Consider the following 72,089-nt stretch of genomic DNA (forward strand, 5'->3'; position numbering starts at 1 on the left):
GAAATTGACATCGGTACAATGCCATTAACTAAGCTACAGATCTTATTCAGATTTCACCAGTTTATACATACACTTGTATATGTGTGGTCCATGTGTGTTATACATAATGTGATTGAATAAATTACTGTTTTTAAACTTAAAAACTTAACTTCACAATTTTAACGTCAACGTATTTTCAAGACAAACAATTTTTGCTTGATATAAACTCAGTGTGAGTGAATACTACCCAGTCTCAAGCTGCCTTGATAGAAACACTGTGCCCAGCCTCTTGGTGGTAAGAGCTCTACTATAGTATACACTGACTAGACCCACCCAGTGGTGTTCACCCACACCCGGAGAGACAAGACAAACTGGAGGACTTCCAGAGAAAGGAAAATGGAGGTTGAAGGGTGATGATCAAGGGTCTGAAATCCCTGCCAAACAAAGAAGGGTCGAGAGAATAGGCACTGTTTATCCACGAGAAGAGATGATCTAAGAGGATGTGATACCAAGCTGCGCATGCAACCCAGGGTCTCAGTTTTACACATGACACTTAGTTGAGCCAAGTACCCACTCATGCATGCACATCCGTATTTTTCTCACTTGGAAAGTCCTATTTTCAGAAAGACTTTCATGATTCTTATTAATTAATCCTTTCAACTTGGAGATTTGTTAGAAATGTAAATTCTTGAGCCCCACCTCAGACTTACTGAATCAGAAACTCTGGGGTGAGATCTGTTTTGTAACAGGCCATCAGGTAAGCTAATGGACGCTAAGTTTCCAAATCTATGGCGTAGTCCTTAACTACCTGGGGTGTTGCTGTATTGAATATGGATATCCTCTTTCCCCAGCTACTGCTCTGTGAGGGAAGGTTCTATGCCCTTTTCTGTGTCTCCCTAATTGTGCCCAGAACAGAGCTAAGCAGTTTACTGATTGATTTACAAGACTTATTCTATTTTGTTTGGAAAATTGTGTCTGTTTCAACATATATCAGGAGTTGGTTTCTATCCTAGAATAACAGCTTTCTGTGACTTCCTAGGATTTGATATAGTTCACTATCAAAGCCAAGACGATTAAAACTATAATATTCATCAGCAACTGTCAGTGTTATTAATGCATTTTTGACACCCAACTGAGAACATAAACTTCTGCTTTCCCTTAAAGCTGTCCTATCATACAGATTTGGCATCTGTACACTCTTAGCTGACCAACAGGGCTAAGATCACAGCTAAAAGAAAGCTAATGTGTCCTTAGCATGCAGCTCTATTAGCTGGCTTCCATATCAAAGTTCAGGTCAGAGAGCCTGCAATGTGTCCTTTTCTCCTAGTCTATCCTGTTCTCTGAGAACACTGGAGCTAAATGCTTCCATCATTTCCACAGAAGACAGTAATGGTAATTTCCTGTGAGATTTTTTTTTTTTTGCGGTACACGGGCCTCTCACCATTGTGGCCTCTCCCGTTGCGGAGCGCAGGCTCAGCGGCCATGGCCAAAATATGCTTTCCTGGAATTTCCACCTACTGGACACCATAATCAAGAAGTAAATATTCCTAAGTGACGGAAGACATGGATCCTGCTCTTTTAAGAATTATTTTTAGGGTCACCAGAGGGCTTCTGAGATTAGCTCAAGAGGCAATCCTTCTGCCTCCCATCTCTGCCCTGAGTTCACAGCCTATACAGAGTGAGGGCCAGGCACCCAGGATAGGAGACCCTTCGGCGTCTGATTCCAGGTTTCCTAAAGGAGTTCCTGAATGCCTTCACTGGCTGAGGAGGCAGGGGCTGTGGTTCCCAAACTTCTGTGTATTTGGGAATCACCTGGGAACACATTTAAAATGTACCTGGGTCCCTCTGCAGAAATTCTGATTTATTAGTCTGAAGGGAAACTGGATAATCTTAAGTTTTTAGCAAGTGCTCATGGAGACTCTGATGTAGGAGGTCTGTAGTTTACACTTAAGCAAATTACAAGGAGAACAGCCCTACTTAGAGTATTTAGCATCGCCTCCTACACCAGGGAGGTGGCACAAAGCAGAGGTCTGTTCACCACCTCTTCACAGTCAGTTGTTAGAACTGCATTAGTGAGAGCGCATGTGCTGCATTATCATATATATGAATATATATCACTCAAATATTATTTGTTCATTCAACAAACGTTATCACATATACTATGTCCAGATCCTGTGCTAGATACTGGGGGAATGAGAGTCAGTTTCTCCATTCAGAGGAAGACAAATATTAACCGTGTCAATATCAAGGAGTCAAGTACTACAAAGAGAGTACAGCAATCTGAAGAAACAGAATAGAACTAAACTAGTGGCCAGGGCTGAGGGGGTAGGAATGGCTGATGAGGACAAGAGTTTATTCCCTTAAATTAAAATCTCACCTTCAATGAGGCTCATTTTAAGGATATGCAGAAAATCATATCACTATTGGTCTCATCATTTGGAAATAGAGTCTGAAGCAATATAAAGTCTTCTCAATCAACTGGCTAACTAAAATATCTCAAATTTTATAAAACAACCATTTAAAAATGTGTGTAGACATATATATATATATATGAATGACTATGCATAGAAAAAAACCTGGAAATGCACACTGAAACTGTTTTGATCTCTGAATTCTGTGATTACTGGTTATTTCTGTTTTTTCTTTGCCCTTGTCTGTATTTTCCAAATTGTCTATAATAAACTGGTATTATTTTTGTAATCAGAAAAAAATATTATTAGAAACAAAACTAAGGCAGATTCTACAATAAAAATGAAAAGCATTCCTATAAGGAAATTATGAAGAAATATTTTGAGCCAACATACATTTATTAAGCATCTCTTATATAGATACTAAAATTCCTAGAACCACAGCTTGTAGATCTTCCACTTACCAGTTGTATAATGTTAGACAAATGACTCTCTCTGTCCCTCAGTTTGTTTATCTGGAAAAGAAGTTCAGTCATTGAGAGAATTAAATTAATTAATGCATGTTATGTGCTTAGAGCAGAATTTAACATTTGATAGCCCTCAATAAATGTTAGTTATTACTGTTGCTACTGCTATTTTAAAGAACTACTGTCTCCCCCATTTGTGAGTCACCAGGCTCTGCTGGAATATGATCAGAGATCAGGATCTCATTACTTCCTAAGACGGCCTTTTAGATTTCTGAATAGCTCTACTTATTGAAAAGGTCTGCTTTATGCTGAGCCAAAATATGCTTTCCTGGAATTTCCACCTACTGGACGCTCTTCTTTCCATTACTGCACTGTGTAAAAAGATTGCTTCTCCCCTACATGAAATTCCTCCATATATGAAGGTTACTGACATTTCTTCTCTGAGGCTTCTCTTTCCGCTTGGTAAACAGTTCCTCAAATGACATAACAAGAGCAGTAACACCTGCCTTATATTTTCTAAAACTCTATTACGTGTCTTATGTGAGCATCTCAGCGCATAGAATAAATATTACCACCATCACCTTTTTATAGGTCAATAAATTCAGGCTTGCAGAAGTAATTGACTCAAGCAAGATCACAGCTAGTAGGTGGTGGTAGTGAGAATTAAACACAGGACACCTCTTAAAAACAAGATGTCCAAGCCTCTCTTCTACATCACGTCTATTTTAAAATGCCATACTTTAAGTATAATGCTCCAATTGTACACAGAAGGATTCTCCTGTGTCTTCAAGTCCATCTTTTATTACTGTAGCTTGAGTGTGTTATCAGCCAGAATTCAGCCAGGAAACAAGAAACAAGTCTACAACTTCCAAACACAGAGAACTATAATAGAAGGAATTGGTTTCACATATGACAGAAGAGTTGTGAAGCCAAACAGAGGACATGAAGACATCCAAGAGATTCGCCAAAGGAGGAAGCCATTACCACCCCTAGAAGTGGTGTCCAGAGCCACCTCTGCACAATAGAAGCTGGGAATCAAGACCTAGCATGATTTAAGGGAATGAGAGCCACAAGACACTGGGAATGGGGGAAAAGAAATACTCTGGCTCCTCTCTTTTCATCCTCTAGTTGTCAGTCAGGGCCCAGCATCAGCTGAACGTACCCAGAAACTAGGGTCCAGGGGAGCTCGGGAAATATAGATCCTGAATTACAGAGCGGAGGTGGGGAAGAGTGAGGGCCAGGTCTGAGAACAACCTGGCTGTTAGAGGCACACATCACACTTCTAATTCATTTTGAGCTTACTGTCAAGGTAAAATCAAGTCATTTTTCACATGAACACTTAGTACACTAGTTCTTTTTTGTTTGTTTGTTTGCCTTTGTCAATTGACTTTCTTTTTTAACATCTTTATTGGAGTATAATTGCTTTACAATGGTGTGTTAGTTTCTGTTTTATAACAAAGTGAATCAGTTATACAAATACATATGTTCCCATATCTCTTCCCTCTTGCATCTCCCTCCCTCCCACCCTCCCTATCCCACCCCTCTAGGCGGTCACAAACCACCGAGCTGATCTCCCTGTGCTATGCAGCTGCTTCCCACTAACTATCCATTTTACATTTGGTAGTGTATACATGTCCATGCCACTCTCTCACTTCGTCCCAACTTACCCTTCCCCCTCCCCGTGTCCTCAAGTCCGTTCTCTGGTCTGCGTCTTTATTCCTGGCAATTGACTTTTTGAATTTAAGTAAGGTCTTTAATTTATCTTGCTTAATTTCATCTTCTGACTTTTGGTCAGCCTTTTAGATGCTGTAAACCTCTCATCCCCTCTAGCTTTGTGTAATCTGGAAATCAATAAATATGATTCAATACCTATATTCAAATTATTATTAAATATTTTGAATGCGGCAGGGCTAAGGCTCGAGATCAACAACTAAGAGCGACCACAGTGGAGCATGTGAGGTACCCACCTTGGGCACAAAATTGGGGCAGGGGGAGTGCCAGAAAACTCAGTAATCAAGATAAACAATATTTTAATGTGATATATTAAAAAATCAAAATTAATGCAAAGTCCCAGGGTAAATAAAATATCAAAATTATAAATAAAAACAGACCTCACAGTGATTAACATTTATCAATTTCTCAGCTACCTGTAAATTCTCCTTTTTATGCTCTAACCTCTCCCACCCTTTTCATCTATTACTGAGGATAAAATAAAGCATGCTGTTAAACATCTTTCAAATGCTTTGATACATTATGTTCTTGAATCTAGAACACTAATTTACTAACTGTGTAGAGAAAGAAAAAATTCAAGATCACATCTGAAGCTGATATAAATTAATGGAATATCACTCTCTAAAGCCATTTTATACTAAATGTAATCCGAATTCAATATCACTTCATACAAAATTCCCAAAATGTGGCCACTCCAACGTGACTTGACAAGAGGTAAAGTGTGGAAAGTGGACGTGGAAAGAGACCGTGGTCTTAACTGATCGTGGTAAGATTATTTTGCAAACTTTACAAAATGCGTGTTCTTGTGAACACGCTGTGCTACATCCCAGACTGTAGAAGGGGCCTTTGCAAGCAAAGTTTTATTAATTTTGTAGTAAATCCAACTCTGAATTTAGACAAAACTCCTACTAAAGTTTCACGCATGGACAATAAATCACAGCAGAACCTTCCATTGTGCACTGTTACACAGATCTGATTTCTTGCTAGAGAGAATCATGTCTTCGGAACAAACTCTCTTCTCTATAGATGAGTAGATTGGAGCATATGGTTTTGAAGATGCTCTCTAATTTGAAAAACTTACTCCATTTCATAAAATAAAAACTGGCTATTTCAGAAATAGTCCAGAACAAAAGTGACAGTCAATTTCCCCAGCATAGGTTTCATAAAAGGAAGTCTGCATATAAAGTACCTTTCTTTTATAAAATATCTCATTTACAAAAATGTTGTCTCAATTAGGAAGAAGAGCAGTCAGTTTTGTTTTTTTTTTCCACTAAAGAAGACAAATATCCTGGTGTTGTTTAATCAAGAAACCAGAAAAGAGAAAAGTCGCTGTGCACTAAAACTCCAAAAGGTGGCCTAGATTTTGGTACTTGCTAAAGAGGAGCTTGTCTAAAAATAAGCCCAAGTGTCTGGATAAGCTTGAGGATTTTAGAGAAATGATTCCAAAATGCTAATATGAATGCTAAAAACTCAAATCCATAAATGTCTTACGTTAATAGTTGAAAATTAATTGCCTTCTGAAAATAGTATCATTGCTTTACAAATAAGCAGAGAATGGCAAATCCCCACAATGAACATCATAGTCAATGTGTTCAGAGGTATGAGAGAGTGGTAGGAAAATCTGAACAAAATGTTTGATGGGTAAGGAAGAGATATTTTAGGCCTTTAATCTTGGAGATGGTAAATACCCATTTTAGAATGAGGCACAGTCTGACTCAGCTAATCTAAGTACATTTTTTAATCACTCTGTTAAAACCACCCACAAACAACAGACAGCTCTTCATCACTCACATCATAATAACTTCTCAAATCTCTTTAAATCTGTAAAACTGCCAGCTGACTCTAATAAAATACAATCAGCATAATACCCTATGGCTTGATATTTAAACGCTGAATTTGATTATTTAATTGATGTGGATTTTTTAACCTCAATGTTTAAAAGACAATTTGAAATATTAAGATTAGATAGTTTAGAAGCATGGATTTCACCTAAAACCCACAGAAAAAAAATAAAATAATGTAAAGCCTACGTCATATTATCAAGAGTGTGGTGTTACTTTGACAATGATCTAATTTTTGGGGTAGCTTATAAACAATACTTCTTTAGTTGTTGTTTATTCTAATGAATGTTATCTATTTTAGATACATATTGCACAGTTTTCAATTTGGCAATATTATGTCCATTAGTCAATCTTAATTGTTTTCAGGAACATCTTTAAATCTTATCAGATTCAGTATAAATAAAATTGGATTTCATCCCTTCTCTATGGAATTGTACCTTTCAACCAGTAAATCAGTAATTGTTTTGTAGCTAATGACTTCATATCTTTAAATCCTAGAACCACCACTGTAGCAAAAGATGGGAAAAATGTAAAATATACTGAGTTCTGACATTAGAAAATGCCATCTGATGGTTTGAGTTGACCCAAATGAAGGAAAAATAGATGTTGTACAAATTTATTTGTAGCAACTAGATTCCATGTGCTCCTGTTTATGCAAAAGAGGTCAAGAAAACCCCTAACAACCCACTCAGTTCAGCTTTCACATTGTGATCATGAACCAGCTCTTGTCTGTAAGATACTCAATAATTTGTGGATAGAACAAAATTTATATTAGCATATTCATCTTTATACTTTGAAATAAGTTTTGGCACTCATTGCTCATGAATAAAAAAAAATGTTATGCAGTGAAATCCTCTAAGGCAATTAGCATAACACAGGGTTTATTTCTTCAACCAAAACCTTCTACTACTAAGGGCCTTTTTGGAAATCGAACTTAATGCTTCAAAGTATCTATGTGAAAAGAAGATGAAATTTAATTTTTGAAGCTTGTTTTTTTTTTTTTTTATTTCACAGGTTTCCCCTAGAGACAATGCAGCAGATACAATTCAGAAAATATAAAATAATTCTCTGCTTTATTTATGCTGGTAGAAATGTCTAGATTCTCATTCTGACCACAATTCATCTTTTCTCCTGTGTACATGAAAAACGATTAGGAATCTAACCTGACTTCAACATACGGTAATTTTCCATCTCCTGTGATGTTAATTAATTTAATGGAAATGCTTGATTTTAGAGATAAAACAGGGTCCTCAATGTTGTACCTACAATGTATCATTATTATTTATAGAGCACTTTGCTTTTCAGAGCATTTTCAGGAGTTTTACTAGTCAGTTTTCATTGTATCGCTTACAGTTGCATGATTACTCTCATTTGACACACAGAGAAAATCACAAATAGAGACATGAAAGCTATGGTTTACACTGTGCCAAAACTATGCATTTCATTCCATCAGTGCAGCTAATCCAGTCATGAAGGAAAAAATAGCAGCTCAGTCAAGGTACTGAGCACTATCTGGACAAAAAAGAAAATCAAACAAAAATAAATACACACATCTGTAGTGATGTCCTAAATGAAACGGTCAGCCAAGATATAAGTTTGTTACATAACTTCACACCTAGCTCCTATCCACCCTATGAACTAACTCATGGTGATAAGATGAGAAGGCGACATTTTTCCTCCCGAAGAGATAAGTAGTTTCCATTCTATGCATACAAAAAGCTCCTAAAAAGGAGTTTTTTCTATGTTTATTTAAAATTAGTTTATCTCATTTTTTCACATTAAGCCTTAGATTTCCCCAAACTGTGAATATTTTGAAAAAAAGTGATATCTGATATTTATCGAGTCTTGACTCTGTGCCAGCCACTATTGTGGATTATTTTAACAATCCTCGGAGGGTTTGTATTTCTATGACATGGACTTTATGCCTAATTTACAGTGGATGTGATAAAAAGTCCAGACAGAGAAGTCAAGGAACTTACCCACAGTCACAAAACTAGTTTTGATAAACCTGGGACTTGGACTCAGGTCTGACCTTAGAACCTGGATGCTTTGCCACTCCACCAGCTGAGAGAAAGAAAATCCAGGGCTCAACATGACGTCCATCACTATGATTTGTCCTCACTCTTGATTCCATAGTCCCCAGATAGAGGAGACACTGTGAGTATAGCCTGAAATCATTGTTTTCACTAAAACCTCCCAGAAAAGCAATACTTTGATACCCACAGGACAGAGTGCCATACAAAACAGGAGTGTGTGGGCTTTCTCCCCTCTTCTGCACACAACATGCCATGTGCTCCGTGCCTTCAGCCATTGAAGTTCCCGGAATCTGTACTCTCACTTTGGCATCCGGAAGGTTTCAGCATAAGAGCAGGATATTGCTTATAATGGTACCTAGGAGCGCTGAGTGGATGCGCCTCCTATGCATTTTTTACAGGGGCTCCAAGAGCAAAAGGAAAAAAATGACCTGTGACTAAAGCAGCTAGAAGAACCCATAGGAGAATGCCAGTGAGATAGCGCCTGCAGACACCATAAATAAGTGGTTAGAAAAGTGTTTCACTGGAAGTCGAAGGTTCTGCAATAACAAGGGGGAGTGAAAGCCCAGAAAATTTATATCATAACTGCTCATCTCACTCCATTTTTCACCTGTCCACCCTCCACATCCCTCAAGGCTGGGGCAGCCTAAGAAAATACAAACTGTGAATTTAATCCCTTGACAATGTTCTTTGTACACTAACTCTCTGATAAATAACGTTTTAAACATGTCTCACTCCACTTCGGATGTCTTCAAGTCTCATGTTTTCATTATATGTGGGATCACTGCCCATTATGAGTAGTATTGTGTACTGTGATTAGCAAGGCCTGAGTTTATCTCCTTAATACAGCATATAATTGTCTCTGGCCAAAAAGGAAAATTGACATTGTAATTATATTCAAAGTTAACACATAAGTTTTGTTGTTTTTTTTTTTGCGGTACGCGGGCCTCTCACCGCTGTGGCCTCTCCCGCCGCGGAGCACAGGCTCCGGATGCGCAGGCTCAGCGGCCACGGCTCACGGACCAGCTGCTCCGCGGCATGTGGGATCCTCCCGGACCGGGGCACGAACCCGCGTCCCCTGTATCGGCAGGCGGACTCTCAACCACTGCGCCACCAGGGAAGCCCAACACATAAGTTTAGGACGTAATCCAGAGAAACAGGTCAACAAAATAACAGCCATATAGGTGCCAGAACAGGGCTAGACGGGGCTGTTACCAAGCCTAATCATTGGTTTTTGTTTGTTTGTTTTGTTTCATGCTTCTGATACTTTTAAGGACCTACAGATGAGTAACATTTATTATTGCTTTTCATGGCTATGACCATTCTCATAGATTCCTAATAGAGAGAAGAAAATACAGCTATGGTCTAAAAGATTTTATATTCAAGGCCAAAATAGTAGGCATATTATGGCAGGACATTTTGAAGAGAATGATTATAGCATACATGCACACATGCATATGAGAGTGTGGTTAGTCATCCTTGATAATCTTCAGGGCCTTTGTTCCAGGACCCCCAGGGATACCCAAATCTGCAGATTCTCAAGTTTCATATAAAGTGGGGATCCGCCGTTGCTTGAATCCGTGGATGCGAAACCTGCGGATACAAAGGGCCCACTGTATACGTTTCTTGGAAGAGGGATGGGCAGCTCAGTGCTGGTGGTATCAGAGTGGCAGGCTGGCCTTGGTAGAGAGCTGAAACAAAGACATCAAAAAAAATAAAAATAAAAAAGAAGAGAGCCATCTGAGTTTCCAGGAAAGGTTAGGTTAAAATCTAAAGGTTAGGACTCCCCTAACAGGTGTGGCAGTCAGGATCTGGGATTCACTCTAGTTACACACTGGCCGCCCAAGCATTCCCCTTGAATTTGGCTTGGGAAATAAAGAGTGACCCAGCCTTGCTTTGCCACTAATGGAAGCATGAACTTTGGGTCCGGCATAGCTCCACATAGATGTCCTCACAGTATCCTCCCAAGGTCCCTTAATAGAAGAGCTTCCGCCTATCATGGCTTTGCTTATGATACCCATAACGACGATTAGTAATAATGCCTCATTTTGTTGGAGCACTTTGCATCCTGCTTTTGTCCATTTTACCCCTGTTATTCAGTGTGATCCGCACAATAGCTCTGATGTAGAGTGAGGGTGGTATTAGCCTTGATTTGCAGATGAGGACAGACTCAGGGAAGGACTTGGTCTAGGTCCAATAGCTAGTGAGTGACAAAGCCAGTACTCCTGTCTTCAGGCCACTTCCTTTGCCAGAGCCCTGGGCTGCCTCACCAGCTGTGGCCAAGCTTCTGAAAAAGTGAGCCCCAAGGCTTCTGGGAAGATTCATCTTGCAGTTTTGCTTCTCCCAATGGATTCAAGGGCAGTATGGCCTCTTTACAATGTTGGATGAAGTGAACAAAGGGATGAACTTTATTTTATTTGTACTCTCTGTCTTCAGGTTCTATTTACCACTGACTCTGCAACAATGAACAATTTAACTTCTCTGATGATTGATTTCTCTGTCTTTAAAATGGCAAAGGTAATATTTGTCACCCACTGACATTTCTAGAATTAAGGAACCAGAGCTTCTAAAATACAGTGAAAGAGATTATTTCAAAGAGATGCTCTAGAAATATGATATTTACATTCAATACATTTAAATGTGATTTTTTAAACAGAAATTAAGGTTTCACCAAAGAGTCTTGCCACATTGAACTCATCATCATTTGTGTTTTTATTATTCTTATTATTACAATTTCTTTCTTTTTCAGTTTCAGTGACTAGGCAGTAAATGGACTTTCCAGTTTTACAGATTCTGCCATTTTATGGCCCACTGCTAAAGATGGAAATTTCATCATCTTATGCACTCCACCCAAGACTTCATTTTACTCAGTTTCTTCTAGCTAAGGTGATAAATAAACAATGCCTTTTTTTGCTATACAGGAGTAACAACATGTTCTTTAAGCTCTGCCTCAGAAAAAAGCATAAGATGATGAACCAGGTTTTACTTCAACACTAAAAGTGCCATTTTGCACCATAATCTAGCAATGGCACAACAGTGTTGCTGGCCCTGGTGACCTGATGCATCACAGTGACAGCCATCATTAGTCAGGCTGGCATGTCTCCCACTCGGGGAAACTAGAGGATGTGTAATCTCTCCAAGGAGAGCTGAGGTATAGCAACCAGACCGCTGAAGGCTTCTTAATGAATGACTCTAACAGTCCAGAGTTACTAGGAATAAAACTATTAAGCCAGAGAGACATCTATGGCTTGCAAATTTAAAATGGTGTGTTTGTTCTTGAGAAGCCATTTTTAGATAAGAAGTGCAAACTTTCACACTGAACTGGATTGTCTAAGGCACCTGAACCAACAAAATGCTTTCCATAAAGGTGCTATTGGTTGTTGAAGTTGACCTTGAAATGATACAGAAGCGTTTTTCTGAAAGAACCTGAAATTCACAAATCAGGATTTTCATGAATGATATTATACATTATCTACTGTTTCATAGGAATTTTTTTCAAAATTGGGTTAGTGTCATTTAGCTTTTCTATCTGTCTCCTGTTTTCAGGAAGACAATGAATTAATATACTGCTAAAAGTCTTCTAAGAAATAAATACCTGTCTTTTAAAGACCTGTCTTTTAAACATCTAAGTGCTTCATTTAGTCCTGATAACCACGGTCTGCTACCAAGAAAACAAAAGGAAAACAAACAAGAAACAAGCAAACAAAATGGTTTATTTCTCAAAAGTTTTTATTTTCTTAAATACAGCTAACCCTAGCTCAAAGTGCTCAAAAATGTTCATCTTCCTCATGACATCTGCCTTATATTTTGGATACTTTGGTTAGGCTTGTGGATTTTGTGTTGTTTTGCTTTAATTTCTAAAGTGAGCTATGCTCTACCATTAGCTTGTTAGGAAACTGGCCTTTCAGTCTTCTCACACCCACTTAAAACAAGCACACAATGTTTGGAAAACAATCCACAGTACCTTTCACAGTGTCCGAAGATTGGAATATGACCAAACGTTGAGAGATTGGAATATGACCAAACATTGAGATTCTGTCTACTTTATTGACCTAAAATTTCCTTCACGTTGCCAAGAAACTGGCTCCTGTAGACACTTGTTACACTTTAATATCAGACTGGTACTGTGGCAATGACGCTAGGTAAATAGCATCGATATGTCTGATACGTTTTCTGAAAACCTCATGGTGCTTCACTGAAAAAAAGTCATCCAAACACATAGAGAACTCAATACCATGTCTGTGTAACCAAAATAAATGGTATTTTTTAAAAAATAAGTTATTTTGGCCAATTTGGTGCTGAACTAATAGAGTGTAAGAACAAGAGCTCGAATCAACTTTCTTTACAAGAATTTGGAGTATTGTGATGTGACCTGCAATATCTGTATTTTTTAAAACACAGATTTTTAGGTTTTCAATAAAAATATTGATATAACCCAAAGATTTTTTTTAAATGTTTCTTTTGACTGTTAATTCTTAAAATCTTTACATACATGTAATAAAACTTTCATATTTATTGTTGTTATTATGACTCTCAATCTTAATTCCTGTTTTTGTTCTTCTGCCCATTAAAGTAAAAGGGTAACTTCAAGAAACCATATAATGTCACTCTTATACCATGAATGCTAAGAGAAAAGCCAGTTAGAAACTGGGAAACCCTAATGAAAAATTTAAATTTGCTATGCAGTCCATTCAGTGTAGTATCTACGTCACTAAAGTAAACCAGCTGTTATATGCCTGATATAAAGTGCATTCTTACTTTTAATTCTTAGCTAAGCCCATAAAATGTACCAATACAATTGCAATTCTAAATGTGTCACTAAATTGACAATGTTACTAAGTTCAGGGTGAAATTCTTTTGATGTATCTAGAAACTCAGAATACTACTATTTTATAACCTCCTTCCTTAGATAAATATTTATGACATCTTGGTATGTTTAATTAGTATTGGCATTTCAGCTAATATTGACCGAAGAAGCTGGGGTGTCTATATTTAAATTCTTATTTCCATAAGAGCTTCACCACAATAGAATATTTTAAATATTTTTAAATCGATGAGATCTATTATTTTCAGAGTACATTTCAAATTCATTCATTTTTCCAGTCAAATTATTTTTCCAGTCTATCCACCTGAATTGAAGGAAATCAATTTTATTTGAAACAAGAACTCCATATTTCTATTTCAGTCCTTTCTCTTTAAAGCCAGGATGAAATCATGTCACTGTTTAATTCAACCATATACCTCTAAGTTGAAATGACACATAATTGATTATGAGTCAGAGTCTGTAAAAGATTAGTGATTAGAGAAACCATATCTTTTCCAAATATGTTTCTTTCATTCTCATTTACCAGGTGGTACCTGTGTCATTGACTGTCATTAATATTTTTTACCATCATTGGCATAGTGGTCTTAACAAGCAGATAAAGTAAAAAAGTATGTAATGTGTACCAGCATCTAAATAAATTTGTGTAGCCTGGATTCAGTTTTTCTGCTTCTCTGTTTAATGAGGCATAAAAATAAGGTCATAGACACTAACAGTACTGAAAAATTCTAACCTAACTTCCATAGGAAAAGGAATGGAAATCAAAGGTGCAGTAACATGGGAGCAGTCATGCTAGATGCGTCTTAGCTCATGTGGGATAGAGCATGAATGGGATAGCAATGAATATTTCATAGGGTAACCATATAATTCATCTTCCAAATCCAGACACATTTGACTGGGACAAAGTCTGGGTAAGATTTTCCCAGGTAAACAGAGGTGTGTGGTCACCCTCCACGTATATGCATCACATCTTTGCAGTACCTGGCTGTTCAGTATTAATGAGAAAAAACCAAATTGGACAATTAAGCAATAGCTAAAACAACATGTTCCAAACCGTCTAGTGGACATTGAAAGACCCTCTTCATTTGGATTGGAACTATAATATTATGTTCCTGGTGCAGTGTGAGATTTATTCAATTAGGGTTTCCTGACTTTTTTCTTTAAACTGAACTGAGTTTCTGTATCCCTTCTGAATATATAACTCCTTTCCTTATCACGCCATTAAGATAAGTCAATTAAATCTTGCCCTTCTACAATGATTTCACAATGAAGTTTAATTAATAAATCTTGCTCTAATGTATTCAGTATGATAGATCCACATGCACTGTTCAGTAGGTTCTTCACAGGAGGTGGCATATGGAGGAAGATGCTTTACATCTTTTACAGCTGTGCTGTTCAGTGTAAAGAACTATCAACATGCTCTCTTCAAACCCAAAACGTCTTTTGCAAATCATAGTGAACATGGACTAAAATTTATTTTAAAGCATTTCAATGCTATTATGGTAAAGAAACAGAAATGTGCATAAGTCAACTGTAGGCCTCTCCTTATTATCTAGGAATGGAATGTCTGCACTGCAAAGTTGACGTGGTTACCTGGCCATACGGTTGATTTCTGGGCCATAAGTTTCTCCCTCTAGAGGGAAAATTTTCTTACTAAGTAAGACTGTAGAAGATATCTAAGGGGTCTGGAACTGTGATATCAGAGGTGGTGTTAAACTCCCTATTCACCTAAATATTGTTCTACCACTGTAAAACTCTGGGCTTTCATCCCAACCTATTTGACTGGTTCAAGATCTTTTAAAAGTAAATTTCAGTTACTAAATATGATTACTACATACATTGGCAAACTACATTCCAAGGAACATTGCTTACGATCTTAAAAGTTAATCTAAAACAAAGAGTGTACTAGGGCAAATAAGTTTGGAGAAACCTTTCCACTCTATTCCTCTCTGGAGATTCACAATGCAGGATATAGCATATTCAAGTTCCTGAGAAGTTTTGACTTAAAGAAATGTTTACATTTATTTAATTCAGTATTTCCCCAAATAATTTGCCAGTGAGTATATTTTTCAGAGAATCTTCATGATATTGAAAGAATTTGGTATTCCTTGGAACACAGTAGAGGAATTATTTTTGAAGATAGTTGAGAAAGGACTATAACAAGAAAAAGCAACAAAGGAGGACTTACAATGTGGGAGATGTTTATGTGACTGGACTTAAATTTTGTCGGTTATCAGAAATTAAATTGCTCTCACTTTGGGGCATTCCTTACTTGATTCCTAGGAGCATGGTGAATGAAGCAATTAATAATTGAAAAGCTCTAACAATATTTAATTAGGTACAAAATATACTCTTTACTGAAGTGTATATCACACATTATATTGTGTATACTCTTATTTACTCTTCAGTAAATGATATAAATATAAAACAAAAGGAAATATTAATAAAGACAATATTAAAAGAGGGAAGAAGAAAACTTTCAATCTGATTTCTTCTCTTATTTTTTTGAATGAAAAGAAATAGCTTCTGTTGTAGGTCAAAAATGGTCAAATATCATCAATATCATATTGTTCATCCTAATAGATTCCAATACAATTTTTATTATTATCCTTATTTTACAGATGAGAAAACTAAGAATCAAGCAGTGTCGTGTTCCTGATACTCAGCATGATGCCATTGGCCCAGTTCAGTCAAGCTTAATATAGCTGATTAAAATTCCAAACTTTTCCTACTACATCATATATTTTTATAATTTGTTCATTGTGGGTTTTGTTTTACCACAAATGTTTCTTATTTGAGGAACTGACTTTTTACCACAAGTTTTGTATTTTAAACAAGAAATATAACTTGCATATTGTCTTTGAGGTTAACTGTAATTTCCTACACATTAGGACTTTGAAAATGTATTAGCTTTCGTACTTATATTCAGCTCAATTTGATTTTCACTGCCATGTATGAATACATTTATAAAAGTCCATTTGCAAAGATATTTTTTCATTCAGTTTAAAAATTCTTATGGCATGTTCAACATGATCCCAACTTTAAAGGTCATTCGGCTGCCGTTGATTCCAAAGCAGTACCAAAGAAAGGCATTGCTGATTTTATTTCATTTAGGCCTGCTGCCTGGTTTCTTGCAGTACTAATTTGCTACAGGCCTAAAAAAGAGAATTTGTTCTAACTCGTATGGTTGGATTAAAATATCTGATCGTTCAGTATTTCATAGCCGAGATACCTCAGTACATTTATTATTTTCACCTTAACTTGGTAGTGAAGTTATTGTACCTCAATCATTAAAATCAATTTTGCTTTGTATATAATTGTATTATAAAGCTAATCCCAGGGGCAAAATCTATGCATTCTATTCAGTTGAATTCCAAACACTGATGAACCGTTATATTAAATTCTAACACTGCATATGGGAGTTTAACATTTTAGTTTGAATTCACTAATATAATTAAATTGTGGCAATTCAAACAAAGGGATACTTTCCATTACTAAAGTTAAAAAGGCACAAAGAAGTACTAGAGGAAAGCATGAGTCTATTCATATATAGATTAGAATCTCTTGCAAGTCAAGGAAAAACAAAATGGAATCTACAGGTTTCTGTTTATAGAAGAGGTTATTCCAAGCCTTGGAAATATACTAACTCTACCATGCACAGAATTGCTATAAAATACCAACATTGATTTCTCCATGTACCTTATGAAAATGTATCTTACTCATTTTTAAGTCATATCTATTTTCATTAGACTAACGTCTCTGTGGTGTAAAAAAGTCTGATGATGTTTCAAAATCACAGAGGTCTAAAGCAAGAGTGACTCATCTTAAGGTTCCTCACTCTATCTTGTTGCTCCTCTAACCTTCCCCTGCCTGTCATCCTCCTGCCTAGTGAACTAGAGCTCTTAGCACTCATGTCACTTTGGGATTTAAGAGGAAGGGAGGATAGAGGTGGTACAAAATTAATGGAAGAGAAAAGTTAAGAAGGAAGGAAGGTATTGGCCTGTTCAAGCTCAGACCCACCCCTGCCCTTCCCTGCTTCATTCTCCAATAGAAGAATGATTCCTGCAACTACATTCATCAGGGTTCTTTTCCACTAGCGTCCAGTTCACTTGGTCAACGGTAGACTGTAGGGCAAAAGGAAGAAATAATCCAGAATATTTTATCCCTTTTCTTTCCCAACCAGAGGTGTACAGGGGTTATCTCAAGCAGTGACTACATTTGCTCCATGATTTCAAACTCCTGGTAGGCAGTGACCACCATAATTCTACTTTCTGCCAGAAACCCCCAGTTCTGGAGTATTCCCACTTTCTTTCTGGGTCTCTCCAGCCAAGGGCGTGGTAGCGGCTTCCTGCTGCTGCTTATCTCTTGGTTGCCTCACCACCTCCTATCTGACTTCCGAGCTCTTCCATTATCTATACAACCAATAGCCTCCAATAAATTCCTTCTCTTTGAAAGTCCTAAAATGACTTGTGCATTCCTGGCTCGCCCATGACTGATACAGAAAGGAAGACTGGAAGGGGCAGAAATGAGTCAGTTATTTTCTTTTCTAGGTAACCAGGGTTACTGTTATGATGGGTGTGGAAGAAGGCAAGGGAAACAGGACAAGAAAAGGGGCAAATATTTATTGAGTACCTTTGATGTACAAGTGCTTTATTATCATTTAATCTTTGTAGGTGAGGAAACTGAAGCTTAGAGAGGTTAGGTATTCTTGAGATCTTATTGGTAATACATGGTTGAACAGGAATTTGAACTTAGGACTGATTCCAAAGCTTTTCCACTGCAGTACACTTCCTATCTAGCAAACATAAGGTTACATTCAAAAATAGTTCTTGAAGGTTGGTTTTTCTGGGGTTTTTTTTTACTACTTTTATGAAGTAGTAAATGTCAAATAACTCAGGATCTGAGTCCTGCCATGGTCACACCACACTTAGCTGAAGTTAGCTATTACTATGCAGCAAAACTGAAGTTTTACATCTTAAAAGATTGCCTTGTATCTCAGCCTATAGACTGCCAGGATTGGGGATGGCTAAGTGAGAAACATTCTTGAGGACCGAAGGTGTTCATCGTGCACATCTGTTATTTGGGAGTTGTTTTTATGGAATCCAGGGTCCTTGGTTTTGAAAAGTAGAATTTATTTGGGAATTTTTTATCTTCTTTCCTTCACTGTAAAGGTTTATCAACACTGTTACATTTTACATAGATGTCCTCAGTACCAAAAAATAAAAATGCTGCTGGATAGAAGGGATGACAGGGACCCATTTTTGTGTGCTCTCATCCAAAGCCTGTTTACTCCCAAATCTTGCCTGCTCTTGAGATGTAGACATGTATATCCAACTGTTTTCTGGACCTATTTGAGCATCCTCACACGAGTTTGATTCAAGCTGTCCTAAACTCACTGTATTTCCCTGAATATCAGGCTCTTCCTTCTACATTCCTAATTTATTTCAGTTAATGACCCCACAGTACACTGCCTGCCCGCCATTGACTGCCAATCATCCTAAGGCCCACCTTCTTCCTCAGGCTCCACATTCAATAAAGTGCCAAATCCTATTCAAATCAACTTTCTAAGTCCCTCCCAAATCTACTGTCATTTATTCATTCAATATTTGATTGCCATATGCCACCGTACTGGGGATACTAAAATAAACTATTGGTAGACGGGCCAAAGGAGACACTACCTAACTCTTTATATGCTCCTTTTTATAAAGTCCTTTCTCACCTGGATCACAACATTAGTATCTTTACTGTTTGGGTCATCTTTCTCCATCTTCTTCCCCACCCATCTTGCTTATGTCCCCAGAATGAATTTAATAAAACTGAAATACTAGGTCACTTGCTTCCTTAAAATCTTTCAGTCACTACACATAGCCTTCGGTGCAGCCTAAATGCCTTGTGATGGAACTTGGGAGCACGTCAGGTCTGTTTCTTCCAGCCTTTACCTATGATGCTTCAGACTTACACATCCACTTCTCCTGTGAATTCTTTCACCCTCGGGCATCTATATATGTTATTCCCACTGCTTATAATACCCTTCCCCATCTCATACCTTTATTTAACCCTCACTCATCTTTCAAAACCCAATAAAAAAGAATTTTCTTCTCTGGAATCTCCTGCGCAGCCACGCCTGCGGCTCCTTCCCCATGATTCCTGTTCTTGGTTCCCACAACACCCAGTACATATCTTTATCATAATATCACAGCACTTATCAGACTACTAGACAAATGTCTCCTCCACTCTGCTGTGATTTCCTCAAGGGCAGGGAGAGGTTTGGGTTCACTCAACATCTCCAACACCAGGCCCTGGATTTGGCACACAGTAGACCCTCAGTACCTACAAGAATGGATAAGTACCTAATTTTGAAATGGTGAAGTAATATACAACCTAACACTGTAAAACTCAAAATGAAAGCACATTTTTTACTATTTACAAACTCCTACTTCTACCTCTCTGCTCACAAAGACAAAAATAGATTCTACTTTTGCACACCCAGCTATGAGTGTGATTATCCAGTTTTCTTCAGCTATTACTATTTTCTTCAGCTATTACCATAAACCATTTAACGGAGACTGAAGCTGTACACGTGGCCAGAGAACTCCAGTCAGCAGGAGTTACTCTAGGAACTGTGAAATATCCATAAACAGTTCTCCAGATTTGACTTTTATTAATAAAGCTCATCAGGGGCAGTTTGTAGTAATTTTAGAAAACTGTAAAATTACAACCACCATCTCTATGCTACTCTGTACAGGATCCTAGTGCAAACAGAGCCTGACACATGAGACAGTGCTGCTTTTCTCAGGACAATATTTTCCTTATAGTGGGATTACAATTGAACAGAAAAAGTATTTGCACTTTATACAGGTCACTGTAAGTTCAGAGTAACAGGGAGCAGCTTTGTACACCTGTCAAAGGAGACATCCCACTGAAAGAGAAAACTGTCTCAGATTTAACGCTTGGATAATTTGATAGTTTAAAAGATGGGCTTAAAACCAAAGCTTGGTACCCTTACCATTCCCCATCCTCCATGCACCAGAAGGAAAATGACTTATTTACAAAGTACTTCTCACTACTGGTGGCAACGGGCGTGTTTAGGTAGGTTTAAGCTGAGTTATACATGTAGGTGGTGCAAGCATTATAAAGTACAGAGTCCTGCCCACATTAAGATAAACTTCCGGTACCTATTGACACTTAATAACAGAGATCCGTTTACACGGGATTACTCTAGCTTTGAGCTCCAAGCTAAACGAGTTTTGGGGAAATACTCCAGAGAGAAATTGGTTTTGGATTCAGCAGGGGGCCTATATTCTGGTTGTGAAAAGAGTGGTATTTTTGTTACACTCTTCTCTTCTCAAGCTAGATCTACCAGAGAGCATATGACTTCACTTCAGGTATTAAAGACTGACTTCCTAGAGATTATTATCAGCAAAGTTAAAACCCTAACTTTCTAGCCTGCTTCTGCACTCAACGTCCTGCCAAAGAGTGCCAAGGATCCATGATCAAGGAATGCTGGGATGCAGTGCTGGGGCCGCACCAAAGACAGGAGATCACTGTTTCTGCTTTTTCATACTCTTTATTGCCAACAGTTTAAAATGGTCAACATAAAAAAAAACTGATAATAAATACTGCTCTTTGGGCTGTAATAAATAAAAAGTTTATTAACAAGGAATGCACTTTTCCAGCCACAAGTGTCTTCAAAAAAAAGGAGAAAATTATATATGGCCATAGTTCACAGTTGAGCAGCCAAAAGCTGCTCCAGTTACAGCCTTTCAACAACATGGGAGCGTCCTCCCTTCTCCCTCCCCTTCAGGAAGTATATTCACAGTCCCAAGTCCTCTGTCTGAAGTGCTCTCCACAGAGAGAAGTTAAGTCAATGCACCTTTCTGCGAAATTGTCTGAAAAACCTTTTGAAACAGGTACGTCAAGGAAAACTGCATTCGGGTTCACTCTCAGCTTGTCCAAGGTCCAGAACTGTGTGCCTCTGCCCGGTCGGGTTCCACCGGGTCCAGCAGGCCACGGAGGAATTGTTTTCGTACCACCACCTGTCCACCTTCTTCAACGTGCTGTAGATCATTCTACTGGCTTCCCTGTAGATCTCACAGTGGAAAAGAGGAGTCCCATAGGATCCATTCAAAAAGTCTCTCAGTTACACCTCTGTAAGAGCATGTTCAGAGCATATTCCATCCGATTTTTTAATTCTAATGAACAGCCAGACATCAGCAGAGTTGTCAGTCTAAACGTTGTAGATATCCTGTCCTCATTGATGTAGGTGAGAAGGTATTCTTCATTTTGGCTACAGATGATTATTTTCGTATGATCGTGGTAGAAATTCACCTTTAAAAAGCAGACATAGATATTAGATCTCTCTAAATACTCAAGATGTGAAGAGTTTCGTCAATGATTAGATTGGCTAGGTCAAAATCATTTGGGGACCTAAACACGTGCTTTCCTCAAGGGTTCATTTACCTGAAAGGTGCCATCGTTGAAGAGCATCATTAAGGCCTTATCAGATTTTAGCCACTGAAGGAGGTAGAGCCGAGGTCTTCGAACATCCGTAACACTAGGCAGATCTCCACCCTGGGAGAGATTGGGAGACTTAGTGCCTACAAAAGCTTTGCTGTGTGTGCACTCAGTTCTTCTCAGCAAATGCCTATCAAACTTAAGCAAGTGCCAGAGTGGCCTGGAGATTCTGATCCAGTAGATTGAGGGCGGGACACAAGAGGCTGCATGCCTTAAAGCGCTGAGGTTACACAGATGCCACTGCTCTGTGGACTACACTGCAAACACCACTGCTGGAAAGCCATGGTACTTACATCCATGAGGTTTTCCTCCATGTAATGAGAGAAGTATTTCAGCACCGTCACTTGACTAATGAATTGTTCGGGGGCATCTGTTGCTGGGAAAACAGAGCATTGGCCAAGCTCTGCATAATAGTGAACCGTTCTAAAGAACAGGAACAATACGGAGAAAAGAAGGAAAAACGGAAGTAGTTAGTCACTATTTTCAGATTTCCTTAGGGCAAAACTAAAGAACTGACAGGGCTTCCTTAATTGAACACGCTTACTTTTTATCTGGAAGGAGGCTCATGTGAGCACCGTTGTTGAAGAGGACGCCTACAGTGTGGTCTGAGAGCTGGTACCCAAAGCCATATTTATTAGAGTAGTCGACCCATTTGGTGACCCACTGAAAGGAAGTGCTCAGCTGCTCTTTGGGGATGCAGTCAGCTTCTGGCATGTTTTCTAGACATCCTCGAAGGACTCTTGCCACTGTGTCTGCGACACTTCCCATGGTACTGTCCTCGAGGCCTGGAAAGTCAGAGAAATTTAGAAAATAATTAACAACAAAACCTCAGGCTATGGTAGGTGCTAAGTCTCCCTTCACTAAATCTAAGGAGGGAGGACTCAAAATTGTTCCAGTCCTCTAATTTTGCTTCTTCTATGTTAAATCAGGCCAAAAACCAAACTGACGTCAGTTACTTAGTATTGAGCACTGGCATTCAGAGCGTCCTTATTTAAAATGCAGTTGACAACCACTTACATTCACTGCTGCTGCTGCAGCTGCCAAGTGTTCCTCTGACTATCATCCGAATAGCATCTCCAATCTGCTGCTTGTTTTCCACTGCGGGTGTTCCAGATCTGGCAACTGTAGTGGTAGGTGGCTGGAGTTCCTAGAAGAGAGAAGAGCCAGGCCATGGTCAAGCTTTTAAAATTCATTTGGGGTTGAGAATTCTAGTTTAAGATGAGATTGTGGCAATTAGTAGGAAAGCTTATCAAAAAGCAATGGACACAAGCCAGGTAACAGCTATTTCGGTAACTCAACTGCATGCATTGTTAAACTAAGAGATAAAAATCTTCCCTTTTAAAGGGTTGGGAAGAAAACGTTAAGTAAATATGTGATCCAAGCGATAATTAACGAAGAATGAAAAGGATATTAAGTGTTTATAACTATTTTACTCTTCTTTAGCATACCTCATCTGTCCTATGTTTGCTGGGTTGCTGAGTTATCGAAGTCTTTTTCAAATCATGCCTAAGCTTGTAAATTTCTTCATCTTCTTTAGCCACTTTATCTGTAAATCAAGGAAAAGAATTATGAGCATTATTCTATCCAAACAAGGTAGAAACAGAGCTAGCCCTATTTCCTCCTTTGGCATTAATAACCAACTTAAGAGCATCCAAGGCAAAACCATCAGCTTTTACTTTTCTCTTTGCCATCAGCTGCAATTATGCAAGAAGCACATTTCAATGCATATGAAACAAAAAGCTATCCACCACAATTTGCAGTGTGGATTTTTGACGCTACAGAAAGTCAAATAGTATACAAACATACAGGCCAACTTATGTTCATATAAAAGCCTCTTTTAACTAACTTATCAACTTTATATATAATATTGGACACGGAAGAACAAAAGAAGTCTTATAACTTACTGTGTGTGTCAATATATCTTGCTTTGTCTTTTTTGCCACCAAAAAGAGCAGCAGCTGCCTTCTTAAAGAAATTCTTAGCTGGGCTTGACAAGTGGAAATCTGGAACTGTATGACAACAGCTAGAAGAGAGTCTGTCTGGAGTGAAGCCCTATGGAGTAAAAGACAAGATCTTCAGTAACCTGCTGGGAAATTAGGATCAAGAACATGTAAAAAAAAGACGGCAAAAAAAAAAAAAAATGTACCCACCTGCAAAAAAAAATCATGTCGAATGATGTCATCCAAACTGGGACGATCTTCTGGATTTTTGGACAACATGCTGGCTATTAAGTGCTTAGCAGGAGCCAGCAATGAAGACGGCATCGTATACCTTGCTTCTCTTATGCACCTGTAAGTTTCTTTCAGGTTTGTAGTTTCAAATGGGGGTCTTCCTAATAACATTGTATACCTGTATGCAAGGAAACACTTCTTTAGGAACGGTCAAAAAGCGACTCTTTTCGAGTGTTAAAAACCTACATCCAAATTTGCTTTTTGATTATTTTGGTGCGTTTACTTACATTACACAGCCTAAGGCCCAAATGTCTGATTCACAGCCGTGTCCTTGTTTGTTGAGGACTTCAGGAGAAAGATAATTTGGGGTACCACATATCGTTCTAGGAAAACAAAATATGAAGATCTCATTAGGAACTATTCTACTGTTTAAACTTAGTTCTCTGGATAAAACCTTAAAAGCACTATGCTGAATTTCTATTTGGAAACATCTGACTTTTGATTTCTGGCATGTAAACAACTGACATTTGACCAAGTGACTTGGTAATTTTTTTTTAATGTGTGTACAATTTTTTTCAGCCACATGACAAAGTGTTTTAAGCCAACTGAGACCAGGTACAGTAGGACATATTTATATATTTCAGGCAAATATAAGACAGATTTGTTTCATAATCAACTTATAGGCATAAGGTACTCTGCCTGGTCCATAGTGGCACTGGATAAGTGTTTCCTTCAATTAACACTGTAGCCGTTTATAGATTTTAGTATCAACTGGCCTTTGAAACATTAACTGGAAAATAAGAAGGGCATATTTGATCTCCACAAAACCCTATCAGGATGTGTCCTTCTGACTCTTACCTCCTTCTGTGTTCCAAGGGCTCCAGCCTGGCTGCCAAACCAAAGTCCCCAACTTTTAGTTCCATGGCTTCATTAATAAAAAAGTTTCCTAGATGATTAAAAAAAAGAAATCTGAATTCCCCTGGAAAGCTGTTCTAACCAAGTACACACACATCCACTCAACAGGCAGGCAGCCAGTTGCTTCAAGTGAAAGCCATCATTCATAAGCAAGATTGCGCTGGTTAGATCCCAACTAAGCCATCATTCATAAGCGAGATTGCGCTGGTGAGATCCCAACTAAGAACGTTAATATGTTAAAAAAAAGGGAGAGAGACAGCACACCTCTCTGACACAAAAGTCATCATTCGGAGTGAAAGGCTTACCTAGTTTGAGATCTCTGTGCAAGATTTCTTGTTCATGAAGGTACTTCAGTCCAGACACAATCTGCCTGAGGTAGTATCGGACTTCCGGCTCTGTCAACACCTTCCTTGCTTTCAAGATATGAGCCATGGACTGGGAAGAGGAGAAGGAAAAAAGAGATCTGTCAAACAAAGTTACCAAAATCAGGGGTTTCCTTGTGCAGGATGAGTGATGAAAGTTAATGCTGCAGTGTAATAATTACCTCCACAACGAAATTCCCAGATAAAGTTCAGTTTGAATGCCATGTCAGTTTGCGGGAAGTAAATGCATTCAAATAGGAGTGAACACTTACCCTTCTACTGCAATATTCCAAAAGAATGTAAATGTTTTCTTTATCCTCAAAGTAGTGGTAAAACTGCACTACATGCTTGTGGTGGAGGATTCTGTGAAGCTCTATTTCTTTGTCAATCTAAAAGAAAAAAGCAAGATCAGTCTTATTAGCCTCCCTCACCTCTGAAAAGCCAGTCTTACACATGCAGAAGACATTTTCCTAAAAGGGAAGGGCCATCTTGCACACAAAGAAAATACTTTACTCAACAGTCATACACACCTTTTCCCTTTGATGAGGTTTGGCCACTCTGCTGTGAGGAATAATTTTTGCAGCGTAGACTTTGTTGTTTGTCAAATCTGTCATCTCGTAACATTTTGCAAAGCCACCCTGACAGGAAACAAAGCCGAGACGGAATTGAGTATGGCAGGGACATGGACGGCAGATTTATATATATATATATATATATATATATATATATATATATAAGTAAATGAGAAAGAAAAGCAAAAATATGGGAGAGGAAGGGCGGACAGAGGGATGCGGTCTACTTTTTAAAAGCTCTTTCACGAAGGGAAAAGCATTCCTGAAAACAGTAAGTTAAAACAGTGCCCCTTCTCCCTTTACAGAGAGGAGCTTTCCGGAGGGGGGGCTTGGGGTTGGGGAGATGAGAAATAGGGTATGAAGAGACTTGTCAAGAAAATCCTCTGTGGGGTCAGCTCGAGAGAGTTAGGTCTGGTATAGAAAGCCCTCGCTTCTGGCCTCAAGATCAATGTCTTTGGGCGGCGGGACGCAGACTGAGCCGCGGCTAAGGATGTGAAATCGATCCCGGCGCTGCCAGCGCACAAAAGCCAGAGGAGGGCAGGAGAGCAGCCCACGTCGCGCCGGGATCGGCCTCCCGAGACGCCGAGAAGCGGTGGGCGCGGCGTCCGGCCCGGCCCGGGGAATGCCCGGGCAGACCTCCCTCCCGCCTGGCAGCAGGGCGCCCGCCGCTCGTCACCTTTCCCAGCACTTTGCCTCGGCAGTAGCGCTTCCCCGTGGTGGGGTCGACGATAATCCTCGAGATCTCGGCCCCCGAGTGCGAGTGGTGGTGATGGTGGTGCGAGGCGGCCGGCTGCACCTGCACCTGGGGCTGCGGTGGCTGCGGCTCTTCGGGGGGCGGCTGCGGCCGCTTCTTCTTCGAGTCCCCGCCGCAAGCCTTGCCCAGCGCCTGCTCGCACATCTTGGTGCCGGCTGCCGGCTGGTAGGTGATAGTCCGCAAGAGCTCCATGGTCCCCTCGCCACCCTGCACTGCCCGCTGCCACCTCCGAGGCGCGGACACGCGACCGAGCCGGCCTCTACCCTCGAGCCCCAGCCGCAGGCACCAACCTCCCACGCCCGACGCCTTCGTTCACTTGTAAGAGTGTGAACGCCCGGAGAAGTCTTATATACGGGCGGAGAAGGGGGCGGAGAATCGAAACGGGATGCTACATCACGGGTGACGCCCCGCCCACCGGCCTCAAGAGCGTCCGGGGCCGAGCGGGAGGTTGCGACGGGCTGGTGGCTTCCAGCTTGCGAGCTGCTTGCCGGCCGCGGGGAGCGCTCACCCCGATGGGGAGGCGGACACAGGCGTCCGGCCGTCCCCGTGACCGCCATCCCATTCTTGGAATGTTCCGAGCTTCTGGGTTTGAAGTAGAAACCCTAGGGCCGACGCCTGGCTCCGCCCCCACCCGCCCCGCGGCGGGCGGTGCGGTGATCAGAGCCCCGCCGGGTGCTGCGGTCCTCGCAGGTTCCCTCCCGTGCACAGCCCTTCCTCACCGCCCTACAACCTGACGCCTCCGGTGTCAAGGTGTGAGTGTGGCCGGAGCCACTGCACAGTCACGTGAGGCTTCCCGGTGGCCACCTGGAGACCTTCTGGGCTGCCGCCGCCCCCGCAGTTTTACCCCGTTAGCTCCTGTCTAGAGGGGCCCTGCGGGGAGGCCGTGCCCCTGAAAGACAAGGGTCCGCGGAACAGGGTGTTCCGAGCTCCCCGCCGCTTCTGAATGAAGCGGACTTCGGCTGGGGCCGGCCGGCTGACCATGGACAAGTCCCACTTAGGCCCGTGTGGCCTCTGCCCATCACCTTAGAGCAAGCCTTTGTCGGAGGTCAGGCCCTTAACCTTGGAGAGGGAGGCCAGCGCCTTGGGAAGGCTTCGCGTTCAGAATGACCGAAGACGGGGAGCAAAGGCGCCACCTCGTGGAATGTTCCAGAAGCGCAGTTAGTCCGAGTGGGCAGCGGTTAATGACTATATGGGCTTCCTTTGACAGTAAGTGGTTTAAAAGTGCTCCTGGTGCTAACTATGGTTTTACAATCTAAATCATCTATCACTTCTTATTCCGAAGGGGTTATGCGGAATGCGTCGTTTAAAATGGCTCATTAAGCCACGTGGCTGCTCTGGTGCTGGGAGAGTCAATCCTAAGCCTTCCAAGTGGAGAGGATTGGTAGCATGAGGGAGGAGCATAGCCAAGTGAGCTAAAACATGGCTTAGTTTCCTATTTCCAGATTTTACGATTCAGACTTGCTAACCTGGGACCGCCATTGTTTCTTGTTCTAATGACAGTAGTGCATTTATGTGCAGGGTACCGTGCTTAGTATTTTGAAAAGCCTTATTTAATTCTACATCCATTCTAAGTAGGAAATATTGTTATTCCCATTTTACAGATGAGGAATCTGGGGTTTAACGAATTTAAGTTAACTATTCCCTCTATATATATTTAGTAGAACATCCAAGTTATGTTAATTGGCAATAGACAGATTTTTAAATCCAAGTTAAGATGTGTTAAACAGTTTTTTGATACTAATTTCCAGTGCTATGTAGAATACCAGATTAATAACCCCCTGGAAGGTACCTAGAAAACGGTTGGCTCCAGTACAGATACCATCAGGGTATGCATGGTATCAGTTAATTAAATGTGCATGGTTTCGAAGATTCTGTCTCAAGTGTTTCCCACATAATGTAGAAAGGAGTTTCATTGGCATTACAGAGTAGAAAGGGAAAGTCTTCTGTGACTCCTCCTTTTTGATTCTGTAAGCTGTTCAGGGCAAGCCAAGGCATGTTTCTCATAAAGTGAAAGTAGAATTTGCCCCATGATTATCAGGGCTGGAACAGGCGTGGGCCTGGTGGTGGATATGAAGAATTACACAATCCTCCTCTTTAAAGATAAACCTAGGGGTGACCTTTGCTCCCCAGATTTATGCAAACTTATTTACTAGCCTGTAGTAGGCTTGCAGGTTTAGAAAATACTACCTAAATTTCCAGAGTTAATTTTACACCTTGTCTTTATTTTCTCGGTTGATAATGAACTTTTTAATCTATATCTGTTTATGACTTTCTATGATAAAAGGACTATGAAGAATAGTCATGATATTTTTCATTATTATTTCCATTCTTTGATTATCATATACTATAGTATATCTCTTTACCAAATGTACTTAAGCATTTTATGGACTGTTGAACATGCCATGTGAAATTCAGGTCTATCCTCCAAAACATTTGAGCATTTAATAAAATATTAACATGTATATGTGTTATGGGACCTTCTGTCCAACTATGAAAATCTGATTTTTTGGTTCGTGGTGCCATCGTGTGGACAGAACTAAAATTGTTGTTAGTAGAACAAAAAAGAAAATAAATGTACTTTCCAATGGAGATAAATCTTTAATTACAAAATATTTCTCTGTAGTTCTGTAGATTTAATGTAATTACAAGTGGAATCCCAATATGACTTTTAGTTAAACTTGACAAGCTGATTGCAAACTTTGAAAGTGTAAGTGATCAAAAATAGCAAACTAACTTAAAGAAGAATTAGAAGGGGGAAGGTCTTTCTTTACCAGTTATCACAACTTATAATTAAGCTAGAGCAATTAAGAAAATTTGGTCCTCTCACAGGGATAGACTGACCAATGGAATAAAGAGCCTAGAAATAGATCCACTTATATATGGAACTTTGGTATATGGCAGAGGAAACATGATAGATCATTGAGGAAAGGAAACTATTCAGTAAATGGAAGTAGAAAATTGATTTTTCCATATTAAAAAAAAATGAAATCCGTATCTTACACTGTATTAGTTTTCTAGGGCTACCCTAACAGAATACCACAGACTGGGTGGCTTAAACAACAGAAATTTACTTTCTCACAGTTCTGGGGGCTACAAGTCCAGGATCAAGGTGTGGGCAGGCTTGGTTCCTCCTGAGGCCTTCTCTCTTTGACTGCAGATGGCTGCCTTCTCATCGTGTCCTCACGTGATCATTCCTCTGTGAGAGAGCATCCCTGGTGTCCCCTTGTATGTCCAAATTTCCTGTTATAAGGACAGCAGTTAGACTGGATCAGGGCCCACCCAAATGACCTCATTTAACCTTAATCACCTTTTTAAGGCCCTATCTCTAAATACAGTCATATTCTGAAGTACTGGGGACTAGAGCTTCATTATATGAATTTTGAAGGGAAACAATTTTTAGCCCATAACACACACCATGTACAAAAAATCTACTTCAGATGGAGTAAGGACTTAAAGAGTAAGAACAAAACAAAATATCAGTAGGAAATATAAGTAACCAACTTGCAGAGCATAGGGTAGGGAAAGATTTTTTTTATTGAGATCTAGTTGACATATAATACTGCATTAGTTTTAGGTGTACAGCATTATGATTTGATATATGTATGTGTATATATATATATATGTGTGTGTGTGTGTATATATATATATATATATATATATACAGTGAAATGGCTAACACAGTTTATATCACCACATATAGTTACAATATTTTTTCCTTGTGTGATAATAAATTTTAAGATCTACTCTCTCAATAACATTCAAATATACAATACAGTATCGTTAGCTAGAGTCACCATGCTTTACATTACATCCCAGGGACTTACTTATCTTATAATAGGAAGTCTGTACCTTTTGACCCCCTTTACCCATTTTGCCTACCTTCCCTGACTTCTGTTAACCATGGATCTGTTCTCTGTATCTAGAAGTTCAGGTCTTTTTAGATTTCACATATAAATGAGAATATACATTGTCTTTCTTTCATTTCACTTAATATAAATACCTCAGGGTCCATCCATGTTATTGCAAATGGCAGGACTTCCTTCTGTTTTATGGCTAAATCATATTCCATTATGTGTGTGTGTGTGTGTGTGTGTGTGTGTGTGTGTGTGTGTATCAAATGTTTTCTTTATCCATTCATCCGTTGATGGACACTTTGTTTCCATACCTTGGCTGTCATTAATAATGCTGCAGTGAACATGGGAATAGCGATATCTCTTCAAGATTATGATTTCCTTTCCTTTGATTATATACCCAGAAATGGGATTGCTGGATCATATGGTACTTCTATTTTTAATTTTTTGAGGAATCTCCGTTCTGTTTTCCATAGTGGTTGCACTAATTTATATTCCCACCGACAGTGCATAAGGGTTCTCTTTTCTCCACATCCTCACCAACACTGTTATTTCTTGTCTCTTTAGTAATAGCCATTCTAGAGAGGTGTGAGATCATATCTCATTGTAGTTTGGATTTGCCTTTCCCTGATGATTACTGATGTTGAGCATCTTTTCATTTACCTGTTGGCCAGTTGTATGTCTTCTTTGGAAAATATCTATTCAAGTGTTCTAACCATTTTTTTTTTATTGAAGCATAGTTGATTTACAATGTTGTGTTAGTTTCTGGTGTACAGCAAAGTGATTCAGTTATATATATACATATATATAATATATTCTTTTTCATATTATTTTCCATTATGGTTTATTAGAGGATATTGAATATATACAATTCTCTGTGCTATATGGTGGAACCTTGTTGTTTACCTATTTGATATATATCAATAGTAGTTTGTATCTGCTAATCCCAAACTCGTAATTTATTCCTCCCTACCCTTTCCCATTTGGTGACCATAAATTTGTTTCCTATGTCTGTGAGTGTGTTTCTGTTTTGTACATAAGTTCATTTGTATCATATTTTAGATTCCACATATAAGTGATGTCATATGATATTTGTCTTTTTCTGACTTACTTCACTTAGTATGATAATCTCCAAGTCCATCCATGTTACTGCAAATGGCATTATTTCATTCTTTTTTATGGCTGAGTAGGATTGCATCGTATATACATACCACATCTTCTTTATCCATCATCTGTCGATGGACATTTTGGTTGTTTCCATGTCTTGGCTCTTGTAAATAGTGCTGCTGTGAACACTGGGGTGCATGTATCTTTTCAAATTAGAGTTTTCTCTGGATATATGCCCGGGAATGGGATTGCTGGATCATATGTTTCTACCCATTTTTAATCGGATTGCTTATCTCTTTACAGTTGAGTTGTATGAGTTATTTATTTATTTTGCATATTAACCCCTTATTAGACATATGATTTGAAAACATTTTCTGTCATTATATTGGTTGCCTTTTCATTTTGTTGATGATTTCCTTTGCTGTGCAGAAGCTTTCTTTGTTTGATATAGTTCCACATGTTTATTTTTGCTTCTGTTGCCTTTGATTTTGTCATCAAGTCCAAAATATCATACCCAAGACTAATGTCAAGGAGCTTATCCCCATATTTTCTTCTGGGAGTTTTATGGTTTCAGATCTTGAACTATTTTGTGTTGCTTTTTGTGTATGGCATAAAGATAATGGTCCAGTTTCATTCTTTTGCATGCGGCTGTCCAGTTTTCCCAGCACCATTTATTGAAGAGACTATCCTTTATATATGTCCAAAAATATATTATGGGGAAAGGATAGCCTGTTCAATAAAGGCAAAGATTTTCAACATGCAAAATCCATTAACCATATAACAGGAGATTGATAAATTTGGCTAAATTAAAATTAAGAGATTAGATTCATCAAAAGACACCTTAAAGTTGGGGAATCCCCTGGCAGTCCAGTGGTTAGGGCTCCACACTTCCTCTGCAGGGGCACAGGTTCAATCCCCGGTGGGGGAACTATGATCCCCCATTACATCCGGTGCAGCCAAAAAAAAGATACCTTAAAGTAAAAAGGCTGGACAGCCTCTTCAATAAGTGGTGCTGGGAAAACTGGACAGGCACATGTAAAAGAATGAGATTAGATCGCTCCCTAACACCATACACAAAAATAAGCTCAAAATGGATTAAAGACCTAAATGTAAGGCCAGAAACTATCAAACTCTTAGAGGAAAACATAGGCAGAACACTCTATGACATAAATCACAGCAAGGTCCTTTTTGACCCACCTCCTAGAGAAATGGAAATAAAAACAAAAATAAACAGATGGGACCTAATGAAACTTCAAAGCTTTTGCACAGCAAAGGAAACCATAAACAAGACCAAAAGACAATCCTCAGAATGGGAGAAAATATTTGCAAATGAAGCAACTAACAAAGGATTAATCTCCAAAATTTACAAGCATCTCATGCAGCTCAATAACAAAAGAACAAACTACCCAATCCAAAAATGGGCAGAAGACCTAAATAGACATTTGTCCAAAGAAGATATACAGACTGCCAACAAACACATGAAAGAGTGCTCAACATCATTAATCATTAGGGAAATGCAAATCAAAACTACAATGAGATATCATCTCACACCAGTCAGAATGGCCATCATCAAAAAATCTAGAAACAATAAATACTGGAGAAGGTGTGGAGAAAAGGGAACACTCTTGCACTGCTGGTGGGAATGTGAATTGGTACAGCCACTATGGAGAACAGTATGGAGGTTCCTTAGAAAACTACAAATAGAACTACCATATGACCCAGCAATCCCACTACTGGGCATACACCCTGAGAAAACCATAATTCAAAAAGAGTCGTGTATGAAAATGTTCATTGCAGCTCTATTTGCAATAGCCAGGAGATGGAAACAACCTAAGTGTCCATCATCAGATGAATGGATAAAGAAGATGTGGCACATATATACAATGGAATATTACTCAGCCATAAAAAGAAACGAAATTGAGCTATTTGTAATGAGGTGGGTGGACCTAGAGTCTGTCATACAGAGTGAAGTAAGTGAGAAAGAGAAAGACAAATACCGTATGCTAACACATATATATGGAATTTAAGAAAAAACAAATGTCATGAAGAACCTAGGAGTAGGACGGGAATAAAGACACAGACCTACTAGAGAATGGACTTGAGGATATGGGGAGGGGGAAGGGTAAGCTGTGACGGGGTGAGAGAGTGGCATGGACATATATACACTACCAAATGTAAAATCGATAGCTAGTGTGAAGCAGCCGCATAGCACAGGGAGATCAGCTCTGTGCTTTGTGACCACCTAGAGGGGTGGGATAGGGAGGGTGGGAGGGAGGGAGATGCAAGAAGGAAGAGATATGGGAACATAGGTATATGTATAACTGATTCACTTTGTTGTCGAGCAGAAACTAACACACCGTTGTAAAGCAATTATACTCCAATAAAGATGTTTAAAAAATAAATAAATAAATAAAAATAAAGTAAAAAGGCCATAAGTTGGTAGAGACATTCGCATGCATATAACTAACAAAGAAATATATAAGAGTCCTACATATATATTGGTAAGGAAAATGACCCAACATAAAAATAAGTAAAAGATATAAACAAGCATTTCATAAAAAAGGAACTACTTATAGTCAATAAATGAGTTTCTCATAGTTATTAATAATTAGGAAAATATATATCAAGACCAGTTAAACTCATTCAATAGGTAAAAGTTAGGAAGCCTGAGCACATCAAGTGTTGGAAAAGAGGTCAACAATTTGCATGTACAGTTTTGCTAAGAGAGTGAATTGATTATTCTTGCATCCTACAACCCAGCAAGAGAAATGCTTGCACATATGTACCAGGAGACATATACAAGTATAGTCATGACAGTACTTTTAGTAATTGCCAAAAAAAAAAGAAAAAGAAAAAGAAAAACCACACAAACCAAATGCCCATAAGATAGGAGAATGGATAAATATATAGTGGTACATACACATATGGGATACTATGTGAAAATCAATGAACTACACATTTCCATATCAGTATGAATAAATCTTAATGTTTGGTTTTTAAAAGGGCAAGTTGAAGATTACTCTTTTTATAAAATTCAAGAGCTAAACCTACATATTTTGTTTATACATATATATGTATTGATTTAAAATTCTGTTTTTTTAAAATGTGGAAATGTTAAACAGAACATTTAGAGCAATGATTACCATGTATGAGGCAAGGGGTGTAAGAGAGGGAAAGAACATGCAGGTCTGTATAAGTTATTGCCCATGATCGGTTTTTCGATTGGATTATAAACTCAAACAAGACGTGTATACCTGGGGAGACCAATGATAACTATGTCACGAGCCAAGGAATATGGTTAGGCCAATTATGAGTACCTTACATCCAGGTAAAAAAAAAATACATACTTCTAACCAGCATGATTTGAGGGAAGTGAAACAATGGGAAGAACATTCCGATATATATATGCATTGCCAGGAGGCTACAGGGGCTAGGCTGGCCATGGTACGTCTCCACTGAAATATCCTGAGCATCTAAGGAAGGTGAAAAGAGACCAAACCTCGTTTTATATTTGTCACAATATATCTAATTGATTGGATATTTAAATTTAAGGCCTAACTCTTTGAAAAGCAACTTAATGAATATAAAATAAAAGGTTAATTTTAAGATTTAAATTTAAATATTAGGCGTGGCGGCCCGTGCAGGTCCGGGGTCAGGCAGCCGCGCCCCCGGCCCAGCCATGGTGCAGTCCTGGTACATGGACGAGTCGCCGGCGACCCGCGGTGGCCCCACGGCGCAGAGCCCGCGCGCCCGGTCCGCCTGGAGCGGCTGCACGGGCTCGGCGTCCTTTACTGGACGCTGGATGCTGACAAAGATGAGAATGATTCAGAATTAGAAAAGATCCGAAAAGAGAAAAACTACTCCTGGATGGACACAATAACCATATGCAAAGACAAACTACCAAATTTTGAAGAAAAGATGAAGATGTTGTACGAGGAGCATTTATACCTGGATGACGAGATTCGCTACATCCTGGACGGCAGTGGGTACTTTGACGTGAGGGATAAAGAGGACAGGTGGATCCGCATCTTCATGGGGAAAGGAGACATGATCACTCTCCCCGCCGGGATATATCACCGCTTCACACTGGACGAGAAGAACTACGTGAAGGCCATGCAGCTGTTTGTGGGAGACCCAGTGTGGACGGCGTACAGCCGGCCGGCTGACCACTTTGAGGCCCGTGGGCAGCATTGAGTTTCTGGCACAGATGGCCTAGCGGTGCCCTGGGGCCTCGGGCACCCGAAAGTCCGGGACATGATAGCAGCAGAAAATCTGTCCTATTCTCCTTGCTTTTGTGTTGTAGACTTGAGGCTAGGTGAGCTTTCCTCTGCAAGATTGTTTGATCAGAATACGTTTTAATGGAAGTAGCTGTAGAACCGGTTGGTACATGGAAGCACCTGTGGAAATCTGGGCAAATCCGTTCATTTTCTCTAATTCAGGACCAGTGGTCAGTGGCCCTGTATCAGCTCGTGCCTTCAGCTGTGACCGAGTGAGTTTCAACTCCCCAAACGGAGCCACTTAGCTGCCCCATCTGAACCTGATTCTTGGACTTTAAGCAGGTACCAAACGAGGCCATGCCTGCCTTGTGCGGAGGAGTGATAGTGGATGACAGGACTGGGCAGAGAGAAGCAGCTTTTCTCCCAAAACATGGGAGGAAGCTGGGTGGGGGAGGGGTGTCGTGGGGGATGAGCTGGCGAGTTAGGGGGGCCCTCACTTGATTATGCCACTTTCTTCTTCAAAATAGAGTAGCTGCCTTAACGTTAATAAATAAATATTAAATATGTTAAATACCTTTTATGTTACATTCATTTTGACATACAGTCATTTTGTAAGTGAATAAAACTCTGTGGTAAATCCTGCCAGTAATCTTTGATGAAGGTTTATATTATACATTTAGCAAAATAGTTGACCAAACTTTTATTCATTCATCTGTCTGTCTACCTGTCTACCTACCTAACTACCCATCCACCTGTTTCCTGGACATGATAATAACAGTATTTGAGAGCAACTCCCCTTTCCCTTCATTCACTGTTGCAAAGACTGAAACTACCAATTTATTGCAGTGGACATAGATCTCCCTCTACTGGTACAAAATGATAATGCCAATCATGCTATAAAGTTTTTAAGGTTATTTAAAATGCAGCTATTCCTTTAAGTCATACCCACCATTCCATTGCCTTGTGTAGCATCAGCATAAAAAGTAATCTCACTTTTGAATCTATCTTAAAGGCCACATTTATTTTCTAAAGTCAAATTATCTAAATTTTTATAAATAAAAACAAATTATTAAGTGAATATAACAAACAAAAACAAGGTAAAGGTGTTTTAGCTTTTCCTCATTCTTGGAAGTAAAAACATTTTGTCTCATTGAAATCTTAAACAAATTTTTTTTTTCAATTTTATTTTATTTATTTTTTATACAGCAGGTTCTTATTAGTTATCCATTTTATACCTATTAGTGTATACATGTCAGTCCCAATCTCCCAATTGATCACACCACCACCCCGGCCCCGGCCACTTGCCCCCCTTGGTGTCCATACAGTTGTTCTCTACATCTGTGTCTCTATTTCTTCCCTGCAAACCGGTTCATCTGTACCATTTTTCTAGGTTCCACATATATGCGTTAATATACGATATTTGTTTTACTCTTTCTAACTTACTTCACTCTGTATTACAGTCTCTAGATTCATCCATATCTCTATAAATGACCCAATTTCGTTCCTTTTTATGGCTGAGTAGTATTCCATGCTATATGTGTACCACATCTTCTTTATCCATTCGTCTGTTGATAGGCATTTAAGTTGCTTCCATGACCTGGCTATTATAAATAGTGCTGCAATGAACATTGGGGTGCATGTGTCTTTTTGAATTATGGTTTTCTCTGGGTGTATGGCCAGTAGTGGGATTGCTGGGTCATATGGTAATTCTATTTTTAGTTTTTTAAGGAACCTCCATACTGTTCTCCATAGTGGCTGTATCAATTTATATTCCCACCAATACTGCAAGAGTGTTCCCTTTTCTCCACACCCTCTCCAGCATTTGTTGTTTGTAGATTTTCTGATGATGCCCATTCTAACTAGTGTGAGGTAATACCTCATTGTAGTTTTGATTTGCATTTCTCTAATAATTAGTGATGTTGAGCAGATATTCATGTGTTTGTTGGCCATCTGTATGTCTTCTTTGGAGAAATGTCTATTCAGGTCTTCTGTCCATTTTTGGATTGGGTTGTTTTTTAGTATTGAGCTGCATGAGCTGTTTATATATTTTGGAGATAATCCTTTGTCCGTTGATTCATTTGCAAATAGTTTCTCCCATTCTGAGGGTTGTCTTTTCATCTTGTTTGTAGTTTCCTTAGCTTTGCAAAAGCTTTGACGTTTCATTAGGTCCCATTTGTTTATTTTTGTTTTTATTTCCGTTACTCTAGGAGGTTGATCAAAAAAAATCTTGCTGTGATTTATGTCAAAGAATGTTCTTCCTATGTTTTCCTCTAAGAGTTTTGTAGTGTCCAGTCTTACATTTAGATCTCCAATCCATTTTGAGTTTATTTTTGCGTATGGTGTTAGGGAGTGTTCTAATTTCACTCTTTTACATGTAGCTGTCCAGTTTTCCCAGCACCACTTATTGAAGAGACTGTCTTTTCTCCATTGTATATCCTTGCCTCCTTTGTCATAGATTAGTTGACCATAGGTGCATGGGTTTATCTCTGGGCTTTTTATCCTGTTCCATTGATCTATATTTCTGTTTTTGTGCCAGTACCATACTGTCTTGATTACTGTAGCTTTGTAGTATAGTCTGAAGTCCAGGAGCCTGATTCCTCCAGCTCTGTTTTTTTCCCTCAAGACTACTTTGGCTATTTGGGGTCTTTTGTATCTCCATACAAATTTTAAGATTTCCTTAGGGTGAAACAGGAAAGGAAAATAATATACTTTTATAGTCTCAAATGTGAATAGGGCATAAAATTTCTGGAAGGATTAATAGGAAACTAATAACAATAAAGGTTTTCTCCATTTACTTGTTTATACATTTATTTTTACAGGTGGGTTATTTACTTTTCTGATCACTTTTTTATAGGTTTTAGTGTTTGGACCAGGAGAGTAGATTACCTATTTTAAAATATGTAAAAATATTTTTATGACAGGATTTAGCTCCTCAAAGAGGGCTTGTTGGTCTATACTCCCTCTGTTACTGTCAATCATCTGATCAAGATTTCTGATGTGTACCCTGCTTTGTATTATTTAATTGTTTGGTGGTTGTTTTTCTTCCCCACAGGTGTGAAAGCTCCATGAGGGCAAGTTCATTACTATCTTCAGTGCTGTGTTGCCTGTGTCTACAACACTACATGGTACAGAGTAGGAAATCAATTATTTTTTGGATAAATCAATTTATAATTATAAAACAGTTGAGGAGACTCGACACATTCTAGATTTGGTCTTGCATAAATTACTGAACCTCTCTGTGCCACAGTTAACATGGGGATTACAATATTGTATAAGGTGGTTGTGATTAAATAACCCAATGCCTAGAATGTGTTTAGAGTAGTGCTTGACATATAGGAAGAGATCAATAATGTTAGTTACTATTTAATATTCAGGAGAAAGGAAGGGGCAAGACAAAGAACTAGCAAGGGCAACAGGGATGGACAAAGAGAAGTTTAACCCAAGGCCTAGTGGAAAGATCTTCTCTCCATCATCTGGTTTACTGAAAGGAGTTGAACAAAAATAAATGGAGCTAACAAGGAGAAAGAGTGAGCAAATAAGCGCTGTTTTTGTTTGCCTTTTTGCTTTGTTTTTGGCTTGGGTCAGTGGAAAGAGAGAGGAGAAGCATCTAGGAGGTTGTTACCACCAGCCAAGGGAGAAGATGTCCCAGCTCTGGACCCGGAACGTGATGGAAGCTGCAGCTTAGCTGTTCTGAGGGCTGGGAGAGGCTGGTGTGCTTCTCTCAGTGGCTGCCTAGGCAGTCCAGGTGGGACGGGCTTCTTCAGCTCTGCTCCAGGAGGCCAGCCCTGGCAAACAGTCTGGTGCCCGGAGCGGCCATGTGCGTAGGAAGCGACCTGCTCCTCTTGAGAAGTCCCAAGCCCACTTCGTCCAAACACCTCTCCACACCGCCTCCCACCGTGGCTCCCACACCCACACCTAACTCAGCTTTTGTGAATTCAGGGGTGCAAAGAGCAAGGCTGACTCTGGGGACTCAGTGTGGTGCCTGCAACCCAGGAGCTCCAACCACTGGGGTAGGAGCGAAGCCCTGGCAGAGGAGGAGGGATCTGGGTCGCTGGCGTCTCACTGTGGAGCTGCAGTGACAGGTTGGCAGCACAGAGCATATGTTTGTTTAACATAATTGTGAAAAACAATCACACATAGAATTGTGAACAAACAAAAAAAAAAGGCACAGTGAATGCCCATACATCCAGCACCACATTCAGCAGCTGTTTACACATATTCCCCCCATTCTCTTGCTTGCCATTTAAAAGTATGTTGTAGACATCATAACATGCTATCCTTAAATACTGCAGCATGTATCTCTTAAAATGAGGAAATTCTCATATAGAGCTGTAACTCTTTTATTGCACCTTGCAAAATAAACAATAATCCTTCATATCTAATACCTAGCTCACATCCACGTTTTCCCACTTGTTGCGCAGATGCATTTTATAGCTGATTTGGTTCAAACTAAGAGCCAATCAAGGACCACAGACTGCATTCTGTTATGACTCCTAACTCGATAAAGCTGCAAGTCAGTCCTTCTTTTGGCTTTTTGAAGAGACCGGGCTAGATGTCTTGTAAAATGTCTGTTTTCTGGATTTGTTTTATTTTTTTTCCTAAACGTTTCATTTAACATATTCCTTTGTCTGTATTTCCTTTAAACTTGAAGTTAGAAATGCAGACTGATTTAGATTGGGGCTGAGCATGTTGCAGTAAGAATGCGTCCTAGAGAACACCGTATAATGCCCACGTGTCCCATCAGGAGGCACGTGGTGTCGTCCCGCCATTCCTGATAGCCACTCTGCTCTCCGAGTTAAGATGCTGGCAGCCAGATCTCACCGTCATAAAGCTGCAGGGAATCTGAGGGCAATGTAGGAAAATTTTTCCATTAGCCATTCACCTAATGATTCGATCCCACTTTGGTGATTCTTAATAGAATCAGTTATATCATTCATGGTTGCAGAATGGTGATTTTCTGATAGTGTCCATTCTTTCTACATTTATTAGTTGCTATTCCATAAAAAATATTTTCTCATCACCAGAGGCTCGGAGGATGGGGGCAAGGGGAATTGGATGAAGGTAGTCAAAAGGTATGAACTTCCTGTTATAAGATAAATTAGTAGGGATGTCATATACAACATGATGACCATAGTTAACACTGCAGTATGATATATAGGAAAGTTCAGAGAGTAGATTCTAAGCATTCTCATCACAAGGAAAATTGTTTTTCTTTTATTTTTGTATCTATATGAGATGATGGATGTTAATTTAACTTAGTGTGGTAATCATTTCACAATATATGTAAGTCAAATCGTTATGTTGTACAGCTTAATCTTACACAGTTCTGTATGTCAATTATATCCCAGCAAAACTGGAAAAAAGTTTCCTTATCAACTGGGGTTATATTGTTATATAAGAAAGAGTAAGAAGAGTAAATTAATGCGTTCCCTTTAATTACCAATTTTCAGAATAAGGATTCCAGTGCGGGCGAGGAAGTTTATGTTTGCATGCTTACTTTTTTTTTTTAATACAACTGTGGTTTCATGAATTTTTTATGTCTCAAGTGTATTAATCAATTATATTCACCTTTTTCAAAAATGTAGGCCCATTCAGACAGCAGAGGTAGGAAATACATTTTTTTTAAATCAGGAGTTTAAATTGACATTTGTCAATTCAAATTTGACTTATAGGGTTTTATCTAATTCCTTAGATTTTATACTTCCCCTCTTAAAATGAAAATTTTATTTTATAGTGGCATAATCATTTATTTGCTTTAGCTCTATAGTATACATAAAATGACTTCCAAATAACAATACCAATATTACTATTAACAGTAAAACCACTGAATTTGAAGCTCTTTTTGACCTTAGAATATATCTTTCCAAATGTTTGCAGCAAGAATACAATATTCTACAGTGATCTAACGTAATTATTTCCTCTGTCTGGTTATGTTAAATTCTGATATACAGTTAGTATCTTTCCTTTTAAAATATTTTCAATTTTAGGGATTACTTTTTTTTAAAATGTGTAAAATATTTACATGATTCAAAAGTCAAAATTTCATAAAAGTATACTCCAAGAGGTCTTGCTTCCATTTCTGTTCATTTAATACTGTTTATGTCCCAACACCCATCCCTAACCAGTAGATATTTTCATTAGTGTTAGGTTTGCCTTACAGAGTTTCCTTCTGAAAATATAAGTGGATATGTCTGCCTATCTATATCTACCTATCTACTTATCTATATATATGCATAATATATTCATATTCAAATACTTTTATTTCTCTTTCTTTCTCACACAAAATGTAACATAACCAGTCCTCACTCTGAATCTGCATGAGACTCATTGAATCACCCAGCATCTGGGCAGACAGAAGAGCCTGCTGGAAGATTGTGATTTTTGCCTTTGTCCAGTGCAAGTTCTAGCCAGAGACAATTAGGTTGTTGGTGATACACGTGAATTTTATCTCAGGCTCGGGGTAGTTGAAGAAACACCTTCACACAAAATTTTTAAATTTTAAATAGACTTTATTGTCATGCTGATGTGAAAATCTCTAGTTAAATGTGAGATCTTCAAGTAGAAGCATCTGGCTGGTGTTTCTGAATGTAAAAAGAGATCAATTAAGATTTCTGAGTCATCCACCTAGGGGTGATGATTGGATTTGTGAGAATGAGTCAATTCTCCAAGAGAAAAAAATACAGAGAAAGTAACAAGTAACTAATTTTGTAGAAAAGTCAATTCAAATGAGGATATGCATATATTGGAATGTTTCAAGGAGTGCTGGGGCACACAGATAGTTTCAAAGAAGTCAATTTACGAATTCCCAGCTGTTACATGAACTCTTTCCTGAAACTCATCTGCCTGTGAAGTACCCCGTCTGTTTGTTCTCCTTTCCCAATTTCTCTTCCACAACTGCCCTTCTCTCATTTTACAGTAGGAGAGCATGCCTCTCATCTGTGCGTCCATCCATCCATCCATCCATCTATCCAGAATTTTACTCTTGTGCATTTCCTCCAGGTGTAAATGTCACTGAACCAGGTTCGTTTGCTCGACACATGGCAAGCCAAATGCTGAGACACTGAGGTTGGCAGCAGGTAAAGAAAGGGTTTATTCACAAGGCAGCCAAGTGAGAAGACAGGAGAACGAGTCTCAGATTTGCCTCCCAAAGGTGAGGGGCTCAGGATATTTATAGGATAGAGAAGCAGAGTGGTCTTAGGTGTGGGGAAAGGAGATTGGAAGTAGGAAAAAGGTGAGGTAATCAGTGTTCTGTGCAGGCATATCTGAGTTACATGCTTCTTCATGGGATGCATGATCAGAAAATGGCAGTGTTAGCGAGATCTGAGGGTGGAGTTTTTGGCCCTCTGACATCAAAAGGTCATCTGTGGGACACTCATGCAGGCCCAGTTGGAGGGTCAGTGGTCCCAAACAGCCGTAACCAGCTTGAACTTGAACTAAACAAATACTCCAAGTTCCTAAAAAAAAACTTAAGCAACCATTACCATAGCGACCCATACGTTAGAAGTATTATCTATAAAGGCAGTTAAAGGAGGCTTGCAATATATTGTCTAGGCTACCTGAAGTTTGGAGGGTAGGCAATTTGCAGGAACAATTAAAGGGAGCTTAGTCAATGAAGACAGGTTGCAGGGTATCATTTATTAAGCGTGTTATAGTTTAAGGGATCCTAATTAATGACTGTCCTCAGTTTCATAAATACCTTTGGAGTATTTGTTCCCCAGAACAAAGGGAAAGTTTGAGACTGCAGAGCTTCTGCAAGAAGCTTCCTCCAAGTGGCAAACCTGTGGCAAGACCTCATGCCTCATCATTTCTTTTCTTTTTCCTTCTTTACTTCTTTCTTTTCTGTGCCGAAGACTTAGAATTTAGAAGCAAGATGGTTGACACAGAGACAGGTTTTAACACATTTATTTGAGTTGGAACACAAAGTCAATTTTTTGATTGATTTGTTCGGCAGTGAAGACTGTGTTTGCCAATTAAATTATATAGTGGAAGTTTTCCATAAACTGAAGGTGCAACTCCATAGTTTTGTCAAAAATGTATTAGAGGCACATATACAATATTCACTGTGTCACATATTGTATTCCTTGTGACCCTTAATCTTATGAAAAAATTTACATATCAACTTAAAAATGTGTGAGGTGGTACATAATTTTCAACGTTATTTTATTATGGAGTACAGGGACCAAAACATTTGAAGTCCTGTGGGTTAGAGGACCTGAAGAGACAGAAAAGGACCAGAAAAAGTCAGGGGCAAGGAGGAGAACCAGAAGAGACGGCAGAAGAGACTCCAGTCCAGGAGGTAAGTATGATGGCAAAAAAGAGGGGTAATGAGAAGCGCTAAACATTGCAGAAGGGTTAAGGAGAATAACAACTGGATACAAATCTTTGTGAATGCAGTTTCTGCAGGTGGGATAGAGTTAATAGTCTGTTTAGATCATTCAGAAAGTTGAGCAGGGCTTCCCTGGTGGCGCAGTGGTTGAGAGTCCACCTGCCGATGCAGGGGACACGGGTTCATGCCCCGGTCCGGGAAGATCCCACATGCTGCGGAGCGGCTGGGCCCGTGAGCCATGGCCACTGGGCCTGCGCGTCCGGAGCCTGTGCTCCGCAACGGGAGAGGCCACAACAGTGAGAGGTCCGCGTACCACAAAAAAAAAAAAAAAAAAAAAAAGCTGGGCAGTGATGACAAGGAAAATAGAATACTGTTTATAATACTATTTGCCAGATCACTGGGGTTAAAATGGATTTTGTAACTGAAAGAGCAATTCAGGATGTTGGCCAGTGAAGACTGTTTGAAGGAATACAGTGGCGGGGGGCAGGGGGCATAGAAAGAGGGACTTGCCTTCAGGAGAAGGAAGAGAGCTCTTCCTCTGAAACTGGCGGGAGTGAGCAGAGAGCTGTTGAGACAGCTGGAGAGGAGGGAAGCGGCCAGAGCCTCCAGCTCCAGGCGATGGTCTCAGTGAAGGAGAAGGGGAGCTCCTGTGCTGAGAGTAGCCGTCTGGGTGGAGAGCAGAGGAGTCCAACGACTGCTGAGAAGTTATGCCAAGAAATTTCTAAGAGAGGTTCAGGAGGGAGGACCACTTTAGGATTGTTGCATTGTAATTTTCTTATGAGTTTTTAAAGTGTAGTTTTGTCAATGCTGTCCCCTTTAAGGTTTCTATATTTTTCAAATTTCCTACAATGAACAAGGAATAAAGAATTTTTTTTCCAAAATAAGGGGTTAAAAAATAAAAGATCAAAGAAGGTGCAGGTAAACAATGTCATCAGCCTACATCAAACTAAAAAGCTTCTTCACAGCAAAGGAAATCATCAACAAAATGAAAAGACAACATACAGAATGGGAGATAATATTCGCTAACCATTTATCTAATAATTCATTAATATTCAGGATATACAGGGAACGCGTACAACTCCACAGCTAATAATAATAATAACGCAATTAAAAATGGGCAAAAAACTTGAATAGACATTTTTCCAAAGAAGATATACAAATAGCCCACAGGTACATGAAAAGGTGCTCAACATCACTAATCATCAGGAAAATGCAAATCAAAACCACAATGAGATGTCACCACACACCTGTTAGGATGTTTATTATAATAAAGACAAGAGATACCAAAAGCTGTCAAGGATGTGGAAAAATGGAAATCCTTGTATACTCTTGGTGGAAATGTAAACTGGAACAGTCACTATGGAAAACAATATGGAGATTCCTCAAGAAATTAAAAATAGAGCTACCATATGATCTGGCAATTTCATGTCTGGGTATATATCCAAAGGAAACAGAATCATAGTCTTGAAGAGATATCTGTGTCCCATGTCCACTACAGCATTAGTCATGATAGCCAAAGTACGGAAACAAGCTAAGTGTCCATCAATGATGAAGGAAGCAAATGTGGCATATGTAGGCAATGGAATGTTATTCAAATGCCTTAAAATAAAGAAGGAAATCCTGTTATTTTCAACAACATGGATGAACCTGGAGGGCATTATGCTAATTAAAATAGACAGACAAAGACAAATATTGCCTGGATCACTTATATATGAAATCTAACAAAAACATCAAACTCATAGTAACAATAAAACGGTGATTGCCAGGGGATGAGGGTGGTGGGGGAAATGAGGAGAGGTTGGTAGAAGGGTTTAAACTTTCAGATACAAGATGAATACTGTCTGAGGATCTAGTGTATATGGTATGGTGTCTATAGTTGACAATACTGTGTTGTATAATTGAAATTTTCTAAGAGAGTAAATCTTGTGTTCTCACCAAGAAAAAAAGTAAATATGTGAGTGATGAATGTGATAATTCAATTGGGGAATCCTTATATGTATATCAAATCATCACATTGTATGCTTTAAATGTATCATAAGGTGTCAATTATACCTCAATAAAGCTAAAACAGTTTTAAAACAATGTCCTCAGCAAACTCCCTTGGTACTGTAATACTGTAACGTAAAGGAGGAGTCATTGCCTTTATGTGGAGTAGTAACTCAGTGTTTCTGAGTTTGTTTTGCCAGTTTGAGGAAGCTTATAAAGATGTCTTCTGAAACGTTAGATGAGAACTTTCAAGCAGTCTACCCACAGCTGAGCCGACAGTCAGCCATACTACCTGCTCAAATTTTGCTGGCCCTGAGTGTGATGGTTTCTAATGATCAGTTTGCATAGAAGTCATGTTTATAGCAAAGATAGTGATGACTTGGCAGGTATACAGGAATTGGGTGTGAAAAAAAAAGGTGTATTACCAAACCCAGATTTTTAGCCAGTAGAGGGCAGTCTTCTCTAGGTTTTGGGTTCTACAGCATTTGCTCCTAGTTTTTCCTAGTGGTGATACAAGTATTAAAGATAGATAAAGCCAGACACTAGGGAAAGTGATAAGAACACAGTATAATCAGTAACCTACTACTGCAGTAGGGAAAGGAGTTCAGCGTGAACTGAACTCAACTTTGACTTATACAGAGGTGGCTGGGTGTTTAAAGGGAGAATGAGAATGAGCGTGTTGGTGAGCAGAGGCTCAGCAGAGTCAGGAAGCTGATAGCTTACAAAAAGGAGGACGAAGTGGGGGTAGGTCCATAAGAAACCCATCTGGGTTTGCTAACTGGCACTCACCAAAATTAGGCTCCTACCATCCCACAGAGACTGGGAGGTGGGCTCTATCTTTAAGTATTGGCTGGAACAAACAATGAAGTCTTTCGGCAGCAATGAGTTTTCTCAGCGGGTACTTTAAGGGGGTGTGAGGGTCATCCTAGGGGTTCAGTCTTGAGCTACTAGAAGCTATGTTGCTGTTTGTTCAAGTATTTATAGGCCAAGGTGAGGCCTGCTTGAGAAAGGGCTTGAGAGGAACCTGGCTAGAGTTTGGTCAAGGAGACAATTTTTGTCACAGGGAATGGTATTAATACTAGTTTTATTGACAAAAATATAATTCCACTACCTTCTTCTACCAGTGGGACAATGCTGGTACTTCTTGACTCATGGACAATAATTCTGCTTTGGAACTGCTTTAAGATCTCAGCAGAGGGCTTCCCTGGTGGCCCAGTGGTTGAGAGTCCGCCTGCCGATGCAGGGAACACGGGTTCGTGCCCCGGTCCGGGAAGATCCCACATGGCGCAGAGCGGCTGGGCCCGTGAGCCGTGGCCGCTGAGCCTGCGTGTCCGGAGCCTGTGCTCCGCAACGGGAGAGATCACAACAGTGAGAGGCCCGCGTACCGCAAAAAAAAAAAAAAAAAAAAAAAAAAGATCTCAGCAGAATTTGGGAGACAACTTGAGAAATGGTTCTCTCTGTCCTGAGAGAACTGTTGTCTTGTCCCTGTCCTTTTTTCTTTAAAGAATCTTCAAGAAGAGAAAGGGTCACTTGTGTTTCTTCACAAAACTCCATAATGTCCTTCTGTAAACCATGCATCAGCTGGCAAAGAGAAGTAGTTAACCTCATTTGTCACCTCCGCTCCGGGGGAGGACATGCAAGCTTGGCCTAACCCATCAGAGCATCATACACCCCCTGAGTCAAACAGTTCTTCCAAGAACTGACTTGAAACCTGACACAGGCCAGTGGTCAATCCTGGGGCTTCTGGAACTGTTGAGAAGCCAGGCACTCTTGCCACTAAACTGCCAACTGTAGCTATAGCAAGCTTGGGGCTGCAGGCGATTCCAGCTGCAGCGGGCCTGCAGAGGAACGGGGGGCGCAACCAAGAGGAGGGGGTGCCATTGCTGATGACATTTCTTGAGCTGCTGGATCCAGCCACTTCATGTTGTTTTATCTTGGCTTGTTTTCATTTATTTTGAAGTATTTCAAATATTCAAGAAGGTATGAAAATTATTGTAATGAACATCCATCAGGCAGTTTGGGAAATAAAAGATTACCAATGACATTGAACGCATGGACTTTTCAGTTATAAAGGTCAGTAAATCTATTTTGTGTAAGCCAGTTTGAGTTGAGGCTGTGTCCCTTACAACAGGAGAGTTCCAGCACATATCCAGTAAAGCATGTCCTAAGATGATCTGAAAGCATAGTACGTAAACAAATGTAAAAATGTAAATAACTGCACAGTGCGTCAGTCACAGTTTTAGTTGCAAGTAATGGCTCCTATTGAAGCTGATTTTTAACCCTTTTTGAAAAATTAAGACTTTTGTTTTTAGAACAGTTTAAGGTCCATAGCCAACTTGAAGGGAAGGTATAAAGATTTCCCATATACTCCCTGTCCTCACACATGTGGGGCCTCCCCAGTTATCAACACCCCCTACCAGAGCAGTACATTTGTTACAACTGACCTACACTGACACATCATAGTCACCCAAAGCCCAGAGTTTACATTACCTGTTCAGTCTTGGTGTTGTGCAGTTTACAAGTTGGATAAATGTATAATGTCATTTATCCATCATTAGTGTATCATAAATAGTGTTTTCACTGCCCTAAAAATCCTCTGTACTCTGCCTATTCATATCTCCCTCCTTCCCCAATCACAAGCAACCACTGGTCTTTTTACCATCTCCCTAGTTTTGCCTTTTCCAGAATGTCATATAGTTGGAATCATACAGTGTGTAGCCTTTTCAGATTGTCCTCTTTCACTAAGTAATATGCATTAATTTTCCTTCATGCCTTTTCACGGCTTGATAGCTCATTTCTTTTTAGCGCTTTAGTATTCCACTGTCTAGATATTTATTTATCTATTCAGCTACTAAAGGACATCTTGGTTGCTTCCAAGTTTTTTTTTTTTTTAGGGATGTTTGCACATTTTATTCTTTAAAAAATTTATTGACTAAAACATTATTTAAATTCTGTAGTGCTTTACAGTTTTCAAAAGTTTCACACACATTATTTCATATAATCCCATAATAACCCTTTTCCCCCTACCCTTAATTGCCCCTCCCCCTTCCCTCTTCCCACTGGTAACCACTAGTTTGTCCTTTATATCTGTGAGTCTGCATTTTTTTTGTTTTATTTATTAGTTTGTTGTATTTTTTAGATTCCAGATATGTGATATCATACAGTATTTGTCTTTCTCTGTCTGACTTATTTAGCATAATGCCCTCCAAGGCCATCCATGTTGCAGCAAATGGCAAAATTTCATTATTTTTTATGGCTGAGTAGTATTCCATTGTGTATCTATCCATATATATCTATCTGCTTGTCTGTCTGTCTATCTATCTACCTGCCTACCACATCTTTATCCATTCATCTGTCGATGGACACTTAGGTTGTTTCCATGTCTTGGTCATTGTAAATAATGCTGCTATGACATTGGGGTGCGTGTATCTTTTTGAATTAGTGTTTTTGTTTCTTTGGATGTATACCTAGGAGTAGAATTTCTGGGTCATATGGTGGTTCTATTTTTAGTTTTTTGATCTCCATACTGTTTTCCGTAGTGGCTGTACCAATTTACATTATTATAGCAGAATAAAACTGCTATAAACATCCTTGTGCAGGTTTTTGTGTGGACATAAGTTTTTAACTCCTTTGGGTAAATACTAAGGAGCATGATTGTATGGTATTGTGTGGTAATTGTACAGTAAGAGTATGTTTAGTTTTTGTAAGAAACCACCAAGATTTTGCACCCTTTTAAGCCTAAGGACAGAAGGTCTCAGTGAGCCTGGCCCTGATACTTTCCTATACTTGGCTTGTCTTGACAATATGCTGCCAGGATACTTGAAGCCCCTTTTTACCCCACAGAAATGCTCTTCTTTGACCTACCCCTTAAGGCCATACTCAGAAGCAGAAAATACAGAGCACCCTTTGTCCCTGACCTTGTCTCCACTAGACATCCATGTCTGGTCCATACTAGAGGCCTACCAGCTGCTTGACAATAAGCTGTACATTTTCATGCCACTTCCTAGACCTGTCCAGAGACACGCCAGCCCACCAGAAGGGACTCTGTACGAACTCAAGGAGGCTGAGGCAACTGGTGGTCTCGTGGCTCAGCACAACTTCTCTTCTGCAGAGAGCCTCATCTGACAGTGGAGATCTTGCCATGTCTACATGAACTGAGTCTGTGCTTGCTCTGCAGTTTTCCAGACTATTTCGTGATATATACATAGGTGGTGAAACTGTAACGAAAAGCAAGGAATGATTAACAGAAAAAACCTGGGCTGCCGTTACTCTGGAGATGAGGGAAGACAGTGTCATAGGGTGGCGCAAGTTTGGGGCTTCCAAAGTAGTGGTGATTTTCAGTTTCTTTACCTGAGTGTGGATACGTACACCGATGTAACATTGTGCTAAAGGGAGCAGCTAACGCACGGCCTAAAGGCAAGAACGAACTGAACGCAGTGGAGGGTTCGCAGATAGCAAATGTGTCTGGGGTTCAGTGAGGGAGGGAGGTAGCAGGGGCTAGATTATGAAAATCCTTATCAGTAAAAGTGGGGTAGTTCCAAGACTGCAGGAAGCCACTCAAGGGTCTTAGTAAGCAGGGGGCTGATGTGGTCTAATTTATGTGTGAGAGACATCACTCTGTCAGCTTTACAGCAGTATTGGAGGGTGAGCAGGGTAGGATAAAGAGGCAGTAAGAGGCTATTTCATTTGTTCAGGCGGAGATGGTGTGGTCTGGAATAAGGACATGTCCGTGTACATACGGAGAAGAGGGCAGACTCTATGTGTAACAGCTTACTGAGTCCAGTCAGAGCTAAATGTGAGGTCATTTCCATCACTCTCCCTGGCCTGACCATTTTAAGCATGTCACTCCCCTTCTGTGAATTGTTTAATCTGGTACATCACAGGCATTTGGTTACACAAAGAGAAGGAGGGCAGTTCATAAATACCGTAGAGGTTAAAAGCACTTGCTCTAGATTCAGGTCACATGCTGTGAGTTTGAATTCAGGCTCTGGAAAGAGATATGGCCTCGGGTAGGCCTCAGCTTCTTCATCTTCAAACTAGTAAATAACACCCATCCCTATTCTTGCAGAAATTAAAAAAGAAAATCCACATAAAGAGATGAGAGAATGGTCTGACATATGCTCAAGTGTGAAATCAATGTGTATGTACTATTAGTGCCATCTTAGCCATCATGAAAATTCCTGGCAGCTTTTAGTAACATATATTTTTGTGGTGAACTTTGAGCACTTTGCAGATATGTTTTTACAACACTACGTTTCAAGTTCTCTTTATTTATTTATTTTTGGTTGTGTTGGGTCTTTATTGCTGCATGTGGGCTTTCTCTAGTTGCAGCGAGCGGGTGCTACTCTTCATTGTGGTGCACAGGCTTCTCATTGCAGAGAACGGGCTCTAGGCGCACGGGCTTCAGTAGTTGCAGCATGCAGTCTCAGTAGTTGTGGCACACAGGCTCAGTAGTTGTGGCACAAGGGCTCAGTAGTTGTGGCTTGCAGACTCTAGAGCACAGGCTCAGTAGTTGTGGCTCACAGGCTTAGTTGCTCCACGGCATGTGGATCTTCCCGGACCAGGGATCGAACCCATGTCCCCTGCATTGGCAAGCGGATTCTTAACCAATGCGCCACCAGGGAAGTCCCTCAAGTTCTCTTTTTATAGTGAAGACAACTGAAGTAAAGAGTTAAGCGGTTCTCAAGATCATACAGCACAGAGCCATAGAATATTAGTTCAAAAGAGGCCTGACTGTTCAATACTGGCTTGCTGGGGACTTTAAACACCTGAAGACCTTTTAAAAACTAGTAATGCTCAAGTTACACCCTCAGAGATTTTGCTCTAATTTTTGTGGCCTGGAACCCAAACATCAAGATTCTTAAAGCTCCTTAATGAGATTCCAATGAACAGCAAGAGTTAAGAACCATTAACTCATTAAGATCCATTTTACAGATGAGAAATTGAGGTTCTCTGTGATTAAATGACTGGCTCAAGCTAGTTAATATTAGAGAGATGATAGATTCTGAGGACAAGAAAGAGATGGTCTTCAAATTCTGATAAACTAGCTAATAAAAGGAACATATTACGGTGAGATATGTCTCTTAAGAATGAACAACATGATGTTAGCCTGGTCTACTAACAAGAAGCCAGTGGTCTACAATGAAGCATAGAAAATGGGTTTCAGAGACATCGACTTGGCTGGGGCATAACACTGGCTTATCTGAGACTATTAACAATTTATGCCTCGCCACTAAATGCCCTCGTGCTCTGGGTGAATGTTCACCAATATTTACCTGAAGATGAATTGGCTTCCAGAGTGTGTTTCCCACAGGGAGAGAAAAAGATGCCCTCTTTATTGGGGACCCTTTTAGACAGGCCCTCTACCCTACCCACTCCATTTTAGTGTTTGTTGTTTTCTTCACCCTCTACTCCTCCTCCTGGGAATAAATTTATATAGGGCGCAATATCATTTTGGGGGGAGAAAAGTGACTCTAAACAGCTACTATTCTCTCTCCATCCCCTAATTTCCTGCTCAGAAACAGTGTATAACTCAGATCACTCAGGGTCTTCAAGCAAAGGCCTGAGAATACGCTTACCTCTGATGAGTGAGCCTTCCCTAGTACCCGCTTCCCGTGCCAGGTTTAAAATGGTAATAGTGATTGACACTGTTCTTGGGAGAAAGGTGTCTGCTCTCCAGTAGTTCTTACATCCAGTCTGACTACAGTGTAAAGTTTCAAAATATGTGCAGTTATTTTTAAAGTAATGATATGTTATAATGTGCCTTGAAGAATTTTCTGAGGAAGTTGGCAGAATCAACCAGTGACTGACTTGGTGCCTATTATTAATCCTAGTTTATAATACTCTCCTCCTCAAATGAACAAAAACCAAAAATCCGTTGAAATAGTTTATCTGTTATTTGACTTGTGAAATTATATACACAGTCTAAGATGAACGGTGTATCTTCTGTTGGACTGCAAAATTATGCAGCTTTCAATTTTTTTTCATGAAGCAGTAAAATGTTTTCAATTTTTTTCAGCTTTCCCAATGTCCATTTATTTTAATCTGAAGGAATAAAAGGGGAAACAGTGAGGGAAGGAGAAGGAGTGTTGTTCAACTGAAGTTGAAACAAGCTTCAAGTCATGTTATCTGATATGCGCTAGCAATTAGGAAAGACATGATGAAAAAGGAGTTGGAGTGAAAGGAAATATATGCTAAACGTGAAAACTGCTTTGAAATATCATCTTCTGAATGTGATGGCCATTTTTATACCATTCATTTGTACTTAATAGAATTTGAAGGAATCTTAGGGATTACTGAATCCGTTTTTGTTTTGTGGATGAAGAAAGCAAGATGGAGAAGTCATTATTTGCCCAAGATCACAGAATTATTCCTTTTAGGTTAAATTGCTTTATACCTGTGTTTTAGATTGAATATTATTTTTCAGCAACACATCCCTTAAGTAAGTCAAGGTGTGCCAATGAAAGACCATATTCATAATCTCAGAAAGTAGAAATTCCCTGCTTTGACTGGGTGGAAGCTCAAGGTTCATTAATAACTCCCATCCTTCTTACCACCAGCCTTTACCAACCTTCAGGCTCAGGAAGCTCCAGATAAAGTTATAACTCATCCAGCTCAAAGTCTACCTGCAATTTAGCAAAATTTCCCCTCCCAAATTAGTAGATCAGTTTACCAAAGAAGATGGTAATCTGAATGAATAAAAACATATATCTAGTTACCTCAATTTGTCATGACTTTTAAAGGTATTGTCTTACTCTTCATCTCCAGTTTCTTTATTTTAATTAAGATACAATTACATAATGTAGTGCATAAATCTGAAATGGACAGCTTGATGAATGGTTATACATAGATACGTCTTTGTAGCCACCACAAAGAGAAAGATATAGAACATTTTCTAGCATCTGAGACGGCTCCCTTATATACCTCCCAGTCTATAATAATCACCTTTCTTCCGACTTCTACCATTATATGGTTGTAGAAAGCTTTACATGATTTCAGGAGTGGAATCATAAAACATGTACTCTTTTGTGCATAGCTTCTTTAATTATATATTAAGTTTGTAAGATTCATCCATGTTTTTGTGCATATCAGTAACTTGGCTGTTTTCATTGTTGTGTAGTACTCCATTGTGTGGATTTACCATGCTCCATTTACCCACTGTATTGTTGATGGACATTTGGAATGTTTCTAGAGCTTTGGGACAATATGAAGAAAGCAGTCATAATCAGAAACAGCCTTCATTTTTGTTGAGTATATACATAAGAGTGCAATTCCTAGGTCTTTTTACTTTGTTTTTCTTTCAATGTCTTCTTTTTTTAGCCCTTGACCATAATCTAACCTTTCTAAGTTGTTAAATGAACCATAACAATATACGTCTCTTTAGTCCTGACAAGTGTTTCAGGTGGCAGATTTCATAGTTTAAAATGGTCCACCAATAGAGTAACATCTTTCATGGTTCACTACCTATGGCATCCCTGATGGATTTTGCTCTCTCATTTTCTTATCTCTAACTTCCTGTCATATATATTCTGACTTAATGTAAGGAGAGAAAAACAGATAGACTCTTGAAGGGGACATCTAGGGACTTTCTTTTTATCTATTCCTCACGGAGGTGGCATAGTATAGAGGAAAATTACTAGATCAGAATCAGGAGACTGTTTTGATATCTGGTCTAGATTTCTACTTTCTATGGAGTAAATCACATCACTTCTCTGACACTCAGAGGGTTCAATTATATCAGTAGTTCCCAAACCTGGCCACAATTCAAAATCATCTGAGATGTCAATGTTCCTTTTTCTTATGAAAGTGGTACATGTTTATGAAAAAAGATCAAAAAGTATATAAGACTGTAAAATCAAAAGTAAAAATTCCTCTCCCCGACACAGTCTGTGCAATCCCTTATTCCTCTAACTCAGAAATTCCTTGGTATTGTTCTTAACTTTTAAAATGAAGTTCCCTGGGCCTGACTCCAGACATAATGAAGCAGAATCCCCAGGGTCCTATGAATTTCTATTTTTTTTTAAGTTTCATAAGTGATCTTTTTTTTGTGTGTGTGTGGTACGCGGGCCTCTCACTGTTGTGGCCTCTCCCGTTGAAGAGTACAGGCTCCGGACGCGCAGTGGCCATGGCTCATGGGCCCAGCCGCCCCGCGGCACGTGGGATCTTCCCGGACCGGGGCACAAACCCGTGTCCCCTGCATCAGCAGGTGGACTCTCAACCACTGCGCCACCAGGGAAGGCCCTCATAAGTGACCTTGATAGACTTTCAGGTTTGGAAATGAATTCCTTGACTAAATAATATCTCACATCTCTACCAGTAAAATCCATTCCTGTCCCCTCAAAATTATATGATTTAAGTTTGCCAGCTGCTAACAGGATTGACACTAAGCATAACTAAAGCAACAGTGGTTCTATTTTGACCTCTTCTTATTCATGCCTTCTCTCCTCACCTTCAACTCCTCAGTTTCCTCACTTTAAAATTTTCTTAACTCCTTGGCCCACACAGTGAAACTTTACTAGTTGAAAGGCAGTGACTCATTCCATTAAAGCTCTAGTTGCTTTTTGGCTAATCCCATAAACCCATCAGTATTAATGAATTTGCTAGCTAATAATATGCTACCTTTCCCAGGCAACATAATGTCTTATGCTAAAATGTTTGCTTCCATAATGCCTTTAACCAGTAGCATGGAGTTTGGGGGCTCCCGACAGAATATCCAGGAAGATGTTTTTAGTCAGTCATGCTTTCAAATAAAATCCACATTCACAAACATTTTTCCACATCTGTCATCACCAATATTACTCAGTTCAAGTATCTGAAAAAGTACGTGGTTAAAATAAATAGGTATTAACTGACACAAAAGAAATTGCTAGGAATTTTAATCACAGTTAAGTAAATTGGTTGTTAGTCATCAAATAATAGAAGAAAGATTATCTGGATAAACTATTCAGTCCAAATTACACTAGAGAACAATTTACCTCCCACGCCCTCTGCTACCCAAACGACATGGTGGAAGGAAAAGCAGGAAAAGAAAGCCTAACTATAATTGCTATGATTAAAAAGGAAACTGTAAGAAGACAATAAAAATGTGTCTTGCTAGGCCAAAGATAGGAAGGTAGGAAAACAGAACTCAAGACATAATATCTGATCCATACAAATGATGATTATACAATAATTCTATTTTGAAAAAAAAAATAGCATCTCTTCTGTAAATTCAAAGAATGGTTATATCTATTACTTAAAAATAAATCATATCTAGAGAAAAAGGCCAGGGAATATCCCTTCATTTTATTTATCTTTAGAAAAACGAAAGTGATAAAGGGTTAAAACTTTCCCAAGTTCAAACAGCAAAATCCAGATGAACTTCCAGTTGTCCTGAGTTCTAGAGTAGACTGTATAATCTCACATGAATATTGTATTTATTACATTACTTGCAGATTGTATGCATGTGTGTGTGTGTGTGTGTGTGTGTGTGTGTGTGTGTGTATTATTACTTGGAAGGGTGGCTAATGTTGCAGTTAAAATATTGGTAGACTGAAGATTGAATTCACATTTCAAGCTTCACAACTTCATAACCTCCTTCACTCTGAGATCTTTGCCTAGAACACTCCTATTCTGCCTTGCTTATCTCCTTCGTGCTCTGTGAGGCTTTGCTCATGTCTTCCCTTCCTTTCACCAGCTGTGAGCTGGTATCTCTTTTCCTCGCTCCCACTGTTCCCTGTGCATAACGGTGTCTTTCTTAGCTCCTACTGTCTTGATCTGAAAAGATCTGTGCGTACAACCTCTTCACTAGGCTTTAGGTGCTGCAAGGGAGTTTGTTCACTATTGCATCCCCATTGCTTAGCATAATGCCTGGCACGATGTCAGTGTCCAGTCAGTACTGACAATATTGTTCTTCGAATGTCCAATTGGTATTGCAGTAAATAAATCTTTTATTTACTTATGTATTTATTTATTTTTTTGCGGTACACGGGCCTCTCACTGTTGTGGCCTCTCCCGTTGCGGAGCACAGGCTCCGGACGTGCAGGCTCAGTGGCCATGGCTCACGGGCCCAGCCGCTCCGCGGCATGTGGGATCCTCCCTGACCGGGGCACGAACCCCCATCCCCTGCATCGGCAGGCGGACTCTCAACCACTGCACCAGCAGGGAAGCCCACTAAATCTTCTTTTAAACTGCCTCATGCAAAGTTCATCCTCTGTGCTTGAAAAAGTTCCAGTACAACATAAAAGGCAAAATTTCCGTTACTTTATCATCTTGTCTGTCTAATTCAGCATATCCCATTTTGGTATTCCGCAGAGTTGTCCTCTGAGAGATGCTGTTAGATAAGGGTTCCGTGATGGAGACTTGTCCTTCAGCCTAGCGAGACAGCTAGTATGGTGACTTTAGCACACAGGTGATGGAAGCAAACTGCCAGCCACACGGGGGAGTGAGTACCTCACCACTCAGCCTTCCTCCCCTCCTCTGTAAGAAAGGACGAATAGAGTCCTCTCCTATCAAGCTGTTGTCAGGATTTACTGAGTAGCACACAAAGGCTTTAAATACATAGTAGTGCTCAGAAAATGCTGGCGACTATTATTAAATGAAGTGAAACAGTTTTTCTTTCATGTTTGGTTTTGTTTTGTTTTGTTTGCTTGCTGTAGGACTGCTCATAGCTTTTAGTATGCTGAGTGCCTATGAGTCTCCAGGTAAGCAGTACTTTCCAAATTTACTTGATGAAACTTCTACTAGAAAATTCCAGAAGTATTACACTTTGGAATATACTTTAGGAAATCCCATCTTATCAATTTAATTTAAAAGAATATTAGCATATTCTGAACAAAAATTGGGACACTGGTTTGACATGTGTAGATGTAACCTGGGGCACTGGGACATAGTACTTGGAACAAGGACTGTTCTAACATACAAGCAAATAAATAAAGACCTATGCATTACTACATTTTAAAATACTTCTTTTTAAAAATTTTAAAGTACAAATAAAATGACTTATTTATTCTCAAGTGAGGACTGCCTGAAGATTACACACAGAATTAAACTTTTAAAAGTTATAAAAATTTGGGCTTCCCTGGTGGCACAGTGGTTGAGAGTCCACCTGCTGATGGGGAGGGACACGGGTTCGTGCCCCGGTCCGGGAAGATCCCACGTGCCACGGAGCGGCTGGGCCCGTGAGCCATGGCCGCTAAGCCTGCTCATCTGGAGCCTGTGCTCAGCAACGGGAGAGGCCACAACAGTGAGAGACCCGCGTACCGCAAAAAAAAAAAGTTATAAAAATTAAAAGGTAAAATGCACACTCTTTTAGGTATTGTAGTAGGTTGAATGGTGACCCCCCCACCAAGCCCCTAAAAGAGCCATCCAAATCCTAATTCCTGGAAGCTGTGAACAGGACCTTATTTGGAAGTAGGGTCTTTGCAGGTGTGATTAAATGAAGAGTCTGTGAAATGATCATCCTGGATTATCTGGGTGGTCCTACATCCAATGACAGTGACCTTATAAGAGATACATAGAGGAAAAGACAAGAGGAGAAGCCATGAGACAATGGAGCAGAGATGGGGGTGATGTGTCCACAAGATGAGGAACACCGGGGATCGCCAGGAAGCACCAGAAGCTGGGAGAGAGGCCTGGATGGATTCTCCCCTGGGGTGTCCAGAAGTACCGCCCCTGCCCACCCCTTGATTTTGGACTTCTGGCCTCCATAATGTGAGAGAATAAATTTCTGATGTTTAAAAGAAACAAAAATAAAGTGGAGACTGCAAATATTGCTCAAATAAAAACACCACCTAGGCTTTAGGCATCATTTTCTGATATAGTTGGAGAATTATTACTGGGTAAAGATGAAGGGCTGGACTTCCTTACTCAAAAACTCGTGCAATTTATCTTAATTCTTGTGCATCTGATGAGAACTTCCTCTAGAGCCAGGAAACTTTGCAAGTATGAAATGATCTGAAAGGAGGGAGTAAAGAAGGAAGTAACCGACCTATGTGAAAAAGAGGAACAAGTTCTAAACAAAAGCGGGTTTAAAACATAACCAAAAGAACAAAAGAAAGCTCGGCATACCAATCTCAAGGTAAGTAAGACCTGCTTTAAGGTGTTTGTGTGAAATGAAAACTATAAAAACTAGTTCATTTTAAATAATCAATGGCTTTTTATCTTATCAAACACAGTTTGTAGAATTAGGTGGCCATACGTTGAAAAACCACTTTACAAATTGAGAGTGAGGTTAATGTTTCTTTACTAGTATAGAGCCTCACAAGGATAAGAGTATGCTTTGTTGTTGCCTTGGTTTCAAACAGAAGGGCAGTATCTGACTGAAAATTTCAGAAGTTTGTCAACAATTTGTGGTCTTAAGACAAATAATTGTTAGGTAACCTGTTGGAATTGTCTTCCAAAACAGAAGCAGTCTTCTTTCAAATTGGGCAAAGTGAAACCTATAAGTTATATTTGAAGGACTCTTGTTTAACATATGTATCCCATTCTAGTAGGTCTTTATTCATGTCTTGCAGGGTTTTTCCTATTGTTATTTTGAAGAAAGAGGACAGATGCATTTATTTTCCTGTAAAATGTCTCCTTGTCTTTATCTCAGAGAACACTACTTTGACAAACAGCTTTAATATTGGGAATGTAGGGCTTCTCTGGTGGCGCAGCGGTTGAGAGTCCGCCTGCCGATGCAGGGGATGGGGGTTCGTGCCCCGGTCCGGGAAGATCCCACATGCCGCGGAGCGGCTGGGCCCGTGAGCCATGGCCGCTGAGCCTGCGCGTCCGGAGCCTGTGCTCCGCAATGGGAGAGGCCACAACAGTGAGAGGCCCGCGTACCGCAAAAAAAAAAAAAAAAAAATATTGGGAATGTACTGGAATGTCTACATAGAAGAACATAGATGGTTAAAAATAAATTCTCCTCTCGAAAATCCAGAGAGCAATTTCTTACCTTATCCTCAGAGGACAGTAGTTAGCCTTCCTCACTGCTGTTGCAATCCTGGCAGCTTTTAAAAAGCTGATTAATTTCAATCAATATGTGAAATTTAGTTCAAATATGCTGGCAAATATTTACTTAAATGAGTAATCATTTATACCATGAAATATCTTACATATGGTCAGTTCTCAACTGCTGCAAAAAAAAGGAAGTGGGCTCCGAATGGTTAAAGTCACTTGCCAAACCTTTGCCTTTGAACACAAGCACTGTGTCTGGCCTTTTAAAGGAGGGAACCTACAAAAGTTCCAAAGAGAGTAAAAGATGTTGCAGTCTGGGGTGTCTGTCCCTATAGTTTTATCAAATAAATGTTATGAGTTAACTGCATCTCCTATTTAATTTCATATTTTATGTGAAATGCCAATTGAAAATTTGCACATTGATGTATTCTAACCTTGAACAAATTTAGGAAAGTTCACTGTTGTACATGAGTTCCTACTGAGAGCAGGGCACAATTTCATGGGGTTTCTTTTTTCCTGTTTATCATGACTATTTTTATCCTAATGCAGGTTGCTCCCTTCATTAACACATATTTAGCAAGCTAGCTATTCTATGTCTAGTACTGCTGCTGGTAATATAAAGATGAATAAGATATGATTCCGAACACTCAAGAGCCTCAGAGCTAATCATCTATAAAAATTTAGCAATGGATGTGCTTGATAGACATTCATAGAAATGTGGGTAGGAATAATATTTGGGGGAAATTTTTACTTGAATCCAGATTTAATCACTTCTTAGTCATTAAAGAAGTTACTTAACTTTTTTAATCCTCTCTTTTCTCACATATAAAATGGGCATAACAGTAGTATCTATTTAACATGACAGCTGTGCATGGTAGGATTAAATGAGATAATCCGTGTAAAAGTGTTTAGAAGCTGACCCCAAATAACTAAATATTATTGATGATGACATTCAGTGGATCATGACAATCATCTCATAAGCACTATAAAATTGGATGACTATAGTTGACAATACTGTATTATTTATTTGAAAGTTGCTAAGAGAGTAGATCATAAAGTTCTCATTACAAGAAAAAAAATTGTAACTGACCTGATGCATATTAACTAAATTTAGTGTTTTGATCAATTCACAATACACACATATATCAAATCATCATGTTGTACACCGTAAACTGATACAGTGGTATATATCAATTATATCTCAATAAAACTGGAAGAAAACAACAACAATAATGAAAACAATATTGGATATAAGTATTTCTTTGACTAGGCTAAAAACATACAGTAATGATATTTTGTTGATAAAATCATAATAGAACACTCAGCCGAGTTGAACACTTCCATTTTTCTCTCCTCTTTGCCATTTTAAAGCATCAACAGGTAGCACTCTAAAATTATCTTAATTAAACGGAAGTTATTTGCTGGAAGTTGTGAGAAGACTAGTGAGAGGAAGTCTTTCAAATTTTGTTTTAAATATTTTGGTTTTAGGTATTTTGTGTTACATCAAAGAGCTCTTTTCTTTTTTTAAGTATACACTGTACCTTTTAGAAGACATGTCTCGAGTTTTAAACTGTGAACTTAAACAATTAGATGCTTAGATTTGGAGTCCTATGTTTATTTAATCATTTATTCAATAAATATTGACTGAGTGTCTTTTTTGTACTAGGTGTTACGCTTTTCTCTAGGAGTATTCAGAGGAAAAGACCTGATCACTTGTCCACCGTTTAACCAGATAGGAAAACAAACAATTTCCTGTAATTTAGATTGCCATACTATAATAGAGAACTGACTCATTAATATGGGGATACAGAGGAATGTGTGATTAAGGAAAAGACATGGTCCCAGATCATTACAAAGAGGGACAGGCAAGGTTTCACAGAGGAGGTGATGGGTAATGGAAATGATTGCACATCTATACTCTTATCTCTTTGCTCCTATTGTGTTTGAAGCATTATCTTTCTCTTGAAAATTATTAGCCTTATGGTCAAAAACCATGTTGAAATCTAAGTGATAAAACCACTCAGGCTTCAGCAGAGACAGGTTCTTTTAACTCTCCCCCCACCACACACACACACACACACACACACACACAACAGCTCGTACTGTATTTTATATTAAAACAAAAAATCACTAAATGCAACAGCTAGTACTGTATTCTACCCTGAAGGAAGAGCTCACTAAATGCTGGTGCTTAATGTAGTGGTAGAAATTGGCAGATTTTTGACTATGCTATGTACTAAATACGCAATTAAAATGTTTCTGACTTACAGCAGGCACGTGGATGGTAGATCGTTCAACCTTCCCTTCCTTGAGTTTTCTGCTCTGCTATTAGTTTCCACTCATTTGTGTTTCATTTTGTGATTCATTGATAGAAAAGGAAGCAGAGTTGAATGAAATCCCCCCGACACGGTGCAATTATACAACAACAATTGTATAATCATCAGCTACAACAAGAGCCAGCTTCCAAAATCAAGTTTACTCACCTCTCCTCTGTGTACACCAGGACTTTGCCATGATGTTCTTTCATATCTGAAACAGAAATGCCTAAAAGAACTTCCAAAATTACTTTCAGACCATATCCTACAAAGAATTACAGTGGACTGTACCTGTGAATTCATTAAGGGCTACACCATACTACGAAACAATACTGTGCAGAAATGCTGAAAAGCTGTGGAAATACTTCAGTGGCCGTTTCCATAGGAATTTCCCTTCTTTTACTGTTGGTGATCTGTGGAATTGGGTGTGTTTGGCACTGGAAACAGCATAATACAAGGCAACTTACCTTACCAAAGTTTTTGCAAAGGAGAAAAAAGAGAAAAGACCAAAGTAAAAGAGTCTCCTTGAGCTCCCAGGTTATCGGCCCAAGGCATAAAATCTCAGTTCAAACCCAAGACCACAGCTCTGCTGGGAAGGACACTAACACACATGGCAACTATGAAAATGTGGAAGCGTGTCCTCCCCAAGCTAAAGAAGAAACAGACAAGGGAGTATATGAAAACACTTGGCAGACCAATTTCAAGGAACACATCTATGGAAATGAGACACCATGTGACTATTATACCCGCCAGAAGCCTGGTACTTCTGAAGAACCTCAAGATGAAGACATATATATTCTTCCGGATTCTTATTAACTTTTCAAAATGTGGGTTTAGTTATTGGAGGATAAATATTTTCTGGAACTTTTATTGTACTGATAACATTATTAATCAAGTTCTTCTGTTCAAACTTAATGATCTCTGTTTTATCTCCACCCTTCCGAATCCTCTCTGCATGTATCACTGTGGATTAACTCTAGCTATCCTCTCCACCCTCCTTGCCCTGGATTAATTCTGCATTATGTCTTACTGATTCTTCCTTCTGAACGTTACTTGTTATATTTTTCTTCTTTTTCTATCTCCACCATCTTTTCTGGCCCAGGATTGTTGTCCCAGTCTGCTAACTAGTCTTTCTGGCTCTAGTTTCTACATAATCAGTGATGCTGCATCTATCCCCATGATGTTGCCCGATTCATCCGCAGAAAATATTCCCAACGGCCACATCACTCCTTTGCATATAACCTCTTAATGTCGCCTCTTTGTAAAAGACATACTACTCATAATTCTACCTCCAGAATTCATGACTTTACACAGCTAGTTCAAATTCACTTTTACAGTGACTTCTACTAATCTCTCACTTCGTTTTCATCAGAATCATCTGAAAACCTGCCGAACCCATCCCTCCTCCACAGCTTTGCTTGTCCACCCCCTCCTAAGCCTGCCTCAGATCACAACTTCTTCCACAAGTCTCTTGAATCATTCCAAGCCTACATTTGCCTTTTTTCTTTTCCTGATCTCCTATAGATTTGGCTGCCTATTCAATTCTTTGGGCGTTTAAACATATGAATGTTTGCAATGGCATTTTATTATTTAGTGTCATATGACGATGTCTTAAATTCCCTACTAAATAGTCAGGAACTGTCTCGTATTCATATTTTAGCTCCAATACTTAGACCACCATGTGAGGCACTCAATATTATTCAGTTGACAAGAATTGAACTGTATATTTTACTAAGTCCTTTTGAAAACAATCTAATAAATTCATCCATCCAAGGAATATTTATTGAGTACCTTCTATTTACTTCTTACTGTGCTGTACAAATGGACGGGGTAAAATAGTGAAAAGAAAGACATGGGTCCTGAACATGTTCTGTCTAGTACGAAAGAAAAGACAAAAAACAAACAAATACTATGCTATTTATTAAGCTGTCTCTAAACCCACCCTTGGATATGCTGCTCTAAATTGCTCAGGCTGGAACTCTGCAAACTATCAATACCTTTTTCCTTTGCCAGGTGTATCCACGTTAGGATCTGTCAATAGCGGGCAGTGAGGAAGAATGGTAGGCAACAAACAGGAAGGAAAAGGGGCCTTGCTCGTTCTCATTCTCCTTGCTGTTCTGAGAAGGTACTGTTGTCATTTAACTTACTGCAGCATCACTGGTTGTTCGCAGTTTCTAATTCTTCCAGCACTCCCAGACCAGCTTCTTTGCACCTTGTCAGAGTTGCCGGCACCAGCCAAGCATCACCCTTTCCTTGGTATCTGAGAACCAGCCCCTCAGGCCCTCCTCCAAGCTCCTGAGGGACCGGCAGGAAGCAAACGGAACCTTGAGCTCTGGGTCCCAGCCCTGCAGGACACCTCCTCCTAGTTTCTGATGATCCCCAGCCTTAGGTCTGGTGGCTATTTCCTGCATTTCCTATCTCTCTGGTACCTCAGTGTCCTCTTTGTCTTTTCAGTCTGCCAGTACTTTTTTTAAATTGATGCTTTATATTTGGTCCTCCCTTTTCAGACAAACTGGTATGGTTTCCATTTCCCCAAGTGGACCCTGAGTGATACAACTAAAAATGGTATAGTAGGTGCTGTGAAGAAAAAAAAGCTTTCTTTTTTTTTTTTTTCTTTGCGATACACGGTCCTCTCACTGCCGTGGTCTCTCCCGTTGCGGAGCACAGGCTCCGGATGCGCAGGCTCAGCGGCCATGGCTCACGGGCCCAGCTGCTCCGCGGCATGCCGGGGCACGAACCCGTGTCCCTCGCATCGGCAGGCGGACTCTCAACCACTGCGCCACCAGGGAAGCCCAAAAGCTTTCTGTTTTTGAGAACAATGGCATTCGTTCAGTAGGGAAGAGGATTTGAATTTTAATAAGATGGCCGAAGGAGGCCTCTCTAAAGGCACACTTAAGCTGAGACCTGAGGGTGAAAGGGGTTCTGTAAATGCGGTGATGGGCAAGAAAGGAACCAGCATATGGAAAGAATCTGAGGCATGAAAGAATGTATGGTGCTCTGGGAACTTAAAGAAAGCCATGGTGGCTGGAGCTTGGTGAGGGAGGGCTGAAGTGACACCTGATGTGTTGGCAAAGGGGGGAAGAGTAGACACAGCGCAGCTTCTCGTAGGTCTTGGTAGGTGGCTTGGACTCTGACGTGGGTGCAAGTGGAATCTAAAAAATGATTTTAAGCAGAGGAGTGACAGCATTACATTTTTAGAAGAGCTACCAGGTTGAGAAATAACTGGAAAGGGTCAAGATGGAAGAGCTTAAGACGGTAAAGAATGTTGTTCAGTACCTTACTACTCATTAATGAAAGTCCATAAAGCCTGGCGAGGTTTGAAATGGCTCCTATTCACTTTCTAGAGGAGAAAAGGATTTATGTTGATCTCAAGCATTTATGTTGGTCCCGGACCACATGGTCATTTTGAAGTCCCAAACAGTAAGTTTTTTGCTAGAGTAATCTGTACCCATGCCTACCTAGTACTCAATCATAGGAGCTGAAAATTACCTGCCAGAAACACCACCAGAGAGTATCTGTGTCTTGGTAGGATGGTGGGAATCAGGCTGGAACGAAGAGGGGGGTTAATCCAGAACAGCTGAAGTGGTATTATCTAAAGGGATCACGAGACTCCCTGTGGAGGTGAGTAGCCACAGGTGGGCACTGGAGGAGCCGCCTTACCAGTCTGGTCTGAGCATTCATCGGGAGGTGGGAAAGCAAGGTTTCTCAGTGAGCTAAGCAAGGGCCCATTTGCTGTGAGATCAATAGTGGGTTGGGGTATATTACTCTACCCTCTTATTGGGGTATATTATTATTACCCTTATGATGAAGTGTTAAGTCAGACTGAAGTGAAACTTTGCAAGTTGCAGGCGTGAGCGCCGGGGCAAGGAGCCTGGTGCTCGTTGTTGCTGGATGTTGGCCATGAAACCCTGCAGAGACTAGCTACGAGTCACGGGGTGTGAACATGCCGACATTTCTGTGAGTACCTCGTAAAGCCGCGCTCATTATATTTGACGCTACTGGGTCTTTTTCCCCACCCCCAACTTCCTTCCTCTTTTAATTGTGGTACATGTGGTTAATTTTGCTAATAATCTAACTCAAATGCAAACTGCTATTCTCAGCCGATGTAAACAATCTTTTTATCTCTCAAGGATGATTTTCACTTTTGAGATTTTAAGAAGGTACAGAAATATTGTAAAGGATGCAGATGGAAGATAGAAATTTGAAAGGGGAGGTGGGGACGAAGATAGAGAAGAGGAGGAGGAGAAGAGTGGGGGAAATGAGAGAAGGAGAGAGAGAAACGAGAATAGGAAATAGGAGCGGGACGGAGAATGGAGGGCATATATGGTAAAAAGAGAAGTTGAATGACAATTTCCTTTACCCCCTCTGTTGTTTCCCCCCAACACACACACACACAAGAATTGCTAGTAAGGGGCTTCCCTAGTAGTGCAGTGGTTGAGAGTCCGCCTGCCGATGCAGGGACACGGCTTCGTGCCCTGGTCTGGCAGGATCCCACATGCCGCGGAGCGGCTGGGCCCGTGAGCCATGGCCGCTGAGCCTGCGCGTCTGGAGCCCGTGCTCTGCAGCGGGAGAGGCCACAACAGTGAGAGGCCCGCGTACCGTAAAAAAAAAAAAAAAAGAAGTGCTAGTAAGGTAAGTAGATATAAAAAGGAGGAAGAAGTTGTCTGCCTTTACTGCCTTTCTAACCTTGTTGAATGTAGATAACAGTTGGCTACTGGTAAACATATTGGTAATTGCACCCGTCCTTGTCATGTAAGTGTACTTATGTGATCACTAGCCTTCTCGCTGGTCCTCAAACTTGCCTGAATTCAGGGACATTACATTATCTCAGCCCTGACTGCTCTTCCTCCAGATATTCACACTGTGAACTCCTCATTTCATTGAACTCTCTGATCAAAGCTGACCCCCCAATCTGAAATGACCCCCCAAAGTACTCAGAGCTGACCCCCCAATCTGAAATGGCCCCCTACTGTGAATCTCAGACCCTTTTCCTTGCTTTAGTTGCCTTCATAGACTTATCAGTACCTGACAAGTGTTCTTGTATGTTTATAATCTGCTCTCTTTACCTAGAATGTAAGTTCCATGAGGGCAGAAACATTTTCTGTCTTAATCCCTGCTTGATCACCAATACTCGCTTATAGGATATGCTCAATTATGTTTGCCGATCAAATCATTAAGGTGTTTTCTTGAAGGCTAACATTTTTAGTGAAATTGCTGAAATACTTTGGAAAATAACAAAATGGGAAAACTTACAAATATTATTTTGAACATCACTATTATGCAAGGATATATTAAGCCAGATTTTAATAGAAATTCAGTGCCATGAGACTTCTTTGCTGTCTCAGCACAAGTGAGCTTCGTGCCACATCAGTAGAAGGAGCAGAGCAGGTGTGGCACTTAGGCCAGTGGGGAGACTGGACATTGGGTTCCATGGAGGAAAAGGAAAAGAGGGGAAAGATGACCCTATTTCCACATTTTTTTTTTTTTTTTTTTGCGGTATGCGGGCCTCTCACTGTTGTGGCCTCTCCCGTTGCGGAGCACAGGCTCCGGACGCGCAGGCTCAGCAGCCATGGCTCACGGGCCCAGCCCCTCCGTGGCATGTGGGATCTTCCCGGACCGGGGCACGAACCCGTGTCCCCTGCATCGGCAGGCGGACTCTCAACCACTGCGCCACCAGGGAAACCTTTTTAACTGCTCTTCTAAGCCACAATAACCAGCTGGTTTTTTACGATTCAGGGAGTTATAAACTCCATCATCCCCTTTTAGTGCTTATATTGTGTTATCACTTTGCAGCATGGTATTCTTGTTCCCTCTCTCCCCTCCTCAGCTCTTTTGCAAGTTCCTTTCCTCTTGTACACCCATTCAGCACAGTGGTGCTCCATGAGGCTTTCCTTAGCTCCCAGCTTCTTCTCACACTTCTTCCCCAGGTGACTTAGACATTTATGCCTGAACTCTCCTGCCCCCAATGTCCTTTGGAAGCATTTGACTCACATAGCTCACCATCTAATGCTTATTTCTATGCAGTATTAGTATCCTTCAGACATCTGAAATTCAGCATGGGCCAGACTGATGGCTAGAGGTCAAGGTGTGGGTTTCACTCAGAAATAAAAATGAAATTAATGATGGGATCAGAGAAGGCTCAGAGATAAAGGGAGGGTATCCACTGCATGGGATGCTTGCTAATAATTTCAGAAGCTGACAGTTCAGAATGGCGCAGTGTCAGAAACTTCAGCCTCAAAGCATCATGGTGTCAGTATACCACGTACTGAGTAGCTGCCTCTTCAACATTAGTGCCTGGCTCAAGATTTGTCCCTGTGATCCCCAGTCACTGAATTCACGTGGTGTCACATTTAGCAAACAGTGTGTCTGTCCTTCTCTTCCCCTGACTGCTGACTGCTGAGCTCTGAAACATAAGACTCTGTATAGTAGCAAGAAGGGGTCCAGGGCTTGCTAGGCCTCAGGCTAGTGGACTTGTCTGATGACTATAGGTGTATGGCTCAGTAGTGCTACTTATTTCATTTACTTCAACATTTTTGTTTGTTCCTTATTTTTAAGTCTTTTTAGGATAACTGCACTGAGCTGACCTAAAAATCAGTGGTTAGTGGACTAAATCATGAAAAAGAAACACAGACCACAGACCAGGGATTTTAGAATTTGTCCACTTTAAGTGACTGGTTATCTACTGAAATCCCTGTGCAGGATAGGAAAATTGCAAATACATCTTGAATAAAAGCACCTTCTGGTAGATGCTTACAGTTGGATAGACAGGAAGTTGCAGAACACCAAAGTCATGAAATTTATAACAAGGGACTCTCATGATCTAGTAGGATAAAGTGATTTCAGTCATGCAACAAATATTTGTGAAGCGCCTGTGATATATCAAACCCTTAAGGAGCACTGCAAATTCAGCAGTGGGGTTAGTGGATGGAGGGTGTAGACAGACCCTGCCTCTGCATTCGGTGGGCTTACACAGTTTTAAGGAGTTCTGATACTTCTACAGGCTATTAGAATGTATTGAGATAATGGTGTAACAGGGAAGCACGTGGTGTAATGGAAGACTCTCCAGGCTTGGGGTTAAGAAGGCTTTCCTGTGGAAAGTGACACCTAAACTGAGACCTGGAGGACAATTACGAGATAGCCAGGCAAGGAGGCTGAGGGAATGATGTTCCAAAAAGAGGGGACAGCATGTGTGAGGACCCAGAGGATAGGATGTGTTCAAGAAGTGAAAGAAGAGAAATACCACCTAAGTGTAGAGTGTAAAGGGAGACGGGCAAGAGGAAGGTGGTGCTGTGAGCAAAGGTCAGCTGATATAGGGCTTTGTATGACAAGCTGAGGAATTTGGACTTTATCCTGACAAAGCTGATACCCATGATATCAGAATAGGATCTTGGAAGGCAGAAGTGGCATCGATTTTTCCAAAAACCATAGGGTATTGCAAATAAATAATTTCTCAGCTGTAACAGAATAGGGGAAGTGAGATTCTGAGGTTCAGGATATGGGACTTGATTCTAACAAGCACATGTCTATGAGTTTTATAAAATAAGCCGTGCTCTCCAGTGTTTTATTAAGGCTCCCATAGCTTTTAATTTAAATTCAGCTCCCGTAGTTTTGCATTTTGCGATTCTCCCAATAGAGATGGGAATTAAGCAAATGAGAGAGGCTCAAACAAAAGGAAGCACAGAAGATGGTAAATTGCCAGATGCAATCAAGGCTGATGAAGGTGTGACTGCAGCTATTGACCTGCGCTGTTGCCATGGGAACAAAAGCTCGGTGGTTCTGGAGTGCTTTTCCTTTTTAAGGGCAGACTGGCTTTAGTGAATAGTTAAGACTGAAAATTATGGAAGTCGGACCATCCACTGCCACATGTATTCTAAATCTTTGTTAGTGACAGAGACGGTGGCTAGCTGGGTCTGAGGTGAGCTCCCCAGAAGCCCGGAAGCTGTAAAAGCCATAAGGTTGAGGCTCAGTGAAAAGCAGAGTTTAGCTGTTGCCTCAGGCCCACTTCCCCAGCTCCACTCCATGCTAGACTGACATATTAATTGTGGTACTGAGAATTTAGGAGGAGGAATATAATTAACTAGGCTTTATTAACATATGATTTTTTAAATATTAAATTAGGATATTGGAAACTCATCAAGCAAATACACAGAAATGTACATTTTATTTTCCTTCTTAGGTGTTTCTGAGAAGACTGTAGTCCTTGTCACATTCCTACTATCGGACTGGCTTCTGAGCACCAGGCACCATGATAAGGCTTTATGTGAATTATCTTTCTTAATTCACCAGCAATTCTATTGCATTTGTACTGTTGTTATCCCCATTTTACAGATGAGAAGATTGAGACTTAGGGAAGTTAAAATCTGACCAAACATCTTAGTGTCAATAAAAAAAAAAAATGGAGGCAGGATTTGAACCCAGTCATTCTGATGAGACACTTGCTCAGGTTGTTTTATTACAGTATTATTAGTAGATGATATCTTCTATCTTAGCATCATGGAATTTCAGACTGAGAAAATAACTTGGAAATTATCTAAACTGACTTCCTCATATTGCAAATGAGAACAATGAGTCCCAGAAAGTTTATGTGACTTCCCTAAAGTAATACAGTGATTCATGACTAACCAGGATCAGAACTCAGGGCTATTCAACGTAACTTGCTGCCTTTCTTACTGACTGAAAATAGAAAGGTTTTGTTTGTCTCTTAATCCAAGTCTTCTTCATAGCATCCTTTCAAGTCTCATTTCCTGAGGGCTTTGCTTTTATCTATTTTATTTTAGCTGGGCCTTCTCTGCGTTTAGAAATGACGCTGATTTTTCTAAATGTTAAGCAAAGATAGCCCTAAGAGAGCAGAGTATACAGATTTCTTAATGCATGTGGTTCTCGTGTGGCCGGAGCTAAGTAATGAAGCCCATCAATCAGGAGTGGAGTGGTGCACGACATGTCCTCTTTTGGTCATTATTTCTTAAAATGTACTCCTTTGTCATCTTGTTTCATCTGGCAGAATTTGTCTAGACTATATACTCTTTTAACTCAATTATCTGATAAGAGAGACACATGACCAACAGAAGAGGCACATTCAGGGTGAGGGGAAGGGGGAGGAAGTGGGGAAATGTCTGTGACAACTGCATTGCAATGAGAGGGCTGGAGAGCACATTTGAAGGAAGAGCTAATGACAAATATTCTCTCTGGGCTGGTATGGCAAGGGCCTAGAAGCTATTTTCAGTCTGTTCCAGAAGATCAAGGAGAATATTGTGAAGTACCTGAGCAAGGAAAAATCTGATGTTACATTTAAGGGAGAATCTCCTCCTTTTAACATCAAAAGGTGGAAAAGCAAAAACAAAGCAATAATTACTTTTGAATTTGCTAGATCAACTAATTAAATCTTAGAGCAAAGGTTTGGGAGAGGACTAGAAAAGTGCACGGGAGGGGGAACATTTAGAAAAAGGAGGAATGAAAAGATGCATAAAAAAAGAACCTTGAGAATATATAATCCCCTTAATGGTAATCAAAAGAGAACATTCTGTTTAAAGGAGAAAGCTAGACATCTACAAGGGCTAGGCAAGGACATATATTCATGAATGAGCCTGCTGAAAGGCAGTGGGGGGCTAAGAGTCTTGTATGTGGAGCAAGTGAAAGGGCTGCCTGTGTGTCTTTCCTTTTCAGACCCTCTGCAGAACAAACAATAATCAAGCAAATGTGTCCCTTAGCTCTAAATCAAGATGTAGTTCTTTGTTCCTACTATTTCTAATGCATCATGCAGATCTGTAGAAATGGTTTGATTTTACTGTTTAGTAATAGTTC

General features: G+C 39.9%; 2 protein-coding genes and 1 pseudogene across 2 annotated transcripts; 2 read left to right on the plus strand and 1 right to left on the minus strand.

Moving 5' to 3' along the window:
* Window positions 1–20,913: 20,913 nt before the first annotated feature.
* PLK2 (polo like kinase 2) lies at window positions 20,914–26,874 on the minus strand. Its single transcript, XM_060142976.1, has 14 exons — window positions 26,492–26,874; window positions 25,774–25,881; window positions 25,516–25,632; window positions 25,187–25,316; window positions 24,825–24,912; window positions 24,254–24,349; window positions 23,946–24,144; window positions 23,700–23,847; window positions 23,244–23,341; window positions 22,813–22,942; window positions 22,340–22,580; window positions 22,089–22,218; window positions 21,742–21,852; window positions 20,914–21,609 (listed from the first exon to the last, which is right to left on the minus strand). Exons 1-14 carry the CDS (start codon window positions 26,759–26,761, stop codon window positions 21,418–21,420), a joined length of 2,058 nt encoding a protein of 685 aa, XP_059998959.1. The 5' UTR covers window positions 26,762–26,874; the 3' UTR covers window positions 20,914–21,417.
* An 8,332-nt stretch (window positions 26,875–35,206) lies between these two features.
* Window positions 35,207–35,743, plus strand: LOC132518069 (acireductone dioxygenase-like; annotated as a pseudogene).
* Window positions 35,744–62,630: 26,887 nt separating this feature from the next.
* On the plus strand, window positions 62,631–63,812 carry GAPT (GRB2 binding adaptor protein, transmembrane). Its single transcript, XM_060146085.1, has one exon. It carries the CDS (start codon window positions 62,631–62,633, stop codon window positions 63,102–63,104), a length of 474 nt encoding a protein of 157 aa, XP_060002068.1. The 3' UTR covers window positions 63,105–63,812.
* Window positions 63,813–72,089: the final 8,277 nt, after the last annotated feature.

This window comes from Lagenorhynchus albirostris, chromosome 3 (genome assembly GCF_949774975.1).
Source record: "Lagenorhynchus albirostris chromosome 3, mLagAlb1.1, whole genome shotgun sequence".
Taxonomy (NCBI): Eukaryota; Metazoa; Chordata; class Mammalia; order Artiodactyla; family Delphinidae; genus Lagenorhynchus; species Lagenorhynchus albirostris.

Excerpts from the sequence above, each read along its gene's own strand:
- GAPT (XM_060146085.1), top strand. The coding sequence starts at position 62,631 with ATGCTGAAAAGCTGTGGAAATACTTCAGTGGCCGTTTCCATAGGAATT.
- PLK2 (XM_060142976.1), bottom strand. The coding sequence starts at position 26,761 with ATGGAGCTCTTGCGGACTATCACCTACCAGCCGGCAGCCGGCACCAAG. Across the intron at positions 25,633-25,773 it reads AACCTCATCAAAGGGAAAAG|ATTGACAAAGAAATAGAGCT; the intron begins GTGTGTATGACT and ends TTTTTCTTTTAG. Across the intron at positions 22,219-22,339 it reads AGCCTCCTTCCAGATAAAAA|AACGGTTCACTATTATGCAG; the intron begins GTAAGCGTGTTC and ends CCTGTTCTTTAG.